Consider the following 72,089-nt stretch of genomic DNA (forward strand, 5'->3'; position numbering starts at 1 on the left):
GTGTGTTTATTAAGCATTTTTATCTTGTAATATAAGATATAATAATATAACAATATAACAAGATATAATACAATATAAGAAGTTTAAATGCTCACTATTTGTCAGGTATCGCACGAAAGTCGCCCTTTTAATTCATGTTGTTATAAGTGCATATCAGTGATTTATGCTGCATCTGTAAATAAATTATAAGTCATTAATAACTCCCTTTGTAAACACTTAAAGAGAATATTGAAGTGTTACCAGAATAGTTCACCCAAAAATGAAAATTCTGTCATTATTTAGTCAAAATCATGTCAATCCCGAATCATCTGCTGTTATTTTATTTATGAAGCACAAAAGAAAAAAATCTTTACCTACTGTAACTGTTTTCCATATCTCGACAATTAATAGTGACCATGGCTCAGAAAAGGACTAAATTAACACCAAAATAGCACCATAGACGTATTATCATAGTACATATGACATATTCCAAGTCCTCTGAAGCCATACAATAGCTTCATGTAAGAAACAGACCTAAATTTCAGTTGTTATTCACTGATAATTTTGTCCTCACGAAGTTTGCATCTAGCCTGTGTTCTTGTCCAGAATTCAAAAGTTTTGCATCACTTTCGGCTACTGCCCATGCAAGAACCAGTGCCATTTTGGTGTTTTAATTCTTAATCATTTTGACTGAATCACTGAATAGTTTGAAACTAGAGCTAACGAGCTTCAGTGGTGAACATAATCAATGAATTTCGATCTGTTCCTCACACAAAACTATCTCATGACCAGTGTTGAGTAAATTACTCAACAAAGTGATCTGCCACAAATTACTAATGACTTCTATTAAATAAGATTACTAATTAATTTACTTTTAAGTTACTTTCGAAAACACCACAGAAAAGTTTTTTTTTTTTTTTTTTTTTTTGCTCAGAAATAAAGTCTATTTAATACTATTTTAGAAATGTTTAACCCAAGTAATGTAGGGTACAACAGGGCTAAAGGCACACCCCAAATACTATCCTTTCACTTATTGGACAGTTATTGATTTTTTTTTTTTTTTTTTAAATAATCACCTTGAACAAAACTGAAGATGATTTCAAGTATTTTGTTTCAAAATAAATGTGATCATTTCCAGGATATTCATTAGCTACATCAATTTGCAACATTCAAAAAATTATTAAATATTAGATCAAACAACCATAAAATCAGACTTTAGACTTTACAAACAATGATCTAATAGAACAGGAATATTCTGCAGTGTATAGTGACAAACAGGTGTTTAGGAAAGTCCTGTGATAGTTTTTGATGCTATTTAGTGTTTTGGGAGAAAATAAAATCAATGGAGCCTTTTACCCTGTGGGGCCTTTAGCCCTATTATACCCTACTTAAAAGTAATTAACTTTATTGAAAATCAGTAACTGTAATCTGATTACTATTTAAAATGTAATGTTACACTATTTTTTGACAAAGTAATTATATTACAATAAGAAACTGCTTCATAATCAGACTACACCCAACATGGTTTACGATTTAAGACTCAAAACACAATGCAGATGTCATATGAATTACTTTATGATACTTTTATCATGCTTTTTCTGTCCTTTTTGGAATTTGACAGCCCCTGGTCACTACAAGCTGTTGTTGTTGCGTGATAAAAGTTGCGTAACGTTTCTTCAAAAATTTGAAATATTTTGTATAATTTATACAACATGCACAGATTTGATTTGACTAATGAACCAATTTAAATTTTTGGCTGAAATAATATCTTAATATTTGTCAAAGTTAAAGTTAAAGTTAGATTAAAATGATCTGTTTTTATGGTTATCATTTTCTCAAGGGAACAGGGGAGGAGTGGTATTATGAGTGAGCATGTGTTTCCAGTACGGTTTCTCCTTTTTTTTTCCTCTCTCTCGACTCAGTTGTCCGTCTCTCGCTCACACACAGTCGCCTGTGGAGGCGAGGCAGAGCCAGAGATGAACGGAGTCAATTAGACGAGCAGCAGTGTGTGTGTGTGTCTGTGTGCTGTGTGTGTGTGTGTCTCACAGAAAGCCATGGAACAGTATGGCTCTGCAGATGCTGGCATTCCCTCAGTGAGAATGCTTCCATTGGGACGAGTACAGCTGTGCTACAGCATCAGGGGTGTTAACGAGCCTTATCAGACACACACACACACACACACACACACACTCATGTTGGTGCAGCTATCATTATGAGGACTCTCCATAGACATAATGATTTTTATTCTGTATGAACAATAGATTCTATCCCCTAACCTTACCCCTAAACCTAACCCTCACAGAAAACTTTCTGCATTTTTACATTTTTAATAAAACATCATTTAGTATGTTTTTTAAGTGATTTGAATTATGGGGACACTAGAAATGTCCTCAAACCACATTTATAGCATAATACCCTTGTAATTACCAGTTTGTAACCTAAAAAATGTCCTCGTAAACCACTTAAACCTGCCCACACACACACACGCGGCTCAAGATTTTCAAGTTCTCTTTTGTTTTATTTTACAAGCCACAAGATGAGCAGATACATCATTAAAAAAAGAAGAAATAAAACTGATATTTGCTTGTCAAAAAATATTATACAATTTTCTCAATCCATATATTTGTACAGCATGAAACAGAAATGAACTGTAATAGAATCATGATCTTGTCATATAAATGGATGGGATACAGGAGCTCAATACTGTCACCCACAAACCCATCTTTATACCCAATAAATATAAACTGTGTATATTATATTATTGATAGCCAGGCATAGTAAATACCAGGGCACATTTTCAGTTAATTTTCATACTCATTTCAGGTACGTCACTTTGCTAGACCCACACATACTCACACACACACACACACACACACACACACACACACACACACACACATGAAACTGAGTACAGAGGCAAGCGTGGGCCAGCAATCAAAATCACAGCTGGATAACAACAGATTCCTGGCCACCATGAAAAGAACATAAAGATGGGAATGAAAGAGAATGGGATGAAGACAGGACTCATTGTCCTTGGCAGGAAAGAGAGAGAGAGAGAGAGAGAGAGAGAGAGTGCAAAAGAGGGATGGCTATCTGATCAGGCCGTGTGATAAACGCTGTGAAGAGCCACTTGACATTTGGCCTGATTCAAACAGCTCTGCTGAAGGAAGCTACTCTGACTGACTCTCTCATGCACACAAACACACATACACAATTTATTTTTCACTCAACCTAGTGCTGTCCTTTTCAACTCATTCTCTGTCAGATGTTTTTCTCTTTTGTAACCACCCTACCCATTTCTTTCTCCATGTTTTTTCTCATCAAATTTTAAGCAGAACATAAAGATTGCATCCAAGTCGTATATCTGTGGGCAGTTTTTCAGCCTCTGAGCAAGCACCTGACAGCATCAAAAAGGGGGAAAGATGCACTTTACATCACATTAATAATGGTCGACCAAAGCAAATAAAGATACAAAGAGGAGACAAAATAACTGAGATACCAAAACATATAGGAATATCAAGGACCTAATAAGTAGTTGTTACCTTCACAACATTTTATTTCTTCTTGGAGTGTTGAAAGCCTTCACATATTTAATAAAGACAGTGGAATCTACTCTCTGCACTCCAGAGCTTTACATTAAGGTTTGACAGTGGTCAGATTTGATGACTGGCCATGGATTACAACTTTAACCTGGTAGTCAAGAAATCAGTATTGAATTCGTTTAGTAGTGTGCATGGAGGTACTATACTCCTGGAATCATGGAATATTGTGGGGAAACAGTAATGTTACCTATCTGATTTCATAAAATGGCATTTGTTGATGCTTAAGCAGAGAGATGCTGATTCATGTGGTAATTTTTAAGGCTGTACTTTGTACATTTCTGATTGTCTGAGAGCATTGACTTTCTCTTTGCCAATGCAGATTTTCCATGTTTGGCAAATAGTAATTATTTTTGAGCCTGTCCCCCTTGACCAAACGGATGTTTGAGCAATTTAGGCACTGACTCTTCGCCGTCACTGAAAATCTATTAGTTGCCTCATGTTCCTTCCGTGCTAGCAGTCAGACCTCTTTGACATCTAATATGTTTTGTAATTAAGAATCAGCCTAAAAGATTTGGTTTTATCCTTCATTTGTAACAGTGATTTAATTCTTTCAAAGTGAATGTTTCCATTATTTTGTCCTCTCCCTCTATGTCTAGTGGCCATAATAGGATAAGACAATTGGGAATTAGATGCCTAAATGTGGCCCATATATTTCCTCAAACCTCACCAAATCACCTCATAATTAGAGTAGTCTTTCCCTCAGAAATCTTGGTGTTATGTTACATTCAGAATGAGAAAATACACACTCGCACTTAATTACTCGAGTCTGTGTAATCACTGGATAAGGGCAATATGATAGGACCTGCAAAGCCTGCAAAGAGAAGATAGCACCATTTTTTTTGCTTGCTGACTGAAATAATCAGCACACAGTTCAATGGTGTAGGACACAAAAGTTCTGGAAGATGGTGGAGTATAGTCATTCTGTAAAGTTGTTGTGACATGGAGCCAGATATGAGATGCTTTTCCTACAACCTTGAGGTAGCACTACTATCCAATAATTACTTTGTCAAGCTGATGCAAAGTTAAGATACATTTCCAAATTCCAGCTCTGTCTTAAATGAACGCACAGTTAATGAGGACTGACAATGCTTCAAATGTGATCAATCAGCATTGATTACCTAAAGTAACCCTGCATAGGCAGGATGATAATGGAGGGTGCTAATGAAGCCAGTGCATTGGCTGCTGAAGGAGGAAGGTGGCCACAGAGTAGCTAAGCTGAGGTGAACCAGGAAAGAGCCCTGCACAGGATGTGCAGTAGTGTTGGATCATTCATTATTTCATTATAGCGGAAGCTTTATAAATTCATGGAATGGAGAGAAAGGGGGCATAGAGAGAATATTTGCATTTCTCCTATTCCTCCACTATCTCTGGCCTCCCTACTTTCTTCAAGTGCCCCCCCCCCGACACACACACACACACACATACTCCCCCACACTCACTTACTGCAGAGTGACTTTAATCATCACTTTCGCCAAAACACATTAAGTTGCTGTGTGTCCGGGGGAAAAACAGCCCCGTTCACTCCGAGCATCACATTCTATTTGCAACAGTGATGCATAGCTGGTGCATTACTTCGGAGATTAAAAAGGATATGTTGAATATCAATAGAGTGTATCTGATGGATGACTGTCCTGGCCCACAATAAAGGGACATCCAATAGACTTCCTTGGGAGGAGGTATGTACATTTACCAAAGAAAAGCAGTTCCACACTCACACAACCTGCACACAATGACAAATACACAAATGACGGCACAGACACTCAGACAGCAATAGCAACTGTTCAATCCTGTACTCGTGTTTAGCAAAACGACACCAACGCTTTTTTATTTATTTTTTCAGGAAGGATAACAAAGTCGTTTGCATACATTAAACCCAGGCCAGTGGACAATGTGATTTTCTTCCAGGTCGCAGGGTGATCGTTACAGCATCAGAATGGATGGCGACAGATGTAAAGTGCTTTGGAGCTTTTGCCCATTTAAGAGATGGAGGTGATGAATAGAGCACAAACTGAAGGACATGAACCACAGAAAGGACTGTTAAGGCTCTATGACATTATTCCACAGCAGGGAAAATACAGTGAGAGGAAGGAGGGGGAGGATTTTAGGGGGGCAGGGTATAACTATGAGTCAAGAATCTGACATCAGCAAAAGGGAATCTTGGTCAAACTGTTTATTTGAGTCCCCGAATTGACCTGCTGCCCTTCAGAAGGCTGTACGGGTTGATGGATTGCCTATATGTAGGTCCTTAATCTCAACAGAGTTCATCCAGGAACCCAGCTCTGGCTGTTGTGTGATTGTTGAGGACCCACAAATGCCCCCATTCCCATTCCCATCCCCAAACCCATCCCCATGCCAACACCCTGTGACAGTGACCTGTCAAAGTTAAAGTCTATTCCCTCTGCTGAGTCCATGAAGTCGTTCAGGAGAATGGATTCAACATCACAATCCAGACTGCTCTGGTGTACATCCATTTCCAGTTCAGACTGCAAACGGTTGTGAGGCTCCTGGTGATGGTTAGCTTGATGGTTGCCATGGTAATTAGGATTCTGTGATGGGTGGTGGTAGTACCCATGCCAAGGTTCTGTCATACCCTGGTGGAGGGGGGCACCTGGGTAGGACTGATGGCGAGGTTGCGGTGCTGAAGCCAGGCAACAGGGGTCCTGGGGCACATCCAAGACACTGGCAGGGTTAGGAGGCAGCGCAGTGGAAGGGAGGTGAGCACGTGGGCCATATATGTTGGTTGATTTGTGGTTGTAGGGATGCAAAATGTCACTGTTGACCCTGGGAGAAAGGTCAGGTTGTCTGGAGTTGTTTTGATGCAAGTGATTGTGATTGTGCATGTGGTTGGGACTGGGACTCGCATTAAGTTTGTGGTCATGAGATTGAACGTAGTCATGGCTACGGTGGTGTTTGTGGCCATGACTGTAGTCAAGACCTGGATGATGCTTATTATGAGCTTGACTGGAATTGTGATGATGGCTTGGGTTTTGCTCATGATTCATTCCATGGCCATTAGAAAGGCTTTGACTGGGATTGTGATTGTGGTCTTGCTCGTGGTTATGATTGTGACTCTGGCTGTGATTCTGGCCGTGAGCATGCACAGCATTGTTAGATTGTGACATAAGTGAATGGGATGCTCCTCCTTGCCCTACAGCCATGTCCTTACCACAGTATTGTGGCCCCCCAGCTAGCAGACTTTCAAGGGCATTGTTCTCTGTGTATGCCCTGATGGCACGCTGGAAGGTGGAAGGTTTGTTTTCCTGGATGGTCTGCATAGGTGTATGATGCCTAAGCATGCCCATGGATGGCTGGCCATAGACTGTTCCACAGTAGGAGGACTCTGCTTTGGGTCCAGGTCCATAGTGGTAGCCACTGCGCTTCAGTGGCAGGGGCTGGGAGTAGCCCTCTTCCAAGCTGATGGCTCCTGTTAGATCAGCAAGGTGTGGGAGCTCGACAGATGGACAGTGTCCCCCTGTTCCCACAGCTGGAGATCTAGTGCTGGTAGGGCTAGGGTAGAGTCGAGGAGAGGCTGAGCAGGATAACCCTCCTTCTTCTGGTTCATCAGGTTCTGTTTCAGCCAGAATGGGTGACAGACATCCACTGAGCGTTGATGCAGAGGAACTGGTTCTGGAGTGCAGGTCTGTCCAGGCATCAAACTCTTCGCTCCCCACTCCCATTGCTCCCTTTCCAGCTGGGCTTCCATGTTCTGGTGATCCCTGTATTCCAGGTGCTCCAAGCTCTCGGGCCATTCCCACCACTCCAGCTCTCTTCCGGCTGACCCGGCCTCGGCTCTTCGTGTACTTGGTTCCATTATCCATAGATACAGCTCGTCGGCGGGGACCTTTGCCCATCTTTCCACCCTCTGGGTTAAGCATCCACCAGGAACTTTTTCCTGTTCCCTCATTCTGCACACGGATGAAGCGGGTGTGAAGGGAGAGGTTGTGTCTGATAGAGTTCTGTAGAGAGGAGAAAACAGGATACATTAGAGATCAGTTTTGAATCGAGATATGTTTGCAACACCACTTGGTGTCTTACTCTTATTTAGGACAAGAAGATTTTAAAAAACTAGGGTATTTGCAAAGGTTTATTCAAAGAAATATTCAAATGTTTCGGTGAGACATTTAAACGTTAGAGGCATTCAAATCAACAGATATTCAAAATAATACCATTCAGGGTAATAATATCACAAGATAATGCAAGTTCCTGTAAAAACTCTTCAGCAGTTGGAAGCTCTCAGTGCAGGAAAAGGTGAAACCCCTCTTGGCTGCTCAGGCAAATCAATACTGTAAGCAGACCTACTCCTGCACGCTGCACGCTTTCTCTGACTCACACTGCAGCTAGCCAAGCCGAGTCCACACGCACATCAAACCGTAGTCAAGGTTACCCAAATGAATCACACGTGGCAACCTGAACACAGACGCATCTATCGACTGCAGTCTTGGGGAAATATGAGGGAAAGCCAGAGAGTGAAATGCGAAAGTGAGAGTGAGGTGTGATTCTGGCACACTAACTATTTCTGGAGGAGCACCAGATGAAGGAAACAAAAACCAGAGAGAGAAAGAGAGGCTTCAGTGATACAGATGCAGCAGAGAAATGCATTTCTCCTTTGCTGTATTACAACAATGGAGTCAAGAATGTTGATGAATTAGAGAGCAGCATTGAGCGCTACATTACACTATGATTTATGGGAATGTATCTCAGTGTAAAGATCACACAATATTAATACAATGTGTTCAAAGTATTTATCTTCCATTAACACACAAATACAATAGCTAATTTTGATTAGCAGGGGAATGGATCTACTAGGCTTAGAGGACTGCAGAAAGAAGAAGGTGGGTTAAGAAAAAGAAAGAGCAAGGCCATCTACTGACAGTGGGGTGTCAGTATTTAGAGTACACTAGAACAACATATATTTCATTTCTATCTCTCTCTGGAAAAGGGACAGGGCCAAATCCCTCAATCTGCTACTTCCTGTTGAGTGCTCTCGCCAAAGTATGCTTGTATTCACATCAACTGATCTCTATCTCCCTCCCTGTCTCTCTCTTTCTCTCTCCAGCAGGAGAATCATATCTGTCTATCAAATTCTCAACACTACCAACAATCCATATAATGTGTTGACATGTGTTCACAGCAACATTAATGTAGTGAGAGCACCACTCCTTACACACATACTCAGTCTCTCACACTCAAAGCTACAGAGCCTTTCAAGGGTTCACACCCCCTCTCCATCACTCCACCCTCCCTCTCTCAGATTCCCTAGCTCTCACACTCATTCATCTCTTTCCCTGTGTCCCTGCATCTGTTTATCACTATCTTTTCTCTCTCTCTCTGTCTCTCTCCATCCAGCCACAAATCATGACACTAATTTCATTCACCTGCTCTGACAGAATACAAAAAATGCAAATAATAAAAAATAAAAACAAATCTACTTCCTATCCCTCAAACACCCACAATACCATTATGGTTTGAGTGCGTCTATCAGCCTATCTATACTCCATAATCACCCATAGCACCCGTTTATGGAAAGCCACCTCTTGTTTTCCACTGTGATTCTGAGAACCATTACCGCTCATGAGTGGTCAGATATCAGTCACTGAAAAGAGCCAATTACCTTGGCAAAATTTACACTACAGCTGGATATCGACTGTAAAGAAGGCTAATCTGAGAGAGCGTGCTGTTTCAGTGTCACCTCACACCTGAGGGGCTAATTCTTCCCCCAACACCATTGGCAGATTTGCTGCATCCATTCGGAGCAGTGAGAAATTGGATAAGCTAGATGTATTTATGTCCCCTCACCTCCAGGAAGGGCCTTTATTCTCTACCAGCTATTCTGCCAAATTACACAAGCCCCCGTGCTAGTAAAGGAGCCTGATGCTTCATGGGCCAACTTAATCAAAGCCAAATTGAAGCGTGGAGTCACGAACAGGTTCTGCATGCCGAAACGACCTGCATGAGGTGATCTAAGCACGACGCTCTGACAGCTCCGGCAACCATGCTCTGTTGCAGGGGTAACCATGACTACTGTGGATACGGGAAGAAAGGAGCTATATGCGAGAAGTGGGGGAAAGAGAAAGGCAGATGCTGTTTGATGCTGCAGGTATACTGCAAACAGACATTCATCTCTGACAGTCAGACGACTCACCCAACTCACAAGAGAGCTTCAATCATCAGCAGTCACACCATCGCTTGAGCTATCTCAGAGCTACAGTGATTAACAAGTCAACTATAGGCTGCATGACTTCTAAGTAGCTATCAGCACCCCGACACTCCACGGATCAACTCACCAAACAGCCGTCTACACATTAGCTTGTTGTAGAAAGCTAAAATGTTTTAAACATGACAAACTTACAGACTTGAAAGGCCACACATCATCGTTTAGTCAGTGAAAAGATCCACTCTTCACCCTTAGTGGCTCCATTATGATTGGGAGTATAAGGCAGAGCACTGGGTGCTTTTCTTCATGGATGTGGTGTTTGATGAAAGCAGTTTATTCATGAAGTCATAATTGCTGTGGTGGTAGTGTGGCCGGTGGTGAGTGTTATAAATAGCAGGTCTCTGGTTCAAAATTTGACCCAGACACCTTCAAGCTCCTATGCCTCTGAGTCATTCACTGGTCAGTCGTGTAGCCATCTGCTTATGACCTGCTTTGGCTCTCTCTGATACACAAAAATCACACACACATTCTCTCCAAACTACAAATATTCACTTATCTTCAAGTATAAAAGATAAAGTGTGTAATTGCTGTCCCATTAGTGCAACCTATTGGTTGAGTCAATGTTGCTGTGTCGGCTGTCATGCCGCTCAAACAAACAGACCAATATTTTTATAAAATTACACACTTTATCTTAGCAGATACTATTTTCTTACCAAAGCTTACAAATAGTGCCAGTGATTTGTTGCAGTAATGATTATACTTGCACATTAGGTAGTGTTCACACAGCGATTTAAATTCATTTTCAATGAGAGTCTGCTATTTTAATGCAACTTGAGTGACAGTGATCGTTGGCAAAGCGACAATATTGTGCAGAGTTAACTTTATGCAAATGAGCAACATTAAGATGGAGCAACTACCAATCGGCGTGCAGACAGTGAAGCTCATGTGATCTGCCTCCTGATACAGTTGGATAATGCTATTGAGAAAGGATGCCTAATAGCAATCCAAACTAAAGCAGCTTGGCAACCTCCAGCAATTTAATATTTAGCATCCAGTTAGAGCATTGTGATAGACTCTGGGTAGATAATTTTCAAACACTCACATACACACACTCACTCATTGAAACACAACCTGATATACAGGCACTTTCAAATATGACCGGCAAACAGGAAAAATCTGGCAATCAGGTTTAATCCCACTCTAGCCTGCATAATCCAGAGAAATCTGGGGCTAATCCTGGTTAAATCTGGCTGCCCCATGGCTGACTATGACCCCTGGAATGCAACAAAGTAATGGGGGTTGTAGGGATCATATGCTGGCCAGAGAGGAGGTGCGTAAAGAAAGAGTGATGACGGGTGTAATAACTTGCATAGGGATCTAATTGGAGAAACAGGATAATTTCATAACATGAGTGATTAGACTATAACAGACCTTCAGATCCTGGGTACTCAAGTTTCTTTAAAGCTAAAGTGTTTCATTTCTGGGCCACTACCTTCATTAAAATAATGATTGTTTTCAAACAGGTTTTGAAATATGACTACAGACCCATAGTGTTTTCAGGGAAATCAATTTTGGGATGATACACATATAGTTGTCTCTGCATATTGAGATGGGACAAGTTAAAGTATTTTGACATAAAAATTCTGCTTTAAAGATCTAAACAACATTGGTCATAATTTAGGCATCTTGACAGATTTAAATGAATGCTCATTTAATTAGTCAAACTGGGGTTTATGAACTAAGATCATTACCTATTTGACCGCCTGGCGCCATTGGTCGCCCCCACCCTCTTGTTTTCGCGTCAGACTCGTCTGCCCACAAGTCATGAAAGTCATAAAAAAGGCTGCTTTTACATGGAAAGTTCTGGCATAACAATTCCCGTGTCACAATAAAAAACCATCATACAGTGAGAGAGGGAAGGTTTCAACGCTTACATTAGATGTACAATCAAACAGAAACCCCTGAGAGAACTCAGGGAGAAATTGTGATAAGATCCGTAAGGTGAAATGTATTTATATATTTTAAAAGGGGGTACATAAAGATGTCAGTAATAAATAATTATATTAAGATCCGCATTTTTAGAAAATCAAGAAGGGAGCAGTCACATGCGATGATACCATTTTGATGACACATTTGTAGTGTTCTGGCTGAAAATACCATCTTAGACCAGTATGAATATCCATGGTGGTCTAGTCTGGTTTATGCTGGTTTGGTGCTGGTCTAGCTTGTGAATTAGCTTAGGTGGTTCACTAGCAAAACATACTGATCAACCAGCATAGTCTTTCTGATAAAAGTAGCAAAGGAATTAAGAAGTCTGGTGACCAAACAATTATGTCTTTTCAACAGGGCTACCATCATTGATGCAGGCCTTGGTCTAATTTCACTCTAGAAAATGAATGGGATTTGGAAGGTGCATGGCACATTTTTGACAAGGTCACAAAAATCACAAAGTGCTTTTTAAATCATTCAGCTACTCTCAGGTACAAAATGCAATGATTGCAGTAGCCTCTCTATGCATGCGTTGTGTGTCTTCATTTCAGTACAAAGAGAAGACAATGGTTAAGACACTGTCTATCTCAAAGTTTTAGCCAACCATTCCGGCTAGCATTTGTCAAGCGATCTGTTTTTCATTTTGAGGTGCATTCTAATTTGCTGAGCAGTCTCCTCAGAGTATTCAAGGCAGTGTTCTGTTTTACATTCTGCCCAGTGTTCCATTCAACGCGGTCCGGAACGCACAGCTCGTGTTGGGGGATTGTTCTGTCGAGCATTCTTGTGCGCTCGCAGGACTGGAAAAACTATTTTCAGCCACGTTCACCCATAATTTATTAATCCATTTCACACAGCCAGAAGTCATTATGCATGCTACTGTCAATGGGTATCTCTCTGTCTCGCATTTATTTGATAATAAGCACAAGTGGGGTAGGAGATAAAAGCGCTGACTGCTTTCATTGTGCGAGAGGGAGAGAGTGAGCGAGAACTCCTGCAGGCGAGGAGACTTAAAATGAGAGTTGTGTGTGGGAACAGGGCGCATCTGCTAAGCCTGTCTGGAGGCAATCGATGGAAATTAGCCAACGCTAAAGATGCACTTCCTGTGAATGATGTCACGGGTGGTGCTCGGCTGTTTGGGGAAAAAGCAAGAACACTTACAGGCGATTAATGGGAACAGTGGAAGGTGAGCACAGACAGAGGTGTGAGCAACGTGACGGATGTGGCAATATGAAATTACTGGATTGAACAGGCTACATACATGATAATGCTGCTAACAAAAGTATGCTAACTATATTATTTTTGGGTAATATAGCATATATGTCATGTATTAACAGAGACAGGATAAGGAGGAGGAGGTAGACCTCTCGTAGGACAATGAACAGTGGAAATCATAAGGCTCAATATGGCGGTATATACACTTTAAAGAGCCAATCACGTTTTATTTTCTCGTTTACTCGTGCATACACATTAGCTGGACTATATGCATTTTTTAGCATGACTTGAGCGACTGAAGCACAATTTATAAAACCATTGTCAGATTATGTTGGTGATGTTGTCGAAACGTAATCTTGATGAACAGTTGTGGAGACTTTACCTATTCAAGTAGAAAGAAAATGCCTGCCCATGGTCATTACCAAGATGGCCACATAGAGATCTGACTTGACTTAAAGGGATAGTTCACCCAAAAATGAAAATTATCTCATCATGTACTCACCCTCATGTCATCCCACATTTTTAGAAGAATTTTTCAGCTCTATAGATCCATATAATGCAAGTGAATGGGTGCCAACATTTTGAAGCTCCAAAATGCACATAAACACAGCATAAAAGTAATCCATAAGATTCCAGTTGTTAAATCCATATCTTCTCAAGCGATATGATAGGTGTGTGAGAAACAGTTCAATATTTAAGTCCATCTTCTTTTGTTTTTGGTGATTTGCATTCTCCATGCATATCGCCCCCTACTGGGCAGGAGGGAGAATTAATGGTAAAAACCGACTTAAATATTGATCTGTTTCTTACCCATACCTGTCATATCACTTCAGAAGATACTGATTTAACTACTGGAGTCTTATAGATTACTTTTATGCTGACTTTATGTGCATTTTGGAGTTTCAAAATTTTGGCACCCATTGCATTTTATGGACCTACAGAGCTGAAATATTCTTCTGAAAATCTTAATTTCTGTTCTGCAGAAGAAAGAAAGTCATACACATCTGAGATGGCATGAGGGTGAGTAAATCATGAGAGAATTTTCATTTTTGGGTGAACTACCCCTTTAAAGGGACTTATTGTATATTATTCTGTTCAGAAATACACCACTTCAAAAGTTTGGAATCACAAAGACATTTTTGTTCTTGAAAGAAGCTGATGCTACTCTTCATCTCAGATGCATTAAATTGATCAAAAACACTAGCTTAAACATTAGTAATGTTGCAATTTTTATAATTTTTATATTTTACTATTATTATTATAAATTCAATTTTTATGATGTTAAAAGCCCCATTTTCAGAAGAGATTACTCCAGTCTGCTATAGAGGTGAAATTATTGTAAAATGCTAATTTGGTACTCAAAAAATATTTATTTTTGTTAGAACAGTTGAAAATTTGCTCAAGTATTGAGTACACTTGCTTTCTTGCAAGTCACCATATTCTTGCACGTAAAATTTTGGTTTTACAACCCCAATTCTGAAAAGTATAAAAAATGCTAATAAAAACATAAATTTGTGATTTGTAAATGATATTCACCCTTTGCTATATTGAAAGCACTACAACTACACATTAAGTGATGTTTTACTTTGTGAATTTCATTGTTTTTTGAAAATGTACAGTAATTTCAAATCAGATGATTGCAACACGCTCCAAAAAAGTTGGGACAGTCGAGTGTTTACCACTGTGAAACATCACCATTATTTCTAATAACACTTATTAAGCATTTGATTAAGCATATGAATTTCCCCCATTCATCCATTATGCAGGTCTTCAGCTGAACAATTGTACGGGGCCTTTGTTGCCATATGGTGTGCTTCATAATGCGCCACACATTCTCAGTTGGATGTGGTTTGAAGTTGTCCTGCTGGAAAATGCAGGGACGTCCCTGGAAAAAAAGATATCTGAATGGCAGTATGTGTTGCTCAAAATTTTTTACATATCTGTCTGCATTAATGGTGCGCTCACAGATGTGCGAGTTACCCATGCCATGACACACCCCTGGCCCATACAGACACTGGCTTTTGAACCTGACGCTGATAACAGCTTGGATGGTCCATTTCCTCTTTGGCCTGAGAACACGACGGCTGTGTTTTTCAAAAACTATTTCAAATGTGGTCTTGTCGGACCAAAAAACACAGTTCCACTGTTCTACTTTCCATCTAAGATGAGACCGAGCCCAGAGAAGTCGGCAACACTTCTGGACAGTGTTGATGTATGGCTTCTGCTTTGCATAGTAAACTCTTAACTTGCATCTGTGGATGCAGCAGTGAATGGTGTTGACTAACAAAGGTTTACTAAAGTTATCACAAGCCCATGTTCATGATATCCATTACAGATGAATGATGTTTTTTAAGACAGTGATGTCTGAGGGATCAGAGATCACGTGCATTCAGAAGTGGTTTTCGTCTTGCCCTTTACGCACAAAGATTTGACCAGATTCCTTGAATCTTTTAACTATATTGTGCACTGTAGAGGGTGAAATGTCCAAAATCCTTCCAATTTGTCTTTGGGGAATATTGTTCTCAAAGTGATGGATTATTTGCTGAAGCATCTGTTGGCAAATTGAAAAGTCTCGACCGGTCCTTGCTCTTGAAGTACTAGGCTGTTTTTGGAGGTTTCTTATATACTATGACACAATTGCCTCACCGGTTTAACATCTCCTGTGTCACATTGCCTTGTTATTTTAACTCGTCAAATTTTTATTAGTCTTAAATTGCCCGTCTCAACTTTTTTGGAGCGTGTTGTAATAATCTGATTTGAATTTACTGTAAATAAAATTAAAAAAATAAAAATTTAAATATATATATATATATATGAAATTCACAAGGAAAAACATCATATAATGTGTAGTTGCATTGCTTGTAATTTAGCAAAAGGTGAATATAATTTACAAATCACTCCTTTTTGTTCGGCATCAGCATTTTTTATACTGTCTCAACTTTTTTGGAATTGGGGTTGTAAAAATGGCCAAAAAGAAACACATCTCTCTAGAAATTAATCAGTCTATTGATTTTTTTACACTAGTGCCTTTAAAAGAAGAAATCTGGATCTAACCAAGATAGAGAGAGAAGTGGACGGCCTAGATGCACAACAACAAGCAGACAAGTACATCAGAGTCTCTAGTTTGAGAAACAGACTCCTCACAGATCCTAAACTAGCAGCTTCACTAACCTAGTTTCCATCCACTTGTTGTCCACTTGCGCTGTTTTGTTATCGACAAAGTGAAAATACGTAAAAAAAAAAAAAAAAAGTGTGAAATTTTGTCTTCTGCTTGAACTTGACTGTCATCTAAAATTAATTTTAGCATCATAATGCAATTTACATTTTCTGAAGCTCAGCAAATGCGATCCGAGGTAAAGAGGGTTAGATTTAAAATATTTAAAATGTAAAATGTTCAAAAGCTCGTTTTCTGAAAGTGTTATCAGCATTGGACAAATAGTTCTGATATATTTATCAGAATATAGTCTTGGGTTTACAGTCTTGAAAAAAGTGTTGAGCATTCTGAGAATGTAATTCAGCTGACTTTTTCATCTACAGAACAGGGTAAGACTAATTTAAGTTTGTGAAAAGAAAAGGCAATTATATAGGCCTAACAATATTATTTTTTCATATGGTAATTTATTTTATTTAATACAGGGAATTTTGCCGGCATTTTTTCAAAAGTAAGATAAACAATAATTTTATAGAATTGGGCTATGTTAGTGTTCCAAAAAAGCACACTGATGTTTTTCTCCTAGTATTGTGTATTTATTTTTAATTTAAAACATCTTTGTGCACAGAAATGATATGTTTTTTGTATTGTGGGCTAATTCCGTGACTGCCGTCTATTATTTTGAATGGTGTGGTAAAGCAACTTTAATAAATAAATGGGTTGCTACCATGATTAATTTAATCGCAAAGAGTGGCCATTCATTTGTTCTCCGTGCACTTGTCAATGACAGGTGCATGATACGAGATATTTGTGTTGGCACTCCTGAAGTGTCATGACGCAGATGTGTTTGTAGCATCGGATCTGTGCAGATACACCGTTAAGACCAATCCATAACAGTGCGAGTAATGCTTCACGTACAATAAATTGGCTTTCAAGGATGTATACATACCTTGTCGTCATGATTAACACATGCTAACGATTGAGGTACATGCTGTCATGTGAGACTATATTTTTGCGTTAATACCAATTTTCTCGACAAAAAGTTTTTCCAAACCAGTTTTTTGCGACATTTTAATTATCGACATAGAGTTTATGCACTAGAGTTAAACGGAAAAATATTATGTCGACACTTGTGAAATATTTGCAATAATTTGCGTTTCCATCAGTTATATCAGTAAACCTTTTGATGCGCTACACCTTTTTGATGCATAAAAACTCTTTGATGGAAACATAGTTGATGACCAGTACACAACAAACACCAGTTTAATCAACAACAGTGAAGAGAAGACTCTGGATGATGCCATTTTATGCAGACTTTCAAAGACAGGATTGAGTGGTGAATGATTAGAAATGAGTATTATCGATAGATGATTCAAAGTTTGAGTTGTTGAGCTGTTGTAAGAAAAGCTTGGTTGGAAAATCTGTGAGAAGTGCCCTACAATTACATCTTTGGGAAGAGCTCTAGAATAAACTGACTGCTAATACGTAATGTGTCATTGCTGCAAGTAGATGATTCTTGGATGAACACAAAGTTTTTAAGAATACAGCATTGCCAGGACCACCCCCCCCCCCCCCCCCCCCAATACGAAATTAAAAAATAGACTTGGTGTGGGTCCCCAAATATTTATATTTTAGTAAAAACAATAATGACATATCTCTTATATAACATTGCCCGGACTGAAAATATATATATTTTTTATTCTTATTCTTATTCTCTATATTTCAACCACACACAACAACTAAAAGCACTATAACAAATATATTGTTTCCAAACTTCTGAAGGGTAGTGTAGACTGTGTGAGTTTTTGTTTCATTTTGTTTAAAAAAAATCTTCTACTTTATAATCTTCTACTTTATAATCTTAATGCTTGTCCGCGTAGAGTTATTTAATGGTTTGTTTCTCTGCTGTGATAATGGACAAAATCAGCAATGAAAAATTGAAGAAATAATAATAAAAAAAAAGAACCACTAATAATACAACTACAGAACTCATATCCTAAAAACAGAGCAAAGCCATCATTACAGCCAACTCTTAGGCGACAGAAGGCCTCTCTCTCTTCGCCCGCTTCCCTGTGGAATACCCACCCTCCAAAGGGACCAGGGAGGAAGGGAGGGGCCGCGTCTGGAGCTTTAGCCTAACCTGAGAGAGGTAGACTGGGAATGGAAAAGAAGCCGAGGCCCCTGGGGGCCTGTAGGTGGGAGCAGCCAGCTAGTGCGCTCCATCCCCTTGGACTGAGCACTAATTGGAGCTGCTGGCTGAGCTGGGCCAAGTTCCCTGGGAAAGGGGAGAGCCTGAGGGATGGAAAGGGAGTGGGAGGAAGTGAGGGAAGGACAGAGAGAGATAAAAAGAGGGGAGGAAGGTTTAAAAATAGAGCGGGCAGATTAAGGAGCATCTGAGAGCGGTGCGGGGGATCGGAAAATCCGTCCTGCGTGCCAGAGCTGACCAGACCTACAGGGCATAAAAGCCATTTCTTCACTGTGGGGTAGTGGGCACGGCATAGCACAGCCACCCCCTGGCATACTTTTGACCGGTCGTCGCGTGGCATGAAGCCCAGATTGGGGCAGCGCTAAGAGCTGAGAGCAGTGTTAGCCTGAACCGACGACAGTCACTAGCTAAGCTTTCACACAACAGGTGGAGAGTACAGACACCTGTGGGAGATCGTACAGACTCTGCTGTCTCAGAAGAACTGAGGTCCTACACCTGGGTCTTACATGTACAGATGCAGTTGCTATAAACAATATTTGATTAACACAAAAAAGACTTGAATTTGGTTTGTGACAAACTACAATGATAGAAATGCAAAAATAACAATGTAAAACTCAACATCAAAATAAGTATTTTTGTCTTGTCTTCCAGTAAAACTATACGAACATCCTTAAAACAACATATATGTACTTGCAGAAAATATTAAGAAAATATATCTTGAATTAAAGCAGAATTCTGGGTTCAATACAAGTTGTTCAATTGACAGCATTTGTGGCATAATATTGATAACCACAAAAATTAATTTAGTCTCATTCCTCCTTTTCTTTAAAAAAAAAAAGCAAAAAAAAAAAAAAAAAAAGCAAAAATCGAGGTTTCAGTGAGATACTTACAATGGAAGTGAATGGGGAAAAATTTGGCAGAGTTTAAAGGCAGAAATGTGAAGCTTATAATGTTATAAAAGAACTTGCATTAATTATTCTGTTAAAACTATTATTTGAGCTGTAAAGTTCTTTAAATTGTCATTTTTACAGTCATTTTAAGGTTTGAGGGTTTACAGCATTATATTGTCATGGTAAAAAAGTTGTAAAATTGGCTATAACTTTGCGAAGAAAAGGTTAGTAAGTGATTTTCACACTAAAATCATGTTTACACACATATTGTTTACGTCTTGTGGTTATACTTATTTTAAAGTTCAAAAATTGGCTCCCATTCACTTCCATTGTAAGTGCCTCACTGTAAATCAGATTTTTGTTTTTTTAAAGAAAGTCAAAATAATTTTTTGTGGAAATCAACATTATGCCACAAATTCTGTTGACTGAGCTTAACTTGTATCGAATCTGGAATATTAAGTATTAAGTATTAATATAAGTAAATTTTTACTTACCAGATTGGCATTTTTATAAGGTTGCAACTTAAGGTTTATGCTTCAGAAAAAACAATGGAGTTGGATGGAGCACAATTCTTGTTGTGATATAAAATTTGCTATAAACAATGTGTTTTTTAAAAAGAATAAGGGCCCTATTTTACGAGCGCTAGCATAATGCCATAAGTCATAAGCGCAAAGTCAGCGGGCATGTCCATGAAGTTTTGATATTTAGGTACAAGTATAGTTTTGGCGAAATCGCGCGCACAACACGCCAATGGTCTGAATTAAGTGCAATTTAATTCTGAGGTTTTCTCTGTTTATTCTACCATCTGTGTCCTATTATATAGTCCATTATCTCAAGCACCAGCAATATAAACAAAGACAGCACGCTGATAAGAAGTTGGTAGTGTAAATGGACTGTATGAAATGAATTAGAAGAACAGAAATATGGATTTACATTCTTTTGTGCATTAACTTTGTTCTTGTTGAATGTCAGGCATATTTATATAAAAGTGACATTTATACACATGGAAAATGTGATTGTCATCAGAATTTGGATGAACGCTCAGTTAAATTAGAGAGAATGTAAGTATTATTAATCATTTTCATCTACTGACACACAAATCATGGCTAGTATTAACAGTGATTGTATCCTCACACACTTCACTTCTACCGGTCGATTTAGATTTTGAACAATTAAATACATTGATTGATACACGAAAAAATTAAACCAAACATATTCCTAAATTCAAATTACACTTCAGAAAAAATGAAAATATATTCAAAATAATGAAGTGGTCAAAAAAAATCGTACCAAATCCAAAAATGTTATCTTCTCCAACTTCTTCCACCAGACCCTTTGGCAGTGACTTAAAAATCAATCTTCGACAACAGGTGGAAAAATACCTACCAACTGTAAATTGAAACATAATAATAATAATAATTGAAAAATAAACCATGACCTATAGATAGTTTAACACAAATCTCTTTTTTTCATATAAGACTCATATAAAACTCTGATGGTCAGGGACATAATTTGATGTTCCAGTATATTTTCAGAGTTTGGACTTGAACTTTAATTACACCTGCTGATGGAATCTCCAAACTTCAAATGCAGGAACAGAGTTTAAACTTTGTGTTAAGTTAAGATGTGGTTTTCAAACGTCTTAGCGCAACGACCTATTTCTCAGGAAAATAGCAGATTGACCTTTGCGTCACTTCATTATCATACAATACACCCAAAGTTTATGTACATACACCCACAATAGTGCAAACACTCCCACCCACGGCCACTTGCACTTTGCGCTCTCACGAAAATTGGATAAGACATTGCGCATGGTCGTTGCGCTTAGCGCTGCACTTTGTGCTCTCACGAAAATTGGATAAGACATTGCGCACGGTCGTTGCACTTAGCGCTGCACTTTGCGCTCTCACGAAAATTGGATAAGACATTGCGCACGGTCGTTGCGCTTAGCGCTGCACTTTGCGCACTCACGAAAATAGAGCCCTAAATGTGTACACTGCGAATTAAAACATTTTCTTAATCAGTAATTTTGTGTTGTCTTCCAGATAAATATCAGAACGTCCTTAAAACAACATGTGTGTGTGTGCTTGCATAAACTATTAAGACTTGTTTTCAGACAACATATCTTGAATTAAGTTTATTTTTACTTAAGGGATTGGCAGTTTTTTTTTTTTTTTTTTAGGTCTAAATGTATAAATGTAAAATATAACACTTTATTACTCAGTATTTTGACTTCCAGTAAAAATATCCGAACATCCCTAAAACAACATATACTGTATGTACTTGCATTAGAAATTAATTTGAAAGAATATGAATTAAGTTTATGTTTATTTACTACAATGACAAATATTACAATAACAATATAATGGTTTTTTTTGTTGTTGTTGTTGTTGTTTTTATTTTTTATTTTTCATGCTTTAAGCAAACAGTGCTACAAGAAAACACTGGAGTTGGATGGAGCACACGTCTTGCAATAGAAACTTTGCTCTGATAGAACCACATTTGAAAACCACAAAAAAAAAAAAAAAAAAAAAAAATTTTTTTATTTGGTTTGCTGCAAACTACAATTACAAAAAGGTAAATAATAGTGAATAAATATATAGTAAAATAAGAATAACGTGCTGCATGGAAACACTCCATCTCGCAAATATTTTTAAAGTACCCAGTGTTATCTTTCTCTTCACAAACAAAAACACAAGCGCACAGCTAAGACTGACTTTATCAACAAGCACAAAGTCAGCCTCTGTTCTAGGCAGAGCATGCACAATTAATTAGTAAATCATTAATTAAGTCACGCATCAATTATTTCGGTTGCAGGGCGTGGAATGAGCTGATCGCTTTAATCAAACACCTCGTCACATGACTGTTAATTAAAACTCAGCTATAGTAATGCGTTTAAAATGTATATTTTAATATGACATATTCAAGTTCATGTGATAGGACAAAGACTCATTCAAAAGACATTTTGCATTCTCTTCAGATTTGGAAGCCATGGGTCTCATGGCAGTCTTTACAATAAGACAGGCACACAAAGATGCGCTCTGTTACATACATGCGCGCACACACACACGCACTCATGCTCTTAGCCTGGCACATAGGGTCCGCTCATTACAACAATGCCAAGCTACTGGTTGCTAAGGAGACCTGTGGGAGAGGGAGGGATCCTGTTGCTATGGCAGCAAGCCTGCTTCCTGCCAACTGTCTTTCCCCAAGAGACCTGACCACAGTAGGCAGAGAAAGAGAGCAAGAAAGAAAAGAACACAGGGAACTGAATGTCGAGAGATGGAGTGAGTGTGAGGGTGTGTTGAGGTGAGGGGGTGGGGTGTAAGAGGGGTTATGGGTAAGATGTTGAAAAAGAAAGACTTTATAAAGAACGCAGCAAGCAGGGTAGCAATGGAGGAGGGGTGGCAGACAAACCACAAAACCAGGGGAGAGAATGTGCTGTGAAAATTGATAGAGTTCGAAACACAGGAAAATAAAAGGCTCGCTTGTAAAGAAACCGTGCGAGGGCACCTACCAGAGCGCCATTTTCAGACGCTCTTTCCCATGAAACGGCTCGCTGGCTTACCATGCCGTGTCCTATTGTGCTAGTGTACCAATGACTGCACAAGATGGCTGCAAACTACCTCTAATTGTACAAAGTGAACACTCCAGTGCACTAAATGCCACCTCCCAGAGCGCACTATCATGAAGTGGCCGCGGCCCACTTGTTAACAACTCTAAAACTCGCTTTTCCAAGAGTCTGAACTTTCCCAAACACCAAACTAGTTTCTCTTTGGTGACTAGTTTCCATTGTTGATAAAGCTATTTTCACACTGCAGCTTTGTTTTGAAGGACAGTTGATCTACTCTATAAAAAAATAGCTAGCTTCTAAGAGTGTAGATCAGCACGTTATTTTTTCAATACGTTTTTGAGGCATCGATACACTGTATTAACATTAGCCAACATTACTGATGTTTTGTTCATGAACAAAACTGTCTTTTTGAACTAATCTTTAAGTGAACAAATCATTCTCGTTCACCTCCATACTTTGTTCACTGACGTCTCTCCCTTTCGAAGCCAATGAGCTCTACTGCTTTTCATGCCTGTAAAGACTGACTGAGACTGAGCCGTGAAGGAGAATATCATTAGTTTCACCAGCTGAACGAATTCGCCCCTCCAATAGTACTAGTCAGTCATTTGAGTCTCAATGAGATGAGAGGTGGTTTGTGAACAAAATGAATATGGATGGGTTTCCCGATAACGTTGCGACTTTTACCGTCATCTTAGCAAACGTCGCTTGTTATTTTATGATGGAGTAACACCTGTTTATCAAACCAGCACGTAAATCTCTTGTTATAAAGTAGAACTTAAGTGCTTCGTTGCAGGAGCTGTCAGTCCAAACACGTGAATGCACACAATGTGAATCATAAGGGGGTCCCACGTAGCCTAAAGTTTAGTTACTTAGTCTGGAAACTGAATAAATGCACCCGGAACAGGATTAAAATGACGGGCATCAGTATTGAACTACTCATAGACCTGTCTAAATATTAATAAATCATCTGGTTAGAGTTCAAGGCACTGTGTACTTGTAGCCTTACTGCCATTATGCATCATGCAATTTGTTACTGCCTTGTAAAAAGATTATAGACGAGCCGATTTGAACCAGCCATTGGAGGAAGGAAGAAGAGGAGGAGGATTAAGAGAGAGGGAATCTCTCATTGCACACTCTCACTCTAATCTTCTTTGTTAACCATATTTTAATTATTTATTTTGGCATATTTATTTAAGTTTTAAACTGCATGGTCACATTTCTCACATATGTCTTCTTAAATAATCTGCATATGCAGACTGCGGAGACTGCCTATTGATTTCATAGTGATTTTTTTCAACATTTTTATCCTCTGAAAAAGTTTACAATGGCGTAAAAATGATCAAAATATATTCATACAATTGATTAAATGTCCCATTGTCTTTGATAAACTGTGAAAGAAGCGAGAAAGATAAGTTTAAGTTGCACTTAATGGACATAAGATAGGTTCAAAGCTCTCTTTAATACAAACTACTTAGATAACTATGCTTTTGGGAAATGCACCTTAGAGATTAACTTCCTACTTAGTGCTTCAGGAAACCCAGCCTATACTGGTAAACTCATTTGAGAATGTCTGAAAGAGATGGAGGCCTGTCGTTCATTCAGTTCGGCATGCAAATCATTTGCGTTCAACAAGGAGAAAAAGCGGTGAAATGCAGTTTATAGGTATGCACAAAACATGATCCCCAATTTATTGCATGAATTACAGATGGAAATGTTCGATGCACAGTGTAAGATATTTAGGCTTTTCTTGAACGTTTTTTTTTTTTTTTTTTGTCTTGGTAATAATTAAGCCCGGCATTTGACAAAATATAGTGAAAATAAGACCTGCCATTTGTGGTGAAAATGATTATGGTGTTTAAACTCTATTTTTAAAGTGTCTTCAAACATTTGTAGACATGCAAATTCAATTTGTGTTGCTTTTTAAAGTGCGAGCCAGTAGCGTTCAAGAGCGGGCTGTGAAGGAGCATAAATTGGTCTGACCCACTGAACGAATATGCCCCTTCACTGAACAAGGGCTGCGTTTCCTAAAAGCATTGCAAGCTTAAGTTGATTGTAGAGACCATTGGCACCTATGGTTTCTACAATCTACTTAGCTTACAATGCTTTTGGGAAACACAGCCCTAGTCTGTAATTTCATTTGTGACGTGAACAAACTGAATGTACTGGTAAACTCGTTTGTGACCGACATGAACGAATCAGTTATCATGAATGATGATCTGCTGACAGACTGAACGAGAGGAACTGCATGTCGTTCATTTATATCATCAATCTCGTTCAACAAGAAAAGGGGCCAGATGAATTATGAATAAAAGTTAGTGATGACCACACATTATAATGACATACAAACGTTGTTGAAACTCATAATTATTTTTAGGCTAGTATTGTTGTCCTTTTTTTTTGTATAGCTTGATTAAAAAAGTCATGCTCAGCAGTCCACAGTATGATAGATATGCTTTGTTGTCATTTGTGGGCAAAGACTTGTGTGTGATGAAGTCTCTTAGTAGAATTTTAATAAAGGATAATTAGACTTTTTGACTGCTTTCAGTTCAATGCAATTACTTAAAAGATGGTAATTTGGCACCATCTGCAGAAGCAAGGGCGTAACTTGAAGATCTGGTCTGTGAACACATCAATGAACAAATCTGAATGAATCTTTTTGGTGAATAGAATCAAAAGAATCGAGTCACTGAAATGAATTAAAATCACCACCACTAGCCAACATTTAAATTACAAGCCTAATTTGTGTGCTTTTCAATTCACTGTCAGTTTCCTTTCTGTTTAATGGAGTCTGGTGTAATAGCTTTGGGAGACCACAAGGGGGTGATGCCGGTTGCGTCGATGCAGGACACGTCGATGCAGTGAAGGTGGCAGTCCAAAGTTGTGAATCTAGTCACCATACACACAAAAGAATTATTCAAGAATTAACGAAGTGACGTTAATGAGTTTGCAGGTTAGTAAATGAAACTAGCGTATTTGTGCAAACTGAACAATTACAAATGGTGGTTGGTCAAATAAGTTTGGCCTTGAGTAGGTTTCATTCAAGCTGTCAAACCACAAAAAGATATACTTGGAACTGAAAATACATTGTGTATGCTATATGAAAGATACATATACTCAATATATCATCCAGTAATGGCTAGAGTAAATAATCTTGTCCTTTAACGATGATTTGGGTTGAACTTAATGGAAGACTACGCGAGTTGTGTTCCGTGGCCCTGCAGAATTTTGGGCAGCCTCAGGAGTTGTAGCTTCAAAGAAAATAATTGTTTCTATTTTTATAACACGTTGTCCATCTGGTGTACCTTTTAAGATACCCTGCCGCTCACACTTTACCAAAGATATATGTATGAAAAGACAAAATCTATTGAACAACGAGTAGCCCTATTTATTTCTGAAAAAAATGCTGATGTAGATCAATAATCTTTTGGTAAATGTTCTGATTATCGTTGCGTGAAAAAGGCTTTGATCCCATGCCAACTAGCTATTCTACAAGCTACAATCTAAGGTAGCTAACTACATTTAAGCTACTTAAACGTTCATTTAACCTGAGAAAATTTTTTTGGGATGTTAAAAATGATATTACTAAATTCTGAAATAAGAAATTATCGTCCAATATATATCTAAAAATATTCTTCAAGTAGCTTCAGTGTTGTTTTGTTTGTAGCTTGTAGCATAGCTAACTACTTTTTTAAGAGAGTAGCTTGAATGTAGTTAAATTACTTTAAGTTATGAGCAGCTTGTAGCTTAGGAAGCTACAGTTTCAAAGCAGCTTCTCCAACACTGGTGATGACAATACTTATGTGACTTTGTCACACTAATCTGCTACTTGTTGGACAAATTAGCTTGTAACACTATATTGAAAACAGCTGAATTATTGTCACACTATTGAAAACTACTTTTTCTGTTGTTAGCTACTCCCAAACGCTGCTTGTTTCCTCATGAAGTGCTAAAGCACAGTGCTCACTTATCAAATCTACACCTGATATAAATGGTCTGTACTTATATAACACCTTTATTAACCTTAACAGTTCCAAAGCGCTTTACACTGTGACTCATTCACCAATTCACACACACACTTGCACTAGCCTGCCATTGGGAGCAACTTGGGGTTCAGCGTCTTGCCCAAGGACACTTCGGCATGTGGGCCGGGAATCAAACCGCTAACCCTGCGATTAGTGGCTAACCCGCTCTACCACCTGAGCCACAGCCACCCCAGCTGATATGTGTCATAGCAGGTGTTAGTAATAAAAGACATGACAGAATACAAATTAATTATACTGCACTGCGCAAAAGAATCATTAAACAACAAATTCAGGGCCGATGCAAGAAATAGTCATGTCAAATCAACACCCCTGCAAAACACAGTGGTGCAACTGTGGAAACAAACATCCTGGAACAAGAGCAAGTGGGCAATGGTGAAAAAGTGACAAAGACAAAATGAGGTGATATTGATCAAGCTTAGGAGAAGAGGGTCAAATGAGGAGAGAAAGGGAGCAAATCTACTGTCTCTGATGTAAATGGGTTTTTTGGCTGCCGTCAGATCAGAATTAGTTCCATATTGCCTTGCTCTTCTCCCTTTGTGCTGGTTTTTGGTTTGATGACAGTGCTGTTTAAATGAGAGACAGAGAAGCACTGGCACATATTCTCCCACAGATAAAGTGAAAATAAAGTTGGTTTCGGGAGGTGGGGGGAACAATGGAATCTCTGAATTCTTTCCTCAGCAAAGCACATAGACTCAAAAAGACGGTTGGATCACAATCGATGAGAATCAAGAGACATCTCTCTGTCTCTCATCCCTCTGTCTGTGTCTGTTTCTCATTCAGAGGGAATGTGGCATCTGTCTCACTCTTCCAAAGCACAGGAGTTTAGCCTTCCACATGGACATGCACACATACACACACACACACACACACACATATTGTTGTTTGTTTTTAAGTACACATTTTAGGACAGCCATTATTGACTTATTCATGCATGTGCTTATTTCCAGAGCACAGTGTGTCTGCCATGCCCGATTCCGTCGATTCCCCCACCCTCTAACTGAAGTTGCAGGGTTCACTTGGGATTCTCCATCTGTCTGCCTAATGCCTATCACCTTACCATTTATTCATTCAACCTTCCCAGGTGATTATTTTATTGCTCAGAAGTTCTTTCTTTATTGCTCATGAGACTTAAATGGATAGTTCACCCAAAAATGATCACCCTCATGCAATTCCAGATGTGTATGACTTTCTTTCTGCTGCAGAACACAAATTAAGATTTTTAGAAGAGTATTTCAGCTCTGTAGGTCCATCACAGAACTTCCATTTGTATCACTCCGCAGCACCCTTAGCTAACAGTTAAGGTGCATCCTGAACCGCACACTTCTGCACTATTCTATGCCATTTTGTAGTGTAAGTAGTGCAAGTAGTATCTTTAAACTGAAATAGCAGCAAAAAAAAGTGTACTTTAAGTACCCGGATGATGCACTTTTTCAACTGTCAAAACGGAGTGTGGAATGTTGAACATTTTATGCACTCAATGCATGCGGCTTGCCGTACATAGCGGAAGGGGCGGAGTTACATGGCTGCGCTGCTGGTCTGACAAAACAGTTGTAAATAATGAAGAATGTAGCAGCTAGCAAAACTTCAGCGAATACAGCACCTTACAAATGTGAGTTGAATGATTTACCATCACCCCACGCTGTGTGAATATGTACGTTGTTTAAGAAAAAAGTTGAACTGAGGTTGGCTAACACGCTAAAGCTAGTGGCAACACATCACATGTGCTTGAAACGTCACTTCCGTCAGCTGTTAAACGGCCAATGCTTCCGTGTAGTAAAAAAAAACGTTAAGTGTTCAATTTGGGACAATACTACACTTTGAAAATTCATACACTACATGGCTGAGTGCATAGTGTATACTGTAAGTGCATAGTGTATAGTGTGTCATTTGGGACACAGCTATATTATTGTTGTCTAGCAATGTTCTGTTTACTGTTCGTTGTCAGGCTCTATTTCTTCTAGCGGAAGGATGGCATTTAATGATTTTATTTACAAAATATTACATTTTAATGAACATTTGTGTCCCTAATATTTTAATAATTTGGTGACCGTTTTATAAAAGCAATGTCACTTGAGGCCGTGCCATATTGTGAATATAGTCACGCTTCGTCAGAGACTATTTAGCAGAGATGTGTCACTTCTATTAAAATGAATGGGAGAAATCATAACGACAAATGGATGTGTTAAGACAGTCCCGCCCTAAAGGTAAAAAAGCCAATCACCTTTTGGATACAGACATCGCCTGTCAATCAACTCAAGAACACTCATGTGCATTAGCTATACAAGCTGGGAAAATGCAGTTTTTTTAGCGTAATCTGGGGTGAAGAAGCACAATTACTGATACTAGTGTTGTCAGATTTTACTGCTGATTTGAAATATGTTCTTTTATCATAATCTTGACCAACCGTTTTGGAGATTTCGGTCTTTCCCCATTTAAGCAGATAGAAGCTGCACTTGTATGCTGCTTATTTACATAGAAAAATTGCTCCTCATGAGTGTTCCAAAGATGGCCATAGAGTGGCCTGACTTGTTAAAAAGACTTTGGCTTTGTGTCGTGCCTAACAATGCCCTTCAGCCATGACTATATTCACAATATAGCACAACCTCTCTAGCCTTATTGCTTAAATAAATCCTGATGGCCATTAAACCATACTGAACTTTATGTACAAAGTCTCTAATGGTGGCAACTCCTTAATAAATGCTTCACTGGTGTCCATTTTATATTAAGGTATATTTTCAAAGGTTACTAATGTTGAATAAGTGTTATTAAACATTTATAATGTGAGGTAAAATGGCTCACTATTTGGCAAGTATTGTATGCATGTTGTTAAAACCGAACATCAATTATATATAATGCATTTGTAAATCAATTACTAGTCATAAATGAACCCTTTATAAATCCTTAACAAAGGGAACATTAATGTAAAGTGTTTTCAAAATGTGACATTACTGGCTCTTTTTATAGGGAGAGATTTGGAAAAGATCTCATTTATGATTTGTAATTTTTTTAGGGGTTTGGTCCGCTTCTCATTCTGTGAACTGAATCTATGGGAAAGCGTAAGGTAGGTCCGCATTTCTTCGAACAAAGACAGCCCAATTAAGTCAGTTTGAGTTAGGGTCTGCGCTCCAAAGAGAGGGGAGGAGAAGCAGAGTGGGAAAGAAAGATGCAGTCCATAAGAGCGGTCTAACGATGGGGAAAAAGAAGGGGAAAATAGAGGAAGAGAAGTAAAAGAGGAAAGCTCGAGCGACTTTGTAGCCAAAGCGAAGCAACTTTTTTTTTTTTTTTAGCTCCTCAATGGGAAGACATATGAAATATTAATAACAGCTCTAGCCATCGACTTCAGAGACCCGCGCTAAAACTTAATGTCTAATGAGACTCAGCTCATGAATTGCTAATGAGGATGCTTGGAATGTGTGTTTTAAGTGTTTGTGTGTGTGAGTGTGTGTGTTGCATTGTTGGGGGGAGGGGTCATTTGGATGTGTGTGTGTGTGCTCGGGGGTGCGTGGCGGGGGGGTTATGAGGAATTTGAAATCTTTTGGAGACTTAACGGAGAACTTCATTAAAAGGCAGAAGTCTATACACAATCAGAATATTCAACAGCCGTTATACATACTTGCATATCAATCAGTAAATGTCTACAACCAAAAAGACCTTAGATTTAACATATGTATCAGGACACCCTTTTAGGTCATTCATTTAAAAATAAAATAATATACTAAAACTCTCTGTGCAACCAAAACTGTTCTGGCATGTAATGAATGTTGCTGTTAACTGAGTTTTATTATTATTATTATTATTGAGATACTTAAAATACATTAGAAAAAACATTGCTAACATGCCTCTGGAAATCAAGTCTGTAGATTATTATTATCGGAATTATCATAAATACGAGTTTCCTACTCACACGACTTTAATCTCAAAGATAATTTTGATACCCAACTTGGGAGGATCGATCAGCATGGTGGAGGAGAGTACAGATTCTCCAGTGAATGATAGGTTTCATTCATTTTTCTTAATGCAGTATGGACCATATGAAAACAGTTCTCTTTCTGTGAGCACTGGAGTCTGGAGATACAGTTGTGTTATGTGTAAGTGGATGTTCACCAAGTGTAAAACACAATCTGACCTGTATTTCTGATCTTTGCCACGTATTTCCACCGAGTCCACAAAGAATCATGGGTCCCACCTTATATTGGGTTCTTTAAATACTTTGTACTTACATTAAGCATTGATACAATGTCCATATTGTGTACATAGGCCTATGTGTTATTCTGCAAAACACTTGAAAAATTTGCATTAGCTATCAAGACTCGAGTAAAGATGGGGGTTAGGGGTAGGGTTAGGGTAAGGTTCAACAGTGTAATTACATGTATGTTCATCACTGTGCTACTGCTTCATGCTGCTTTCCGATCACTATATGTGGTATTTCTGTGCAGCTGCACATTCTGGCACAATTCCGCGGGCGTGTTGGCGTGTAACGTTACCGTGGGTTAAAGAGAGCCTGAACTCTACATGCACTGAAGTGCTGCGTCCGCTTATGCACATGTAATGGAGAGATTACGCATCAGTGTGGGTTTATTCATGTATGCTGGATGAACAGGGGAGCGCGATATGCCGCTCTACATATATGTCTGTGTGTGTGCATGTGTGTCTTTCCGCCTCAGTGGATATGTCGGTGGGCATCGCTCAGATTCAACTCGGCAGGCCGAGCACATCATTAACGGAGACAGGAGGAGAGAGAGAGAGAGAGAGAGAGAGAGAGAGAGTTTGGCTATGCTCTAAATGGAATACTAGTGTACTGTGTATCAGTGTACACTACAATATATGCAGTGTGTCAAACAGTATGCATTACACAACATGTCAAACAGTACTATGTCACATTTATGTGTCACATGACCTCATTGCCTGCATGTTTAATTAAGTGTTTGGCACCCAGTTATCATATCACTGATAGATATTGTGTTTTTAACTCTTAAAGGAATAATTCACCCAAAAATGAAAATTCTGTCATCATTTACTCACCCTTATGCCATCCCAGATGTGTATGACTTTCTTTCTTCAGCAGAACACAAATGAAGATTTTTAGAAGAATATTTCAGCTCTTTTGGTCCATACAATGCAAGTGAAGGGGTGTTAAACTTTTTAAGCTCAAGTCAGCAAAACAGTAATCCATAAAGTGTTTGAATCTATATCTTCAGAATCGATATGACATGTGTGGGTGAGAAACAGATCACTTTCACATTCTTCTTCTTCTGTTTTTGGTGATTCACATTGTTCATGCATACCGCCCCCTACTGGGCAGGGAGAAGAATTTATCGCAAAAAATGACTTGAATATTGATCTATTTGTCACCCACACCTGTCATATCATGTTTTAAGACATGGATTAAAACACTGGAGTCATATGAATTACTTTTATGACCTCATTCCACCCCCTTTATCTCAGCCATTTTTTGGAGTTAAGCCCCCCGCCTCTTTAATATCCTCAACTTTTGTCTTATGAATAGTGTAACAATAAAAAAAATTCAAAATTGCATATATATATATATATATATATATATATATATATATATATATATATATATATATATATATAACTATACTATAGCAAGTACAACACATGAACAGTATGATCTGACTATTGACATTTGGGTGTACTACTGAAATTATGTAAGTTGTATGTCTGTTTAGACTCAATGGGCCTCATTCATGAAACTTTCATAAATAAATATATTCTGAGTCATTTGTGCATAAAATGGACATTCAGGAAAACTTTCCTCCAGATTCACAAACACTTCGCACCCTCCAGATTTGTTAGTTAAACGTGTGTATGTTAGTGAATTCCAATCATAAATATGAGGTGTGTGCATGTTCATTCACAATTATCATAATCCACGCCCAGGAAAACGCTATGTAAGGAAGGCACCAGATGTGCTAGTAAATGCGAATAGGGATATATGGGACAGTAATGAAAGGGTTTTCAAATAAAGTGCATTCAAATCACAAAATGCTGTTTTAGCAAACATGCTGGTGTGGTCACAAAGAAAGTGAGGTGGAACATAAGCCTGATTTATACTATGGAAGAAGCCGAACTTTTTCTCCATTGGCCGTGATCGAAGCTGGCGTTTATACTACGTTTTAAAATGATTTAGTCTAGGGTGATGTCACGTGTTTAACGCACAATTTTAGCCACTGAAGTAATGCCAGTAATGCAGATTTTCTCTCCATTTTAGCAATTCATTCATTCATCATTGGTGAAACTTCTCAGGTAGGCTAAATTGTGATGGTAATATTGATATTTCCACTGCAACTTCAAGACTCTTCAGAGAAAATGCTGTAACTCTTTCATCAAAATGCTGTAAGCTAATAAAGATTTGCAAGCTAATTTTTCCTGTTGCATTGTGAATGCACCTGTTCACGGCATGTGTTTATTTATAGGTTTAACAGCATTAGCACTGACCATACGTTATCGACTGACATTTATCGATGCCTATACTGAAATAGTGAAACCTAAATTATAGAGCTCATGTCAAAAGAAACTGCCCAAACAGTCACGTTAGAGGGCATTGTTTATTTTTTTATTTTTTTATTTAATTTGTTTTTTTTTTAGAAAATGCCAAGCACTTATGCTGGAAAAAAATATATACATTTTTGGGGAATTGTTGGGAATAAACTATACTTTGAATAAATAAATGCAAGCATCAAAGAAACGTTTTCAATTAAGTATGTGGGTTAAAAAGAAAACAACAAACTGCTTTTTGTTTTCTAAAAAATGTATGTTATTTTTTAAGGTTAATTTTAATCTTAATATTTAGTTAATTTTTCTTTATTATTACTTATTTAATTTCACTTCTATCAAAGTTTAAAAATTTAATCATGACAGTTTGTCTGAAAGAACACAAACGTTCGGGAGCAGGTGTAAATTTTGTTCATACCATCTAGCACATTGAAAACACAAACGTTCATGAATCTGAGAATTTACATCAGAACGGCTCTACAAACGATTTTACAAAATTCATTGTGCTGGTGTTTCACGAATGAGGCCCAATAACTGCCTGAGAAAATACATATGTGCCGCTTTGTGTTTTGTATAGCTCAGTACGTGTTTGACAGCCAGGTGTGTCTCATAAAATTTCAGCGTGGAGGTAATTAACCAGTTTTATCATTTGTTGCATCATCTCTTTGATATGAAAAAAATTAAAAGATAAAAATATACTGGAATATATTCTATTTTATTATTTTCTTTTTATTATTTGCATTTTGTAGATCCATTTGTGATAGATATACATGCCGTGTCAGAAACGTCCAGAGGAAAGCAATAATGTTTGTCGAAACACCCGTGCATTTAAGGGTTAATCCAATTTTGTGTAAAACTGTCTTAAAATTAATGGGCCTTTGTGAAACACAAACTGGATGAATTTCTGTGTAAATCATATGTTAAACCATTCTTGCATAAATGTTTGAATTAAATGCAATGGGCCAATTTAGAGTATGAATGGATTTGTGTTTCTTAAATAACGCTCAGTATGTTAAAACTCTTTCTCGTATCTCGGCTTAATTTGCAGACACAACTATAAGTAAGTCATTCATAGGTTGATTTCCCTGAAAAGTGTAACCTTCACATTTAAATGTTGCCAGTCCGATCAAATAATGAGTCAAGAAAAAATAAAAACTAGTCATTTTATGATACTGGAAATGTAAAAACAAGTTGAACACATTGCATTTGATGATAGTTTCAGTGTGCATACTGCACATTTTAGCAAATGTAGTAGGGTATTCTATAATCAGTTTATTCTATGTATGCAGAATATTAGTATTTAGTATGGTCAAATACAAGTAGTGTAGTACTGTAGTATGTCATTCCAAACATAGCCATTGGCTTTGGGCTTCTAATAATTTGTCTTGAGAAGAGAATGCAGCCAGGCATTCACAGTCACGCAAACACAACCGTCTCTCCTCATATCTGTCCAACTCATCTCTCTGTCTCTCTCTCTGTCTTTAAGTGTCTTCCAAGTACTATTCTTAAGGGTTTAATCTTTTCCTTTGTATAGCTCTCACTGGCTATGTTTGGACCTACATACTCAGGTACTATTCTGTTTTTCTGCAGTATCTATACTGTGCACAGTATGCATATGGAAGTATAACAAAGCACACTGCACAGAAAACTGTATTTCACAATGTAATGCACTCGACTCAACCTTCCATTTATAATTCCATTTTACAATGAATGAACCAGATGTAATGTAATTTTTTGATCAGATATGTAATAAATGTTTGGGACGGCATGAGGGTGAGTATATGAGAATTATCATTTTTGGGAGGAACTATTCCTTAAATGATTAACACAGAGAAACACAACAGTTCGACAAACTGAACAGACAGTCCTTCAATCCTTCACAGCCTCATTTACATCGAAATTAAATATGATGTCTACTTTGACTGCAGAGCATTGGCTTTGACATAGATCTAAATCATTTCAAACAGTTCTTAGGATTGTTTCAAGTAAATGTCTTTCTCATTTTAATCCTACCACCCCCCAACAGTCTTTCCCACTTTTTCATTTCCTAATGGTTTCCCTTACCATCCTCCTTTCACTGGCACTAGTTAATACACAGATTAATTTTACTATTAACACAATGTTTAAGTGGTTTACGAGGACTTTTTTTTAGGTTACAAACTGGTAATTACAAGGGTATTATGCTATAAATGTGGTTTATGAGGACATTTCTAGTGTCCCCATAATTTAAATCACTTAAAAAAACATACTAAACGATGTTTTATTGAAAATGTAAAAATGCAGAAAGTTTTTTTGTGAGGGTTAGGTTTAGGGTTAGGTTTAGGGGATAGAATCTATGGTTCATACAGTATAAAAATCATTATGTCTATGGAGAGTCTTCATAATGATAGCTGCACCAACATGAGTGTGTGTGTGTGTGTGTGTGTGTGTGTGTGTGTGTGTGTGTGTGTGTGTGTGTGTGTGTAATAGGGAATACACTTGGAATAAGCACAAGAAAACTTCAGATGACGAATAGATTACACCCTAGTCCAATATATATATATATATAACCATAAGGAATATGTATATACAGGATTCCTATTGGATTTTTGTTATAATTTAAATACTAATCCTTAAAGGGACATTTCACCCAAAAATGAAATTTCTGTGATTATTTCCTCACCCTCATGTTCTTCAAAACCTGTATGAATTTATTCTGTGGAACCCAAAATGAGATGTCAGGTAGTATGTTAGCTTCAATAACCATGCACTTTTGTTGTACGGAGAAAAAAAAAGATGCGAAGAAGGCGGATGGCGACTGAGGCTAACATCTCTCTTTTTGTTTCATGGAAGAATGAAAGTCATATGGGTTTGGAACAACATGAAGTTGAGTAAATTAATTTTGGGCGAACTAACCCTGTAAAGGATCCTCTAAGAATCAGAGAATATTTTAATGAATAAACTGAAATTCTAAAAAATGTACTGAAAATAGGAATTTTAGTTTTTCCAGTAGGATTATATTTGTTCTCATTAGTATCCTTTAATATTGGTTTGTAATTATGATAGAAATTCCAATTGAAATCTTGAAAATAGAGAAATATGAAGATAGATCACTAAAAGTGTGTAAAAGATGGAAAGATGGGAAGCATAAAAGAGACACTGAGAGAGTAAGAGACTGTCGAGCAGAGAGCGAGACACATGGAGACGAAAGGGACACAGGGTTCATTCCAGGCTATGTGTCATGTCTGAGAGTTAGCAGTGACATGGGCAGCATATTAAACGCTTGGGCCTGAATCCTGACCCATTTTCATCAAACTGACAAATAAAATGCACACACTGTCTGCTTCACACAGACACACACATCACCACACCAATACACATGCTTATCTACCGTTTAGTGATGCAAATAAGATATTTTAGTCTACTGAGCCAGAAAGATGAAAATAAAATATGTGGAGAACAAAACAGGTTGTATTTCCTTTCCTTGGCAGGAAATACCAGCAATTATAAAGCGTAGGACTGTTAATGGAACCAATAATAAAATTTTAATCGAAGTACTTAAGGTATGTGCTACTAGATCAAGATCATGCAGCTTGTTGTGGAAGAGGTGATCAATAGAGTGCCACAGTCTGCTTCCGGAAGTAAAAATCCCATTCATTTCCATTGGGGAACTGATTATTAACTGTGTCTAAAAATCCTTTAAAGACAGATCTACGGTGAGCTCAGAGGTTGTTTATCGGTGGTATATGCCTCTGTGGAAGCCATCAGTGCATGTTATTTCAACTTAATTTTTAAAGAAAAATATTTTTAAAGGCAAAATTTCTGGTGAAGAACTACACTACCCATGATCCTGAAGAGAATCGATCCACCAATCAGAGAATCGCAGCAAACAAAGTGCAGCAAAAGAGCACTGCATGACACCATGAATGACCCAATCCAGTTGCTCTCCCTACACTACTTTTTTTGTATATACGTATCTGAATTTTATACTTTAAATATATTGTTCATTTACTTATAATTAAGGATGTCCCGATACAATATTTTGGAAAACGTGTACAAGTACCGATATTTCTTTTTCTTTTTTTTTTCTTTTTTCTGACCTCCATATCAACAGTTTATTTCTTTTTTAGCATCAAAGTGGTGTTTAAATTAAAATATGACATTTAATTTTCAATATAGTATTGTATTATTTTTTATCAAATGAAGTGCTTATATACAGAACCTCACAGCACAATTCAAATATATTTTGTTAAATAAAGTGCTGCATAACAGAGCATCACAGATGTGAGATACTGCATATGTATAAAACAATTACTACTGATTTATTATTATTAGTAGTAGTAGTAGTATTACAGTGAATATTACAGAACTTTACAGTAGTGATATGTTTCTGTCATACTGTTTTCCTATAAATTTAACTTTAATTTTGACTGAGTTTTTATTTTGAAGTGTTTCTGTGTTGCTCTGACGTTATGATGACACATTCCCAGTCTAGAAAAGCCGGTCACTACATGATTCGAAGTGATTGTTAAACTGCAAAAGGCTGCTATTTAATTAAATAAGTATGTAATCTGTATGTGCCTCACACTACAACATAGATTTGCACTCTGTTTACTGTCATATGCTACAAACAGAGCACACGATGCTCATGACGGTGTTTTCCCTGTATGAGTCTTGGAGGAGCTTTAAAAGGTTTGAGCAGCCGGCGTCAGCACAACACTGTCTTCACACATTCACAAGCACTCACATTTGAATTACATGCAAACCATATATTTATCTCATTAATTCACAGCTTTTGCGATTAAATAATCTCACTAGGACATAACGTGATTTTAATTTGTGGGCTGAATGTTTACGTAATGACATTCGTACGTCAGATGGTATCGGTTTTTGGTATCTGACCATTTTTACGGTTCCAGTACATGAGCGCGGTATCAGACCCGATACCAGTATCGGTATCAGGACATCCCTACTTATAATCAGTTACTTTCAATCAATCCTTTTATATATTTCCATTGTTTTTAATTAAATTACTTCATTTGCAATGCTTCATGGGATTGTAGTTAATTCCCTCATTAAAGGTGTTTAGTACACAGTCTTGAACTTTTGTCCTATTTTCAAAAACTTATTTCAAATCATAGTTTGTAATGTCATTATTCACCTCGGAACTGGTTGGTTTGGTTCATGGCTTAGAAATATTTTATGAAAGTTTGTATGAAATCCCTATGGAAAAAATGAATGGGAAAAATACAGTACTTGCAGAACCAAGACAGCTGAAAAAGTGGACGGGAACTGTTGCACTCTATTATGTTCATGGGCGATCAGACCATCAAATGGGTGAAAGAAAAACCCACAGATTAACATTGAATGAGGGAACTTGACCACATATAGAGACCAGACTCTCACAGAGACTTGAGGGTGGAGTCTTTAGATTTGAGCAATCTAATTTTTAGATTAAACCAAAAGTGGGCTACAAAACTACTCAGAACTCTTTAGCATTCGCAGCAACACCATGAAAACCTAGCTTTTTGCATTGCCAAGTACCACTCATATTTTCTTCAGAAATTTTTAAAATCTAGTTTTGTTAGGTGAAATTCATAGTGAAGTCAAGTCAACATTTTCAAATGAAATTCTTTTATGTTTACCAGACTTTATGCTGATAGTCAAAAGTCTGGCTTGTGAGACTAAGGTCAGACAAACGCTCAAAGGAGCCCAAACCATTTTCCAACCCTCGACTGGAGCTCATGCGCGCCGTCGTGCCGCACTGCCAGGCTTTTCTCTGCGCATGCATTAATCATGGCTGCTCGTCTCTCACCCATTACAGCTCATCAATCTCCGTTTGCCCGGCACTCCGGAGGGGAGGAATCTTATGTAGATCTGATTAAATATGTAAGCACCTGATAATAGCAGCACATGCAAGGCTTCAGAGTCAATTGTCTTTAATGTTTACAGGCTCTTGTAAATTTCTAAGAGATTGCGGTCAGGGCTGAAGGTCAAAAAAGGTCTGACGTTTTGGTGGGTTCAACTAACTTATGCTGATTTTAAGTGATAGTGAACTGCTATGTGCTACAAGCATAGTTTGGCTGGCTGATACTGCTAACACAAATAGAACCTATATTTGTTTTGTTTTGGGTTTTTTTTTTTTTTTTTTGTCAGCCTTTTGACAATATTCAGTACCTCCACATTTATTTATTTTTTCTAAAATGTCTTAAAAGTGTTTTTTTTTTTGTTTTGTTTTTTTAAATCAGAGGAGCCATCATTTCAACCAAATGGCTATCCTTGCCCAGAAGAGTCATTCAATTAATATTTTAGTGATTTCTTTATTATTATTTTTTTCAAAATGTTTTTCTCTAAATTAAAACATAAATATGGAGGTAAACCAAATGCTCTGAGAAGCTTTCTCTATAAAGACTTAACTTAAGGTAAACATACAAAATTCATTTACATTTCATTCATTTTAATTAATGAAATAAATTCAATTTTAATATTTTTGTCTTGTTTGCCAGTAAAAATATCTTAATATTCTTAAAACAAAATACATTACATTTACCAATGGGGTAAGAAAAAGAAAACTTGATTCAAAGGGTAAACATACAAAATATTATTATTATTATTTTATTTAATTTTTTCAAGCATTTAACCACACCAAGATTTCTCAAAAACAAGACTTAATATCTTTGGTAATTTTGCTTTTAAAGTACTATTTCTTGTGTTAAGGATGTTAAGATATTTTAACTATAGTATCTGACAAAACTTCTCAGTAAGGAAATGAATTTATTGTTTTATTGAATCATTATTGAAATGGACAGTTTCTGATTCACAGAAATGAATGGAATTTACCAACTCTAATATTCATTTAATCAGATATTTTAGTAAACTAAATGCTCTAAAAAGCTAAGAAATAAGAAGGACTGCTAAACTAATTCGTTCGTTTCTGGTTTTCGTTTTAGTTACTTGAACCGTTTTTAGTCCCTGGTCAGCAAAATCATTGCAAATATATTGTGAATATTGATATTTTGCCCAGCCCTAATGGGAACAGGTGAAAAATCCCACCAGGGAATCTGATTATATTACAAGGTCCATAGCAACTTTACTGTAGCAGTTTTTCCCAGGTACTGCAATGGAAAAGGTGCAAATGGCCATGTGACACTCAAGGGTGTGTGTGTGTGTGTGTGTGTGTGCGTGTGTGCATGTTTTTGAGATTGTGTGAGCAAAGCTTCATGGCTTTAATTAAGGTGGAATCAGAGCGGGATCTGTGCAGGCGTGATAACGAGCCTCATCTGAATTATTAACGAGAGCTGCACCCCCCTGGACGTGAAATCCCGTCAGACTGGCTCTCTCTCTCTCTCTCTCTCTCTCTCTCTCTCTCTCTCACACACACACACACACACACACACACACATACACACACACACACACACAAATAAACAATTCCAGAACATGCATAAAAGAAAACACACAAGGAGTATCCAACCATATAAAAGCATTGTAGTGTATAGTATAAAACATAACATATATCCAACAATGTCAAACTACAGTCTGGTCTCATGCAATGCATTTGCCAACACATGAGGTTGCCAGGTGCCATCAAATTTCTCATGCAGGATTATAGGATCTTTTTATTGCCTCAAATTAGTCTCACTAAGCCAGACTTTTGACTATCGGCATCAAGTCTGGTCCACATTGCAGCTGATTATATTATAAACCACAGTGGGGCAGCTAATTTCAGTCTAAAATTTATGATAGCACATTTATTTACATAACGGTACCACTTCTAAACAAAAGTTTGTACAGACAACACTAAAGAAATTAGTGTTAAAAGTGTGAAAAAATGTGATCAGAATTTCTTGACTATTGACAATTTCACAGAGAAATCAGAATTGTTAATCTATTCAAATTCAACGTATTTCAAACATTCATGTAAATTATTCAAATCCTGTGGCTAGTTTTCTTTGGAAGTGCCAAGCTTTTCATACAGAGCGCAACCCTGGGTTTTCATCTTTTTAAACCCCGCTTTAACCCTGAGTAAAGCCGTGTTTCACACTTGTAATTCTGAAGGGGGTTAGCACCATTTTTATCCCAGGCCCAGGGTTTACAAATGTAGTGTGAAACTTCCAAACCTAAATAAACAGCATTAACTCCTAACTCTGGTAAGGAGTCTCCACTAGGCCCTTTCCCACCTACAGTCCTGGTACATTTCCCTTTGTAACTTTCTAGATGAGAACTCTTACGAGGAAAGGAACACCCCAGGAGATTTTTCCTCTGCTGCATTCGCATTCATAAAGTGCCATCGTAGTGACATCATCTAGTCTCAACCATTTTTCTTGTGACGTTATATAGCAGCAACAACAACAACAAAATCAACAACACCGACGGAGGACGCCGGGATCGGAACTACACTTTTTTGTTTTGTTTAGGGCTGTTGTATATTAACTGTGGCTGCATCGGAAAATGTAGGCAGCTGCCCTATCAGTTAATGGTTTTAACAAAAGTGTTTTTGGATGAATTTAACTATCTGAACAGTTTAAAAAGCACCTTATTTCATCCTACTTTCATCCATCCTTATACAGCCTCCGAAGGCAGCATTTTCCAGTTTTCGGATGCAGCCTGTGTCTTCAGGTTAAAAGTAAGGTTTAAACTAAGCGTATGAGCCGCACATGCGGTGCTCCATGCTGCAGCCGATTTGAGAGATGAGACGAGGCAGCGAAACTAAGCGTGCTTTAACCATGGAGCACACGCTGAACACAGTGGACAACATGTTGAAAATGCACTATAAACTTATTTATCAACACAATCTTTTACAATAAAGGCTTTTATGACTCAGCATATATTACTGTGCTGATACTCGCCTCATGACATCTTTTTTAAGTCAATGAGTAAGTTAACCACACAGTAACAGGCACGCAATACTTCCCTCATGTAAACTAGATTTAATGACGTTTAGTGTATAATAAAGTTCAATAAACATCTGATTATTTATATCCATCACCCCAGGAAAAAGTTGATGTAGTAATCCAGAAATCACTTTCTTTTCTGTATAGTCACACAGTACAGATGCGATGAAAACTCAAATAGTGTCTCCCGATGAAGTCTCACACAAACACACACACACACACACACACACACACACACACACACACACACACACGTGAAATGGGTGATTCTCTTTGGATACTTTGTTATATGTTATTTCTGTTAAGGGAATTGTAAAATTAGCGCAATCCTCTGAGTAGCAGACTAGCAGCTAGTTTGTTTACTAACGGTGGCTGTGGAGCTCCTCTCCTTTCTCAATGCAGGTTTTTGACCAACCACAGGCTGCAGCACCTCCCATAGTCCCACAGTTCCTATACGCCCCAAAAGTATCTTCCCCGGAGTAGGAGCTAAAATGTCCCCTAAAACGGCTTCAAGGAACTATAGTTCCTTAGGTGCAAAAGCGACGAAAAGCACCAGTCCCTGGGAAAAGTACCGCCAGTGGGAAAGGTTCTATTGGTGTTATGACCCTATGATTACAAATGCCAGTTAAACAGTGAAAGAACTATGGGAGGCTAAACAGTCATAAGGGAAAGTACAATGTACAATGAAGGGGTTTAAAGTCTGAACCTCCATGAAGTTTGGACAAATTATGGACAAATTTTTCAAACAAACTAGCCATGTTTGCCATCAGATATTTCGAGATATGACTTACTATAAATTATTAAGACCCTGATGACAAGAAAACTTTTTACTGGAAGCACAGTACCAGCTCAGTAAAGTGGTCTATTTAAAGGTACAGTAAGAGCCCTATAAAAATAAGGTCTTATTTAAATTAAGTTAGTTTAGTTTGATTTCCCATAACATTTTAAAGTAATATCCAGTGTAAACAAGAAATGCAGTTTAGTAATTATGTTAATTAGTAATTAATTGCAATTATGTAACCAACCAACTTTGAGCTTGTACCTCTAACATTTTTGGACCCAGTAAAAATAAAAATAAAAAATGTCGTGCAATAGTGTGTGGGGGTTTTGAAATTGTGAATGGCAGGTTAATTGGCGTAAATGAAAACAATTTAAGAAACAAACAAAAACAGATAATTATTTGCTTGTAGGGTTAGATTAGGTCTTGTTGTGGTCTTAGAAATTAAAGATAGTAGGTCTACTTGTGAGTGAGAGCGTTTGCGCGAAACAAGATCAGTAGGCATGTGTAGAGCCAAGGAGGGCGGGGCCGGGCTGGAATGATGCACGCCCGGTCCCCAATCAGCCTGATGGGGCACGCGAGGGATAAAGGCGGCCGGGGACGACAGTACGAGAGAGAGAGAATTACAGGCAGCTGTACTGTGTGTTTATGGTTGTGTGTTTTTGGTTAAGTTGTTTATTAAATTATTATTTAAGTTGTCAAGCCGGTTCTCGCCTCCTCCTTTCCACTGAACCCCCTTACAGCATGTTTATTTTTTCATTAATTACAAACCTGAACCCGACCCAAAACCTGTTGGGTTCTTCGGTCCGGCAGGCTCGGGTCAGGTCGTAGACCTCTAAATCTGCCTAATAAACCTTATATCTAGGGTGGTCTGGGGCATGCTCCCCTGTGAGATTTCTTTTTTTTTTTTTTTTTTTTTTTGCACAAAACAACAGCAAATCATTCAATTCTGGTGACTTTGAGATAAACATTTATTTATTTTCTCAAGTATGAGTAGCATTCATGTAACTATTGGCTAAAGCATTTCTTCCAGTAACTGTTCAGACAGACGCATTTCATGCTAAAAAAGCAAAACGCACCGCAACGAATAGAGCAGAACGCAGGTGTCTCGAGATGCGTTTTTATCATTTGAAGAAGTTATTTTAACTTGACATAGCGTCTAAAAATGCAGCGCTCCTGTGAGAGATGCTAAAAACACATTCAAACGTGACGCAGTTGTCAAAAGACATCTATTTAGCGAATGTTTACATGGAAAATCATTGAAAAACAGCGCGAGCAGACACAAAAACACGTTCGGTTTGAACAGCCCCTTGTTCACATGGAGTTTCTCAAAGTTACCTCTCAAAAAGACAGAATTTTGTTTCAGTTGACTGTAGGTATATTTCCACTGTATCCAGCACTGTTTGTTCTCTGTATTCGTAAATATCCCGATACTGTTTTATTATGTGAGAAACCGCTCCAAATGATTCAGTGAGAGTGCTCTGAATGAATTGTACTGAATCACGAATCGATTCAGACCGTTTTGCATGCCTGTTTGGCCAATTCACTGAAAAGAACCAACTCAAAATAATTATTAATTTGCAAGTTGGGCATTGCTAGTTCTTTTAAACAGCCAACAGAAATATGGGACACATTTCATGATTGATGAAATATTCTGAGAGTAAATATTTCTCAGGTCAGTCGAGCGCTCATGGTACGCACAGTGCGTTTGGCTGTACAGCTGCAGGCACCACTGGTTGGATGTTGGTGTTTGTTGGGGCAGTGTGAATTGACCTTTAAATGTTCCACCAAAAAGACAAGGTTTTTAAGGTTAATGCTCTATCGATAGTGTCAGAAAAGCAAATGTGAGATGAAGAATGCAAAACATATTCTATGGTGCTTCTATAGCACTTTCGGCTCACGTGTTGACTTGTACCCCGGCCATTTACATCGCAAGTGCAATACTCTTTCAGTTGAGCAACTGTGCAATTTGATGACACTTGAACAAGCTTGTAAATGTAGTTTTTTATGTAATGCAAATGTGTTTATGAACTGATAATCTGCAGTTTTATTCGTGATTTGTGTAAAAGTAAATAAAAGTCATTGCTGTTTTAGCACCTCTAGTGTTCATTTCACCATGAAACTGCTGCATAATGTACAACGAGCCACGTTAAAATTATTTGGCAAAAAATGTAGCTATAGTAATGTGTTTCTATGAGACCAGGCTTTGAATATTCGAAGCGTAGCAGCTAACCAATCAGAATGGAACTTGATAGTTTTAAATGCTCTTGCAATTTTTTGTGTTCAATCTGCATCAAACGGCCGATGAACAGTCGGTTGGTATGCATTTTGTTGTTGAGACTAGCCTCAAATAGGCCTTGTGATTTCTATCATTTAGACATATCTCAAACACTGACATCTACAGTAATAACTCCCATAATAATTTATTTCTATATGTCAACTTTTCAACTATTCATATTTTGTAACTATTATTCTAGAACACCTAGCTTCCTAACTGTAAAGTAGAAGACCTCTGCCAGGATCGTGCTTATTCCATTCTCCTCCGAATCACACTCGGGATGCCAGACTCTTTATGTTCAATATTTGTGGCCATAACAATGAGTGTTTCTCCAGAGCTGAGGGCATTGTGCAACTCTGGCCACATAGACCTGCCCTGCATCACTGCCAGGCTGGCCAGCACTGCCACAGCTGGGGTACCAGAGTAGCTCAGTCCACTATTAGAAAATGACTGCCACTATTGCTAATGTTCCTCTATTTCTTACTCTTTTTTACTGTTTACTCTCATGCCTCTCTTCTACTAATTCTATACCATTACTCTCACATTACAGCATTCTGGTCTCATAGATTCACATTCAAGCGATCGAGTCATGTTTTGCACTTGAAACGCGAAGGACTGAGGTGGGAGTCCTGAAGAGCATGCGAGTCAAAACGTGAGCCGAAAGTGTCATAGAAGCACCACAAAATGACGCGGTTGCTTCAGTAATTACGTTTTTCATCTCACATTTGCTTTTATGACACTATAGGTTAGGTTTATGTTTAAGGATTAGGGTGGGGAGGTAGATTATGTTGATTTAAAACTCAATAGAGCATTACCTTAAAGGAGTAGATAAGCCAAAAATATTATTCATTTACCCTGATGCCATCCCAGATGTGTATGACTGTCTTTCTTCAACCGAACACAAATGAAGATTTTTAGAAGAATATAGAGCTCTGTCAGGTCCTTATAATGCAAGTAAACAGGTGCCAGCACTTTGACAGTCACATTTAGGCAGCATAAAAGTAATCCAAGCGACTCCAGTCGATCAATGAATGTCTTCTGAAGCAAATCAATTTGTTTGTGTAAAAATAAATCAATAATTAAAACATTATTAACTTTTAAAAAGCGCTTTCTGACAGTAGTTGACACATCACGTTGTTGTTGCGTGACAACTATAGTTCACAACTTCACTTAAGGACCTGACAGAGCTCTATCTTCTTCTAAAAATCTTCATTTGTGTTCGGCTGAAGATAGACAGCCATGCACATCTGGGATGACATCAGGGTAAGTGAATAATGAGAGAATTTTCATTTTTGGGTGAACTATTCCTTTAAAACCTCATAAACCTTAACTTGCTTTTAGCACCACACAGTGAACATTTCACCTCGGAACTTCCGCGATACATATAATCAACCAGGTAATATCGTTTTGCAAAAAATTTTGCCACTGTCATGTAAATTTTATGAGATCAGGCTGCATTAATGCTACTGTTACAGCTACACCAATGAAGTTAGAAGGAAAGTATTTTGATCATTTTATTTACAGAACTTAACTTTGTAATTTTTTATAACATGCATAGATATAGAAAGAACACAGGAAATAAAATTCACGTATTAACTTAATAACTGTTTCCCCTTGAGAGCAATGAGATTATATGGACATTTTTGCTGAAGTCTCCTGATAACTGTTCCTGAAGAATGTCTCAAAGTGTGCTCAGATTTGTCAAGATCAGAGTCAAATATTTCTAATATGAATATGAAATATTTTAGTAACACTTGTTATTAATGTTTCCTTTGCTAAGGGTTTGTAAAAGAGTTAATTAATGACTAACATGTCTTTTACAAATGTATTATAAACCACTAATAAAAAGGGCAACTTTCATGCAATACTTGCCAAATTGTGAGCATGTTAAATTACATGTTATAAATGCTTAATAAATACACTTATTCATACTTATTTTAATCAAACCATAAAATGCCCTAATTCATGATTTATGTCACAATGCAGCAAAAATAGACTGTTATAGTGAGATTAAAAGGAGGGATTATGTCATTTTGTGTTTCTATTCATGACTGTAATGTCTTGAATCACTTGTGTTGTCACTTTTCTTGTCACGTTGATGTCAAAAGAATGATTTTAACTAGTTCTAGTTACCTAAAGTCCTCTTCAAAAATACTTTTCAGCTTTTCATGCTCATTCACATTATATATCATTTAATAAAGCCTGATGACCATTAAACCAAACTAAACTTTGTGTACATAGGTTACTAATGTCTGAGCAATAAAATTTTACTCTAGGTATAGGCGTAGATGTAGATACAGATAAAGATAGTCTATAGATCACATCCCTGTGTCTTGAACAACATATTACTAGTTTCTCTCCACTCAACACACATGCATTAACAGTGAGCCCCAGCATGTAAACGGATAAATCAAAGACAAACACAATATATACTTTGGAATGACTGAGGAAATCTGATTAGTGTTTTCATGCATCTCGACAGTCACTATCAGTAACAGGATGTGACACACTGTTGATGTACTATTATATGAGATGCCTCTCATCACTGGGCTCATGTGAAAGCCCCACGCTACACCACAGAAATGCAGATACACTTTAAAAGTATGTAAATATAAAAGCAAAACACTCTAACATGATGTTCCTGCCTGAAGCACAAGCATTGGTCATTTGAAAGAGCTGTGTGTGTGTGTGTGTGTGTGTGTGTGTGTGTGTGTGTGTGTGTGTGTGTGTGTGTGTGTGTGTGTTGGCATGTTTAAGTGGTTTATGAGGACATTTTTTTTAGGTTATAAACTGGTAATTACAAGGGTATTATGCTATAAATGTGGTTTGAGGACATTTCTAGTGTCCCCATAATTCAAATCACTTAAAAAACATACTAAACGATGTTTTATTGAAAATGTAAAAATGCAGAAAGACAGTATAAAAATCATTTTGTCTATGGAGAGTCCTCATAATGATAGCTGCACCAACATGAGTGTGTGTGTGTGTGTGTGTGTGTGTGTGTGTGTGAGTGTGTGTGTGTTTATGTGTGTTGAGCATTCTTCTGGGCCCTCCTGCCCTCGTACAACTATAATCCAGCCCTTCACAGGAAACCGAAGCCTATTAATAGCAGCTAATTGATGCCAAAGAAGGCAAGGCTGGGTGTCCGAGCCAGGCCAGCCGAGAGACTGGCTGCCACAGTTGAGACGGGCTGCTCTCTGACGCTATTACACAACAGCTATTAAAGAGTGCTTTTAATGGCACTCTCTCTCTCTCTCTCTCTCTCTCTCTCTCTCTCTCTCTCTCTCTCTCTTTGTATCTGTTCCTCAGTTCCAAATCCCATCAACAACTTGCCATTGGTGTATACATTTCGGTTTTTAAAGATGTTAAAACTATAATGCTGTGCAAAGACAGCACACTGTAACTATTCATTTTGTCAGACAGGTTTTGTCAACTATGCTCAGAGTGTGAAAATTTCAGTAACAACAAAATCCACTCTTAAACCTTGTAACTTAACAGCCTTTTTTCTCTTTTTTTCTCTTTATCTATTCATCTACACTGCAGAAAGTGGTAACCTGCAGTTGTTATCTTAAGGCAGTTAATTCTACCTGATTTAACCCTTAAAACTAGTTTTGTTATTGCAACCTAATGTATTCAGGTTGATCTATCTATCAATGTGTATGAGGTTGCTAAAGGAGGTTCTGCACATTAAGAGGTGAATATGAGTGTGTTTGTATACATATCTGTCTGCTTGTCAGTATTGTTTGTGTGAGTTCATGGCACACTTGTGTCAGAATTAAAGACACATTAAAAAACGATGCCAACTGTTCTGGGGCCAACGTGTTGCATGTGGGTCTGTTTTTTATTTTGATTGAATCAAGTTGTTTTTCTCCATTTTGCCTCCTGCCAGCCAATCAAATCTCTTGCCTTGTTGTGGAGCCTTATGGGAACATATGACTGACATCCAGCTGTACATCCATGGGCAGCACAAACAAGTCATAAGGAATTAAAGCAGATTTAATTTCAGTTTAAAACTACAGGCTTAAGATTAGTTTAGCCTGACTGTTTGTCCTCTATAACCAATGAGATACAAGGATCTAGCGAGAGGTAAAATTCCCATTTAGAAATCTTAAAAGTAGACTTCCGTTATTAATGCTGTTTTGATGATGTAATAAAAGGGATGTGTGTATCAACTATTGCACAAGCTTTGAAAAACAAAAACATTCCCTTACACAAGATGAAGACAAACAAGTCCTGGCCATCCCTTTGAACAAAGAATAAATGATGTACTGGTATGTGTAGTAAAGAGCAATAATTGCTTTAAAATGGTTATTGTTTTGAAACGTGTGAAACAAATGTTTGGGTTCAACACAAATTAAGTTCAATCAATACCATTTGTGGCATTAATCAATTAATTTTGACACATCCCTCATTTTCTTAAAAAATCAAGGTTACAGTGAGGCACTTACAATGGAAGTGAATGGGGGCCAATTTTTGGACATTAAAATACTCACTTTTTCAAAAGTATAGTCACAAGACATAAACAATATGTGTATTAACATGGTTTTAGTGTGATAAAATCACTTAATTACCTTTTCTGTGTAAATTTAGAGCCAATTTTATGACTTTGTTGCCATGACGATGTAACGCTATAAACCCTAAAACCCTCAAATGACTGTAAAAATGACCATTTAAACAACTTTACAGCTCAAATTATACATGAGTTTTATCAGAAGAATTAATGTAAATGCTTTTATAAAATTATAAGCTTCACATTTCTGCCTTTAAACCCTCCAAAAATTGGCCCCCATTCACTTCCATTATACGTGCCTCACTGTGACAGATTTTTGCTTTTTTTAAAGAAAAGGAGGGATGAGTCAGAATTCATTTTTGTGGTAATCAACATTATGCCACAAACTCTGTCGATTGAGTGTAACTTGTATTGAACCCGGAATATTCCTTTAAAATTACATTTTGAAACAATGTATTAACCCTGTTCACTAAAAGATAACAAAAAAACATGCAATTTCTAAAATGATGTTCTTCTAGGGTCAAAATGTTCACAATATTGATTGGAGATTTCAAAAACTCATTGCATTTCAGGGTGTTTTGAAATCTCCAAATCAATTTTGTGAACATTTTGATCATTATCTGTTTTCCATATGAAGAAATAAGCACCAGACATCCACAGATCAGTTGAAAGAAGACAGCTCATAACTGTCTCATGTTCTGGATGTTTTCTGATTTGATCATGGTGATATACAATGTTTGAAAGCCCCAAACCACAGAAAGAAATAGAATTCAAACAAATTCAGCAGTATCTGATTATCATTTTCTAACTTAGATGTTGGTGTTGGGGGGAGGGGGTCCTTTGGGTTCTGCATGAAGCATGTGTAAAGCTGAGAGCATGTGCATACAGTTCAAAATATAAAATCTGATCTAATTCAAATCTTTGAAGCATATGACTTAAATATGAACAGCTGAAACATCCAGCATTTTTTTCTTCGTTCGCCAACCAATGTGGTGCAATTATGCGGTTGTATTTGCCTCGCTAAATAACACTCTTCGATTATGTAATGTTTTAATTACAATTTACGCCGCCTATTTTATTTCCCATAGTCTTTTGGAGGGATGTCAAGACTGAAAAGGAGACAGAAGAAGGGAGGGGGGCGTACTGGAGATCTCACGCAGACAGACAAGGCGTGCGTGCGTTTGTGCGTGCGTGGCCGACGCCGGAGCCGAACCAGCGGGGCAGCTAACCGGACCCACGCGTGTCCCCCAGCTGACCTGCCTTCAGTACATTAGAACGCATCCATATTCAACGATCAATGCGTCATAAAAGCACATTATTGCATATTTAAAAATGTAAAGGCGATAAAAATGTTTAAAGCAATGAACCCACTGAACTCTACCCCTCCTGCAATAAGCAGTGTAATGGGAGAAAGCCATAGGTTTTCCCATCACCAAAATATGAGCGGCCACATCGAGCCATAATTTTGTACCTATATGCACATGCCAAGCACTTGACATGCAGTTATGTCATCTAATCTAAGTGTGATCAGGTGGCAACTGTACCTTCCATCCGGCGGAGCTATTGCTGTCTCCTTTATCCTTGAAATAGGGCACAAATCGCACCATCCAGTCATAGATTTGGGACAAGGTGAGCCTTTTTTCGGGGGTGCTCTCAATGGCACGCGTGATCAGATCCGCGTACGACTGGTTGCCCCACGCGTTCCGTCGCGACGACTTGGATTTGCGCAGCTGCCCGGCCACATCCAGCGCGGCGCCGGACATGCACATCGGGGCGGCCGCGATAGGGGCGGGGGCGCCGGCTGGATGCTTGAACTCCGTCGGCGCCCCTCCGCTCCGGCACGCCGGCACGTTACGCGGCTCCACTTTCACGGACGCCACGGGCAGCGCTCGGTTCTCCTCCTCCGGACAGGGCAGCGGCCAGGTGCACGACCTCGGCCGGCAGTGCGGCTCATAGTCCGCGTCGAGATCAACCTGATGCGCGTCTATGCCGCCGCTCTCCATCATTAGCATGCTGCTTTTGCGCGCCAGGCAAGGTCAAAAGAGAAAATAAAAAACCAAATGCGCCCTTAAATCCAAAAAGGATGAGTGGATGAGACTGTGGTCCCCGTCTGTCGTCTTTTACCACAACAGCAATGCGTGAATAACAGCAAAAGCACCGAAAGCCGTGAATAGACTGCTCATTCTTGACTATACTAAACGCGCAAATGCATCCAATGCATCACGATGTGCAACAGTCTTTCTTCCATATTACTAAACAATTCAGTAGGGTGTCCATAAAGCTGAGGTGCTGAAATCACACACCCATAATACTGAGCCGTGCCAAATCTGAGTCTTTAGTCCCTTTAATCGCGCGCTCGCACCAACTGTTGATCTCTCTGACAGACAGACTGGGCAGCGCTTGTAAGTCTATCTCATCAAGAGGGGCGAAATCATTTGACTTCCTCTGGAGCCTGGCCACAGTTTGCGTTTGTCTGGAACTCTCCGGTCCCTTTTATGTCTCCTGCAGATTTGAAACCGGTTTCTCACGCGAGCACAGTCGATCACTGTTACTGATAGGTGAATGGAGCCGCAGAATTCGCGCGCTCGAGTCGCGTCTTTTCCAGATAATACAGACGACGCGATTGAAAGTCAAAAGGGAAAAAATCTCTCTTTTTTTCGTTAGATAAAATATTCAGACGAACATTCCTTCCACATTGGTTCACGCCTGTTTGCGGATGACTAGACTGGGCTGTAGCGGCGGATAAATGCTGCTATCAGATAATTGGCCGGCGCGTGAATCAAGTCACTCCCTCTTGAACAGGTTTATCCTGGGGGACGCGCATCTTCTACCACACAACATTCATTGCTCTTGAGAAAGATTCACACTGAAGCATTTCCTTATACATCTATGATATGACGATATTTGCAAGCAAAATACTATTTATTGGGAGGAAAGGGTGTTTTGAGCAAAATAATTTATATTCCCATACAGAAATCTGATGTATATGGTCAAATATGAATATACACTGTATGTTAACTTATAGTTCATATATTTGATATGGCGGCCCAGGGGTGCACAACACAACCAAATTAGCAAAGCAAACAAAAGTTGAAAGCACAATGGAAGTAAACCATTACACACTAAAAGCTGCAACACAACGGAAATAAGCCGCAACACACACAAATTAAGCTACCACACAACAAACTCAACAGAAAATAAATACATATATGTAAACACTGCATTTTAATAAGTGTGGCAGTTCTGACTCATTGCTGGCGAGACCATTATTTTGTTCGATCCTAATTCCATCATGGTGTGGCTCTTCTGTTGTGTTGTGGTTTATTTCTGTTGTGTTGTGGCTTATTTCTGTTGTGTTGTGGTTTATTTCCGTTGTGTTGTGGTTTATTTCTTTGTGTTGTTGTTTATTTCTGTTGTGTTGTAGTTTATTTCCATTGTGTTGTGGCTTATTTCCATTGTGTTGTGGCTTATTTCTTTGTGTTGTGGCTTATTTAAGTTGTGTTGTGGCTTATTTCCATTGTGTTGTGGCTTATTGCTTTGTGTTGTGGCTTATTTCTTTGTGTTGTGGTTTATTTCCGTTGTGTTGTGGTTTATTTCCCTTGTGTTGTGGCTTATTTCTTTGTGTTGTGGTTTATTTCCATTGTGTTGTGGTTTATTTCCCTTGTGTTGTAGCTTATTTCTTTGTGTTGTGGTTTATGTTTCTTGTGTTGTGGCTTATTGCTTTGTGTTGTGGTTTATTTCCATTGTGTTGTGGCTTATTGCTTTGTGTTGTGGCTTATTTCTTTGTGTTGTGGTTTATTTCCATTGTGTTGTGGCTTATTGCTTTGTGTTGTGGTTTATTTCCGTTGTGTTGTGGTTTATTTCCCTTGTGTTGTGGCTTATTTCTTTGTGTTGTGGCTTATTTCTTTGTGTTGTGGCTTATTTCCATTGTGTTGTGGCTTATTTCTTTGTGTTGTGGCTTATTTAAGTTGTGTTGTGGCTTATTTCCATTGTGTTGTGGCTTATTGCTTTGTGTTGTGGCTTATTTCTTTGTGTTGTGGTTTATTTCCGTTGTGTTGTGGTTTATTTCCCTTGTGTTGTGGCTTATTTCTTTGTGTTGTGGTTTATTTCCGTTGTGTTGTGGTTTATTTCCCTTGTGTTGTGGCTTATTTCTTTGTGTTGTGGTTTATGTTTCTTGTGTTGTGGCTTATTGCTTTGTGTTGTGGTTTATGTTTCTTGTGTTGTGGCTTATTGCTTTGTGTTGTGGTTTATTTCTATTGTGTTGTGGCTTATTGCTTTGTGTTGTGGCTTATTTCTTTGTGTTGTGGTTTATTTCCATTGTGTTGTGGCTTATTGCTTTGTGTTGTGGTTTATTTCCGTTGTGTTGTGGTTTATTTCCCTTGTGTTGTGGCTTATTTCTTTGTGTTGTGGCTTATTTCTTTGTGTTGTGGCTTATTTCTTTGTGTTGTGGCTTATTTCCATTGTGTTGTGGCTTATTTCTTTGTGTTGTGGCTTATTTAAGTTGTGTTGTGGCTTATTTCCATTGTGTTGTGGCTTATTGCTTTGTGTTGTGGCTTATTTCTTTGTGTTGTGGTTTATTTCCGTTGTGTTGTGGTTTATTTCCCTTGTGTTGTGGCTTATTTCTTTGTGTTGTGGTTTATTTCCGTTGTGTTGTGGTTTATTTCCCTTGTGTTGTGGCTTATTTCTTTGTGTTGTGGTTTATGTTTCTTGTGTTGTGGCTTATTGCTTTGTGTTGTGGTTTATGTTTCTTGTGTTGTGGCTTATTGCTTTGTGTTGTGGTTTATTTCTATTGTGTTGTGGCTTATTGCTTTGTGTTGTGGCTTATTTCTTTGTGTTGTGGTTTATTTCCATTGTGTTGTGGCTTATTGCTTTGTGTTGTGGTTTATGTTTCTTGTGCTGTGGTTTATTTTGTTTGTGTTGTGGCTTATTTCTTTGTGTTGTGGTTTATTTTTCTTGTGTTGTGGTTTATTTTGTTTGTGTTGTGGTTTATTTTGTTTGTGTTGTGGCTTACTTCTTTGTGTTGTGGTTTATTTCCCTTGTGTTGTGGCTTATTTCTTTGTGTTGTGGCTTATTTCTTTGTGTTGTGGCTTATTTTGCTTGTGTTGTGGTTTATTTTGTTTGTGTTGTGGTTTATTTTGTTTGTGTTGTGGCTTATTTCTTTGTGTTGTGGTTTATGTTTCTTGTGCTGTGGTTTATTTTGTTTGTGTTGTGGCTTATTTCTTTGTGTTGTGGTTTATTTTTCTTGTGTTGTGGTTTATTTTGTTTGTGTTGTGGTTTATTTTGTTTGTGTTGTGGCTTATTTCTTTGTGTTGTGGTTTATTTTTCTTGTGTTGTGGTTTATTTTGTTTGTGTTGTGGCTTATTTCTTTGTGTTGTGGTTTATTTTTCTTGTGTTGTGGTTTATTTTGTTTGTGTTGTGGCTTATTTCTTTGTGTTGTGGTTTATTTTTCTTGTGTTGTGGTTTATTTTGTTTGTGTTGTGGTTTATTTTGTTTGTGTTGTGGCTTATTTCTTTGTGTTGTGGTTTATTTTTCTTGTGTTGTGGTTTATTTTGTTTGTGTTGTGGCTTATTTATTTGTGTTGTGGTTTATTTCCCTTGTGTTGTGGCTTATTTATTTGTGTTGTGGCTTATTTCTTTGTGTTGTGGCTTATTTTGCTTGTGTTGTGGTTTATTTTGTTTGTGTTGTGGTTTATTTTGTTTGTGTTGTGGCTTATTTCTTTGTGTTGTGGTTTATGTTTCTTGTGCTGTGGTTTATTTTGTTTGTGTTGTGGCTTATTTCTTTGTGTTGTGGTTTATTTTTCTTGTGTTGTGGTTTATTTTGTTTGTGTTGTGGTTTATTTTGTTTGTGTTGTGGCTTATTTCTTTGTGTTGTGGTTTATTTTTCTTGTGTTGTGGTTTATTTAGTTTGTGTTGTGGTTTATTTTGTTTGTGTTGTGGCTTATTTCTTTGTGTTGTGGTTTATTTTTCTTGTGTTGTGGTTTATTTTGTTTGTGTTGTGGTTTATTTTGTTTGTGTTGTGGCTTATTTCTTTGTGTTGTGGTTTATTTTTCTTGTGTTGTGGTTTATTTTGTTTGTGTTGTGGTTTATTTCTGCTGTTTTTAGCTTACCTGTTGTGTTGCAATGCATTTAGAATTCCTGTCAGTAATTTGTCTGCGTTTAGTATATTGTGAAATCAAATGCAATGCAACCTGTTGCACTGACAGGCACGGGAGGGGATGTGACCAGACACCGTAAAATCAGCAGTCACACTGCGATGTGCGACCTGCACTGACCGTGCGGGCTTTTACATGGTTTTATTGCTCACATTATGTTAGTTCCCACGACAAAACACTCCAGAGGAACCATTCACTGATGAATGTTAGCAGATAATCTCCTCCCAGCATCATATTATCCTTGAGAGACACTGAAGCGCCAAACGGGCGGGCGGGCTACATTTCTTTTGGGGATGATGTCTATAATTGGCAAGCGGTTCCTGTCTCTCGTCCCCTGTTCTATTTCCTATGAACTAGTGCTGTGGGCGGGCCGCGAGCGAATATGCCATTCAGTGTACAGCCCGTGTGTGACTCGCTGATAAATTCACCTGGGGGATTCCGTCCACGCCGCGAGCCAGGGCGCGCGTATCACCTTCTATTTAATCCGACCGGCGGGAGGGACTCACAGACCAGCTCCTCCAATCAGCGTGCGCCTTCAGTCACTCCTCTGCGCTCATTGGTTGTTCCGCGACACAGGTAGGCGGGAACGATGTGCATGTACAAAACTGGTATAAAAGCCATAACCCCATTTTCGGGTTGAAAATCCCCCAGTGATGAAGTAACGGTGTACAATTGGCAGCTGGTCGTCAATGGCAACCTAATCTTCCGATGCTCTGTAGTGGAATGCTTTCACCGTGATTAAATGCCGCTTTTACAACACAAAATGTGGAAAATGGAGATAGAGAGTTAGAGATACACGCAGAGGAAGGTAGAAATAAGAGCGAAATAGTGTAAATGAGAACAAACAGAGGTTTAATTCCAGTGGTGTAGTAGTGTCTGAAGAGGCGGGCATACTGTGAATTTATGAAGCCCCCCACATTACACGTTTATACATATGTAAAATGTGTAAGAAATATATTGATACTGATGATAAAATTACTGATGTAATTATAGTCCCACATGAACTTACAAAATGTATATCAGGGTAAGTTTCTTGCTGGCATGGTGTACTGTACACTACTAAGAACCATGGTGTTCAATGTGTATTTAAATTAATAGGTGTCATTAATGTTGAACTATGAAAATTGTTAATACTTTAAGTACTCTAATTAATTAGCTAATACATACATAATACGTAATATATTACCATATATAGTTTTTTTATTATTATTATTTGTGTACTATAATGTGCTTTTCTGTGTATAGTGAAATTGTTTTCCTACTTACATTTTTTTGTTTGTAATTTTTTTATTTATTTATTTCATATCATGAAATAAAGAGAAAAAAAAAATTATGGCTACACCTGGGATACTTGTGTATCAGCATTAGACATTGGAAATGTCCCGCCCCTTCCTGAAATGGAAAATATGATTGGTTATCAAATATCCAATTGCGTCTGAAATGAACGTTCTGATTGGTGGATCATCTTTGTCGTACAAGCTGCCTTGCCTGTGCCATCAGTTCAGCTCCCGCCTTCCGCTGATCTGTGCACGTTTAAAGAGAATCTCTGTACACTTATAAATAAATAAAAAAATTCCTCCACTCCACTGCTGTGGAATCGCATTAGTAGATTGCAAAATTTCCGGGTCAAAAGACTACTCGTTGTTCTGGCTGCCATACGTATCATCACTTATTTTAGGTGGGCATACGCAAAATCCTAAGAAAGATAGGTGGGCATACGGCAGGGGCGGACTGGCCATCGGGAGAACCGGGACTTTTCCCGAAGGGCTGGCCGCGAAATGGGGCCGAATAACGGCGCGGCGATATGCAGAAAAGGACAGCCCCACACATAACACTTAAAAAATATGGTTCAGATTTTTAGATTAAGAAGAAATTCAGAACTTCAATTACAAATATCTTACATTCAGGCCACGCCCACACTCATCATTTTAAAGGGGGTTCCAGCACACAATTTTTTTCGGAAAATGCAAGGGACTAGGATATGATGTCACGAGTCACGTAGGAGAGCTTCTGCATAAGTAAATAATACATTACATATAATAAATATTATATGAAAACTCTTAAAATTAATTGTCTACTCACTTTCCTGCAATAACACTCAGCTTGAAATATGTATTCATTAGCCACGTTTACATGCAACCAAATAATCTTTTCATAATCAGACTGATAGCTCAATCGGATTGAAAAGCCTTCACGTAAACACAAAAATGAGCTGGATCCGAATGAAATTTCCATCCGATCGAAGGGAATGGTGTAGATCTATAATAATCTGATTAAAAAACAAATATTAGCCATGTAAACGTTTGAATCCGACTACTTTCTCAATCGTATTCTAAAATAATTGTGCTTATGTGCAGAGATGTGGTGCGTATTTATGTTTATACATGATACTCTTTGTGTGAACCTAATTTATACAAAGCAATGACAAAACGCATTATTAAGGGTATGCAGGCTCGCACTGAATATTCTGCAGGGCACATATGTTCTTTCATGAGATTACATACAGCAAAAAAGCTTTAAGCAGCAGGTGCATTTACGGCATTCTGTGTTCCATGGCGTGTACGGGACTTCACTCAATTCCTGATGTCGAAACCATCATTTCTAAAGCATTTCTTCTTTGCCACAGTGACAGTCGATCGTACGTGACAGATTAGGAAAGTAAATGTTAGAATATGTTTTACAAGAGATGATGCCAAGTGAACACACATCGTCCTCAAAACTTATGTTAAATTACACGCGGTTATAGGCTTTGAATTAAAAAAACTCAAAAATATCAGTAGACTATTAATAATAATATCTAGGTTTTAGACGTAGGCTTTTTATATTGTACAAGAGTAAAACTCTTCTTCTGACAGTTATTTAACACTGCGAGCATCCCTTCTCTTGCTGTTTTTCGATGTTTAAAGAAGTGTGGGATTTGAGTGTTATGGTGAATGGGGACGAATGTTATTAAATAAAGGAACACAATCTCAAGACAATCCGCACTAATTCGTACAACTTCTATTCACATGCACACCAGCCAATCAACAAACACATTTAAAATCGATACAATACACACATCAAATTTTTGCTAACCTCTTATCCAACCAGCATGATCACACGGTAGGTTGGCATGTTGTTTCTGAGAGTTCCTGTACCCTATAGGATCGGGCACAATCAGTGAAGAGTATGATTCGGAGGTTGCATTTTTCCCTCTTACATTACATTTTTACTCCACTGATGGTTAAGTTTGGGATTTAGGTTGGGGGTTTCAGTTTATAAAATATGCGTTCCTCGCACTGTATGAAAGCCTGTACAGCGGAAAACAACTTGCTTTTGACTCCCCTCTCTAGACATTACACCCAGAAAATGGAGCTCACACGTGCACATAAGCCCAACAACACTTACCGCTTTGGTCACTGGGGGCAGTGTTTCAAATTTCAGTAAGCACAGACCGATTTCAGCTAAAGAAGAGTCAAACTACTGTTTATGATTTCACTGTGAGATCAGTCTGAGCCAACACTTTCTTTTTAAGGAAACATCTGTGAACAAATTTAGTTACCCATTGTGTAATAAAAAGCCTGATGTATGTGAATAGCCTGTAGTATGCCTCCTTTGTCTCCTAAACCGTCATGTTTTTTTTTTCTTCTGTGGAATACAACATTGATTTACCTCTTAAAATCATGGTTAGGTTTAGGGTTTGGGTATGGTTTACACTTTTTGAAGCTCACAGTACTCAGATTTTGATGAGTGTGGAACTCAGAGGCATTTGCCAAGCATACTGTGATGTGTCTGTGACCAATCTTACTCTTGTTGATAAAGCTTGTTCATGTTTTGCACATGCTGTCATCATTTTTTAGATTCATTTTGAAGCTTTTGCCCAATGTGCCTGCAATTTAGGCCCTGACTCTCTGACCTCTGAAACACTTTTGGAACACATGAACGTGTCAACTGTCAGATATCTTGTCATGATCCTGCCTCTTTGGTCTTGTTTTATTCTTGTTTTGGCAGGATTGTGACAGTTTCCTCCGCCTATCTCTCAGGCTGTCCCATGTGCTGTTGCTTTTCTCTCTTCCTCATGTTTGCCATGGCAGCGCTGATTCGTGCTGCTCGTGATTATTGGCAGCACCTGTCCTCAATCTTCCCTTCCTCTATATATTCTCTCCTTTGTCTTGTCTTCCCCACCATATCGTTGTGTTCAGTCTCCAGTCCAGTCGAGTTGTTCCTGTTTGTTTCCAGTTTTCTCCTGTCGGTTTGTTTTAAGTTCTATTTTTGTCTTATTTTCTCCCTCGTGAGAGTTTTTGTTTGTATTTGCTTGGTGTTTATTCAATTAAAAACCCCTTCATTGTCATCCTGCATCTTGGGTCCTTCTTAAAAAAATGTGTCACATTTGTTGTAAATTACACATGCTGCTAATTGGCTAATGTGTCTAATCTAATGTGACCCACCTTTGCAGCTTAATTTGTAATTGTGATTTAGTTCCTTAAAAGTTAAACTCCTTTATCATGTGGTAAAGAAGCTTTGACTGTAAGCTTATTAGCAGGCCCACACTGAATCTGCACCTGCAGAACTCCACAGAAAGCTCTGCAGATTTACCCAGCATTAGAACGCCTGTCATTCACAAAGTTTTGCATGTATCCTGCCCCTTGTGTTCTTTTATTAAATATTTGGGCAAATTTGATAATGCTTTCAGCAAAAAAAAATTAAAAAAAATAAAAAGATTTCTTCTGGCCCTGAGTATTAGAGAAATAAGTATTTGTAGGTTTTTAATTGATATATTAGAATGCTTGTAAAAGTACAATTTGTACATGAAAGTAAAATTAATATGTCCATGAAGATTTATTATCAATGATAATGTAGGCGATTCTCACGAAATCTGTCAAGAAAAGGTCCTGGTCCTATTTTACTGTTAGAAATAATATTTTGCATATTGAAAATAAAGCATATTTTTAGGGCCATGAAGATTTTCTTTTAATATTGTGCCATTATTTTTATGACAGCTACGCAAATATTTCCTCACAATTCTCTTTAATGTAATGCGAAATAAATGGTTATATTTTCATTACCACAATGTGAAACATTTAAAATTATTTATACATAATAATGCCTTTCACTTTTCTTGATTACAAATCATTTTAAAAATCATTGCAGAACAGCAATTTTTTATAACAATATGATAAATTATAACTATGTAATTAATGGTAATGAAAATCATAATTGAAAATAATGGGAATAGTGAAATTAAGCATGCGCACATGTTACGGTAATGAGAACTGGGGGTAAAATGTGCTTAGGTGTGCTAAAATAATGTTACAATGTAAAGCAATTCTTGATGGTCCTAATTTAATTTACTTTATGCTAAATATAATTTCATATTTGTATTTTATTGTATTGATTTAGGGTTAACTATGACCAGGACATTTTCTTGACAAGTTTCGTGAGAATATGCAAGGAACGGCTGCCTGTGGAGTTTCTGGTGCCACCCTATAGGGTAAGATGGTGCCCCCGTAGGGAGTGTACTACGCAGACTGCGAGTGTAGGAAGTGGCAGCTCCGGTCAGTAATACTACATTGAAGATGAATACTACCAAGAAATTGACCATGTATTCAGATGGTCCCTTAACACATCCTTCACAGTTTTAGCAATAAATACTTTTTGAGTTATTAATAATAAAAGTGTATATAATTTCTTATATGCTTTCCTGACACATGACTTATAAAAAATATAATTATTTTTATTTCTTTGGTTATTTATCTTATTTATGTATACATTGGTGTTAGTTTATATGTATTTTTACATTTTATTTTATTTACTTATTTCCTTCACCTGTACTTGTTTTTATGAATCAGTGATTGTATTCATACATTGTTGGATCTGTGTAATTTTGTATGTCTTATTGAACATTTATATTGAACCTTCTGTTTTCAATAAAAAAAATCCTTAGTTTTAGTTTTATGTGTGGACTCTTTAGACGGTCCCTTACTACACCCTCTACAGTATAAGCACATTTCAGCAAATTTTGTGGACTTTTCAGATGACCCCTTACCCACAGTATGAAAAATGTCCAACTTATATCAGTGTTGAATAAATGACCTGGAACGATTTCGCTGTGACGCCATCATTGATTCAACACAGGATGCATAATTTCATATTTAAATAAGGGACGATCCCGTATTTTACAAGTAGGTATAGCTGCAGGCCAGAGATCTTCAAATGGGGGCAGAATCTCCAAAAAAGGCAGTGGATTCTCCAGAAGGGACGTGGTTCCCAATATCTTCGCTGGCGGTTTGGAGCTCCTGCCCCTTTTTGGAGCTCTGTTTGCAGCTATACCCCTCTCGTATTTTACGGGACAGGCGGCAACCCTACCTGGAGGTCAAATACATTCTCATGAGCAAAGTGTGGATGTAGAAAATCTTGAGTTTATCAGGAGAAATTGTAAATCGGGAGTGCAGCAGGAGGAGGGGTGTAAAAACGGGAGAAACCCAGTGAAATCGGGAGTGTTGGCAAGTGTGATTAAACACTAGAGTTTACGCTGTTGCATAGTACATTGTAAATAATTGATGTGTATTTATAGTAACATGAATGCAATGAGCAACTTCCATGTAATAGTTGCCCAAAGCATTTTAAATTACATGTTATAAATGCTTAATAAATTCACTTATTCATACTTCTATTAATCAAAAACATATAAAATGCCTTAATTCATGATTTATGTCACAATGCAGCCATAATAGACTATTTATAGTGAGATCAAAAGGAGGGATTATGTCATTTTGTGTTTATATTTATGACTGTAATTTCTGGACTCATTTGTGTCATCACTTTTCTTGTCACATTGATCTCAAAAGATTGGTGCCACTCCGAGTGCTATCCCAACTTACCTAGTCCTAGTTACCTAAAAACACTTTTTAGCTCTTCATATTCATTCACAGCAGATATCTTATAAAAAAGTCTGATGACCATTAAACCAAACTAAACTTTGTGTACTAGGTCACTAAAGTTTGCAACTCCTTAATACCGTACATTAATGTACATTCTCATCAGTGGCGTAACTTGGATCTTGCGGGCCCCATTGCAAAGAAACTGTTGGGCCCTCTTCTTGGAGGGCCTTCATCATTTTTCATCACCCCTCGGACTGGCAGTCATTTTTATGGTTTCTTTTGGTCAATGGTTGCAGGCCCCCTCTCACCCCGGGCACTAGTGCGGCTGCCCACCCTGCCCTCCTTCTAGTTACACCCCTGATTCTAATATGTTACTAATAACATGTGAAGTAAAATGGCTCACTATTTGGCAAGTATTGCATGAACGTCACTTTTTTTTATTAATGTTGTTATAACTGCATTTCAATGATTTGTAATGCATTTCTAAATGAGTAATTGATCATTAATAAACCCTTTATAAATCCTTAACAAAGGGGACATTAATGTAAAGAGTTACCATCTTAACCTTTGCTGCAACACACTCTGATGACGGCATCAGATGACCAATGAGAACTGCAGACCGGTAGGTTCAATTGTGCTTTCGTAAATCCAATTTGCTGTATTCCCGCTTGATTTCAAACCGATCCGCCTCTTTCCACACCCTTAAACAGATCATCCTCCTTTCTATCAGTCAAATGCTCCCTGACAGAGCTCTCTCTAGTGTGTAAGCACCCTTTAGCTGAAGGCCACACATTTATGGGAAACCTTTGTGCATTCTCAGCTTGGAGCTTGAAGGATCTATCACACTATCTCTGCATAGCAGATCTTCCATCTTTAATTGCCATTCTCAACTATTCAGTTTCCATCTCACTAACACTGACACTTACGCACACACTCACTGAGGTGATAGAGAATCTCTTTGACAGCAAATTAAATGAAGTAAACACGCAATTGCTGCTGGGTTTAAAGCGAGCCTCTAGCATTCACATCAGAGCTCTGTCAGTGAGATTACACTAGTGTGCTGTGCACTAAGGGGTCCGTCACAGGAAAGCAAAACTAGGGCATTTAATAAATATGCTTAAAAAGATTTATAGTGAGATGAGTGACTGCATTGTCCCCAACTCCACATCCCGTTCTCTTACTCTATCAGTGTCTCTGTCACACTGTCTGTTGTAATTTTTTAATTAGTACTGTTTGCTTTGACAAGCATCACTATTATTGTATTGCTCATATTTAGGGTAAAGGATTTGAACAAACGCCAAACCCAAAGTATTAATTTTCAGCACATAACTCACCCTGCATGTTTGTTTATTCCGTTTCAATGTAGACTTACATTGAAAGAGAGACCGGAACCATATCTAGAGACCAGGGTTGGTTTGCACCAGCTGTGAGTGAGGTCTCACACAAAGGAATATTCTGGATTCAATACAAGTTAAGCTCAATCGACAGCATTTGTGGCATAATGTTGATTACCACAAAAAATTATTTTGATTCATCCCTCCTTTTCTTTAAAAAAGCAGCAACAACAAAACTGAGGTTACAGTGATGCACTTACAATGAAAGTGAATGGGGCCAAGTTTTGGAGGGTTTAAAGGCAGAAATGTCAAGTTTATAATTGTATAATTTTGTATAAAAACACTTAATTTTTCTGTTAAAACTCGTGTATTATTTTAGCTGTAAAGTTGTCTAAATTGTTGTTTTAGGGTTCACAATTTTACCTCGTCATGGCAAGTTGCAAAATTGGCTATAACTTTGTACAAAAATAGTTAGTAAGTGATTTTATTACACTAAAATCATATTTACACACATACACCGATCAGCCACAACATTAAAACCACCTGCCTAATATTGTGTAGGTCCCCCTTGTGCCGCCAAAACAGCGCCAACCTGCATCTCAGAATAATATTCTGAGATGCTATTCTTGTTGATGAGAGAGGTCAACAGAGAATGGCCAGACTGGTTCAAAATGACAAAGTCTACGGTAACTCAGATAACCGCTTCGTACAATTGTGGTGAGAAGAAAACCATCTCAGAATTGTATTCTGAGATGCGGGTTGGCACTGTTTTGGCAGCATGAGGGGGGACTTACATAATATTAAGCAGGTGGTTTTAGTGTTGTGGCTGATCGGTGTATTGTTTACGTCTTGTGTCTATACTTTTGAAACAGTGAGTATTCTGACACTTTCGGATTGGCCCCCATTCACTTCCATTGTATGTGCCTCACTGAAACCCAGAATTTTGCAGGGGTTTTATTTTTTTTATTTTTTATTTTTTATTTTTAAGCAACTACCTTGCAACCATGAAGAACACTTTAAAAACCACATACTGTAACAATGTCTTTGCAATCACCCACAACTCCCTTGCATTATGACGGCAACTTGTGCACGGGGAAGCAAAACTCACATGTTCTTCGGAAAATCTAAACATCCATTTTTTTCTTCTTGCAACCCTCTGCCCTAATTAGTGTAATGACCTCATCTCCACTTTTCTTTGGTTTGCTCACTGCTCTTCATACACCTCCTCTGCTTGGTGTCTAGAAGGGAACGCTTGGGCTGGGAAAGTCTCGCAAGAGTCACATTTGTTGTTACTAAGGTTTAGGGCAAGGTTTAAGGTTAAGGGTTAGGTTCAGGGCTGGGTATGTCCAAGATTCCTGTGGGACACAATAAACACAGTGTATGAATGTCACATGCAACTCTCGTGAAACTTTCCCCAGCCAGTGGGTTCCCTACTAGACACGGCCCCTCTCCTTTCCCTTCATCTTGTACTTGATCAGTCCATCCCCCCGTCTTCTATCCCCTTTTTAATGTCCCTTGCACTTTCCTGGCCTTGTCTCATTTCTCTCCTCAATCCACTCTGCTCTTCCTCTAATCCATCCTTTACTCGTCCTCTCAACATGTCCTCAGTTGCCTTCATCATTGCCTAGTTCTTTGGCATTCCTCAATTCATCAACTCTCCTTTCCCTGTCGTTTCCACTGCCCACTTGGTGTTGCATTACATAAGTCATAGTTTTTGGGATTGTTTGTCTGAGTGGGGCGGGAAAGTACTGGAGAGGGGGCAATTGGGCGTTCCTACCTCGCCAGAGCCGATGGCCATCCCAGGAATGTGTCTCCTCCTCACACCTGGGTCGCCGCCAACAATGTGGCGTCCCAAAGTCACCGCATGTGAGGGAAGAGGGAGGGATAAAGCATTTGGCTCAGGGCTACGGGAGTCCGTCCAAAGAGAGAGTGCTGGGGCTCGCTCCCTCTGTGTTGGCAACACATGGTACTTTGAATAATACTTCCTGCTTGGATGCATGAGACGAGTTCCAGTTTCTTTTTTTCCTTCTTGAGATGTGGAAACCACATTGAAACAAGGCCTCCCCCTTTATAGGGCTCACATACAGGATTTAGATCTGAAAGTGCACTTAAACTAGAAGAAGAATAAGAGTTGAGATGATAAAGGAGAAGAATTGTGGGGATCTCCTTCTCTGTGGCTGTCTAAGAGAGCGACTTAGCACGCACGATGCAACACAAGCGATTAATCTCTTTTAAAATCTCATAGGAGGGGACAATAAGGAGGAAGTGTGATGTCGATGCACGTCCTCTGCTTTGCTAACTCACTGTGTGTCACCATGATAATCTTCCATAGCTCAGTGGCATCACTATTTCTCAGATGGGAATCTAAAAGAGATGTACTGACAGTTTCAGACAACCACGAGAGTGTAAAGCATAAAACTCTACGCAAGCACTCGAAGCAAGTACATAAATTGAAAATATTCCAGTTAAACAAGCTTGATTTCACACATTGTTGCATTTCGAATTGTGATAAAATGCTGTTTCTAATGATTCGTAAGTTCGTATGGCCACAAGGGGTGCTTTAGCAGGCATCAGCATAAATTGTCTTCTACTATCAGTTTGCTCTTTCAGGTCAACAACTATCATGGTGGAGCAACAGCTTGAAAAGAATCTTGCTAAGCGATATTAGCCATTTCGCTAACTTCTGCTAGAATAAGACTGTTCCATCTCTCAAAATCCTCACACACACCCAGCACAGTATTAAAATATTATATATTAATCTAAACCATATTATATACTTGTGGTTTTTGGCAATAAGTCAGTAATTTACAAAGTTTAAAGAAACATGGAGAGCTTTCTTTGAAAAACTTCTGAACATCATTACATTCTGAATATCATTTTCATAATTTGTTTTTAAACAACCATACTAAACATTTTAATCAACACACAGGATGCAAACTCATAAAGAGCAAAAAAAGGTGAGACAATCACAGGTCCACAGACACGTTAACATGTTTAAAATGTTTAAAAGTTTAAAATGGGTTTAAGCAATATTAAAGATTAAATTAGAGCAAATTAACTGCACAATTTTGCACAATTAGCTGCAAAAATAAATGACATCTTGTGGAGCTTCATATGCTTCTGTTTCACACATGACAATAAAAAACTGAGCACAACCTGGTCCTTGAATAAATTATTTAATAAGTTAAAATATTGACAATTGTGCATGGGCACAATTTATTTTTTATTAATTTTTTACTTTGTACTTGTGCATCGCGGGATTTGGATTTATCCAAGTGGCTCAAAGTCTTTTGACTAAGTTCACCAAAATTTGTTCAGATTAATTTACTGATTCGTTGAGTGACCATTTCTGGTGATGCCAGAAGGTGGCACAAATGACCGTCTAATGTGAAATGAATGCGTCATTTCGAACAAAAGTAACAGGTATTTTCTTTAAAATTTGTATGTCTAGAAATCTACCAAGGGTGCTTCTCATTTTAAAAATCGTGCATCCTCATTTCTTTCCTTAAGTCCTAGCTCCACCCTCTTCAGAAAGAAGGACAGGATGCAAGGAAAGAAAATGTGGACAGAGGAATCAAAGTAAGATGTATTTGTAAAATGTAATGTCCAGCTCACTCACCTTGGAGCACTTGCTGTAAGTCTTAGAAACTTGATCTATTGATATTTCCATAATAAAACCTAATAATTCAAGATGCACTCTTAAAGTATGTGACCAATATAGTTCCCCTTCTGACACTCACTCGACGTTGTGTCGGTTTTACCTCGACACAGACCCTTCCTATGGTTTGCTTTTGACGGCCGGGCATTTCAGTACAAGGTCCTTCCCTTCTGCCTGTCCCTGTCCCCTTGCGTCTTCACGAAGGTCACAGAGGCAGCTCTTGCCCCGTTAAGGGAAGTGGGCGTTAGCATACTCAACTACCTCGACGACTGTCTGATTCTAGCACACTCTCGAGAGTTGCTGTGTGCACACAGGGACCTGGTGCTCATGCACCTCAGCCGTCTAGGTTCAGATCAACTGGGAAAAGAGCAAGCTCTCCCTGGTTCAGAGCATCTCTTTTCTTGGCATGGAGTTAGACTCGGTCTCAATGATAGCGCGCCTCACAAGCGAGCACGCGCAGTCGGTGCTGAACTGCCTGAAGTCATTCAAGCAGAGGACAGAGGTTCCACTGAAACACTTTCAGAGGCTCTTGGGGCATATGGCATCCTCGGTGGCGGTCACGCCGCTCGGGTTAATGCATATGAGACCACTTCAGCACTGGCTTCAGACTCGAGTCCCGAGATGGGCATGGCACCGCGGCACACATCGCGTAGCTATCACGCTGGTCTGCCGCCACTTGTTCAGCCCTTGGACAGACCTTGCGTTTCTGCGGGAAGGAGTCCCCCTACAGCCAGTGCACAGGCACCGGGCACGCAGCCGCTGGCTCCTGGACAGGACCGCGGCTGTGTTGGCACATCAACTGCCTCGAGTTGCTGGCTGTACTACTCGCCCTGCAGAGGCTATTGCCATTGATCCGGGGCAAGCACGTGTTGGTCCGGACGGACAACACAGCGACGGTAGCGTATATAAATATAATAAAACATCAACGTCTCCCTACCCACTGTCACATTATTTTCAGCTTCCCCTCCTTCTGCAATCTGCTTAGGCTTATGATGCTTTTGGGAAACACAGCCCACGTCTACCTGTGATCGGGCAAAGTCTTTCTAGCAAGTCAGTCCACTGTCGGCCATCTTTGGAATGCTCTCAAAAACAGATGGTCAAGATTACGGTCAAAGAACATATTTCAAATCAGCAGTAAAATCAAACAACACTGGAATCATAAATTGTGCTTTTTCACCTCATATCACGCTAAAAAACACAATTTTCCTGGCTTGTATAGCTAATGCACATGCGCATTCTGGAGTTGATTGACAGATGATGTCTGTATCTAAAAGGTGATTGGTTCTTTTATCTGTAAGGCTGGACTTCCTTTCTACTACACCCGTTGACCGTTGGGTGCTAGAGCTTGGTTGGGCATTCCAATTTCTCCCATTCATTTGAATAGAAGTGGCCCGTCTCTGCTAAATAGTCTCTGGATCGGGTCAGCTAAAATGCATCTTCAGTATCCGGTGCAAACAGGGCTTCAGTCATGGACAAATGGTTGTGTAGTTGATACACCCATTCATGTAGTGTGCACACCACCACGACCAAAAACAAAAGACTGAGACGAAAAGAAGTGTGCGCAGGACGCCAACTGTAATTCGTGTAGCGTGAACTGACTTAACAACTAAGACATTCTTCTTTGTCTTCGAGAGAAGTCACATAAATAATGAGAGAATTATCATTTTTTGGGGATTCATTCCTTTAAATATGATTAAAAAAAATACAATTAACACATCTGCAAGATTTGACATTATTACTATTTCATACTGCTTTCCAGCAGCCTCAACATTTAACGATAGTGAACAAATATTTTTCTGTTTGACATTGCATTGTATTATGCCATTGATGTCTGGAGCATTTTTTGTTCTTAAAGGAATATTCCGGGTTCAGTAGAAGTTAAGCTCAATCGACAGCATAATATTGATTACCACAAAAATAAATATTTGACTTTTCACAAAAAAAAGCTAAAATCGAGGTTCCAGTGATACACTTACAATGGAAGTGAATGGGGCCAATCTGTAAACATTAAAATACACACTGTTTCAAAAGTATAGACAGAAGACATAAACAAAATGTGTGTTAACATGATTTTAGTGTGATAAAATCACTTACTAACCGCATCTGTGTAAAGTTATAGCCAATTTTACAACTTAATTACCATGACGATGTAGTCAACAAACCCTAAAACAACTGTAAAAATTACGATTTAAACAACTTTACAGCTCAAATAATTAGTGTAACAGCTCAAATTAAAAGTTAGTGATAAACATTTTACTGTTAACAACAAGAAAGCCGTATTGGCATTATAAGTGTTGGCACAGAAATGAATAACTTACTGAGAATGTAAACAGCTCAGAGTAGAATCTATGAGTTGCAATTTTGTAATTACAGTAATTCTGACGTGAGCGCACCATAAGGCACTGTTCACTGTTAGACATTTCTGTAATTTTTACAATTATTTACTATATATCACCTAGTATAATACTGCAAATGATCTTTACAGTAAATAACAGTAATTCCAGTTGCATCATGGGAATGTTCTGTGACGTCAATCACCGTATACAGTGATTTACTGTATTTTTTTAAATTGATGTATATTACTCTATTTACCGTAACGGCTTTTAGCGCCAATACACCGTTTTTTTTGTTTTGTTTTTTTTTTTTCTATTTAGATAGTCGTTTTTTTCTTTTACTCATTTTTTGACAGGCTTTGCCTTAAGGTACAGAATCAGACTAGGAGCAACAGCAGCGCCGCAGGTTGTGCCAGGGAGGGAGCTCAGAGGTACAGTTCTGGAGAACACCCATGTGATACACCAATGAAAGAGCTTTGTACGAAGATTTTTATCCCTGAGAGAATAAGCAAGCAAGGTAAAACAAAACAATAATCGTGTGTACTGACAATTCCCGCAGTTGTCAGATTTGTGCAATAGAATTTAACCGAGGTTAACATTTGCACGTAAACATTAGCAGTAACAAACTTAGCTTGAACTGCATTATGTACAGCTGTAAGGTTTATAACCACCTTACTGACAATTTTAAAACCTTTTGTGCCCATGCAAAAAGTCATAGAATCTTGGCTAACTACCGGTTTTCATGTGGCATAGAACACTGTCCTGGCAATTTCAGGACGTTTTCTGCATTAAAGTCCCACATGCACAGAAATCACATACATGCTTTGTCACAGAAACAAGATATGTTTCAGCATAGTGGTAACAACAAATGTAGTGTTGAAGGATGTGATTATGTGGCCAATAATTTGTCCTTGTTGTGCATTCATTTAAGATTACACATACGGAATGGCAAAAAAGTAATTTGTACTTTTGTTTTTCAGGGAACACATTTCTTTCTGCAACAAAGTGAAAGTTGAGCATTGACGGAAATGTGGCCTACGCTTTGGAGGAGCACCTGAATTTGCAGATGCCTTATCTGTATTCTATGGATGTTTTCAACATAGAATACCAGGAGCCTGCTTGTGCAACATTGGAACTCATACAATGGTAAGTACCTCTCTTTGTTTATCTACATATTACTGTTAATTCAAATTTTATCGCACATGTTTAGTTGTTAGTTTAACTGAATCACAAAAATATACTTTTTCACTCTTCTGGAATACAGCACTTATACAGCCTTGATCACCAAACCATGGCACATACTGTCATAACACAATGCGGATGGACCATGTGGCCATGGTGCAGTGATTAGAGTAGAGTACAGTGCATCTAATGTGACAGTCATTTCAAAACAATATTTACTCAAAAAATATGATTGTTTAGCATCTGAGTCATTTACACAAAATATCATTAATACATTAATAGACAGTTAATATATGTATCCTAATATTGATTATGTATTAAATGTGTTTTCCATAATTTATTTTTTTCCCCATTCATTTTCTGAGTGAGTCATAAGACAGGAGAAATGGTGAAGAGGAAGATGACAATCATCAACAACAGTGTGTCATCCTTCCTTCGCCAGCTAACAGAATTTGAGTGGAAGAACTTGGATTAGGTGAGGCCACTGATCTATAATAAAGAACTGGATTGCTCATGACGTCATAAAAGTGAAGCCACCGCGCCGCCATATTGCTATGCCTAAACATTCTATTGACTTAATAGGAGTCACCTGATTTCAATGAATAAATATTACCTATCCAATCAATGGTTTTATATCTGAAGTATCCCTGTGCAGTCTTATAATGCAAATATCTTAATCATGTAAATGGTTATTTATTTAGACTTGGGAAAATGTCCTTATTAAAAATGAGAGCGAGTTCATCTTCATTACAGTAAATAATATCAGATCAGCTGACGGACAAGACACCTCAACATATGAATTATAAATATCAAAAT

General features: G+C 38.2%; 1 protein-coding gene across 1 annotated transcript; it reads right to left on the reverse strand.

Moving 5' to 3' along the window:
• Positions 1 to 2,492: 2,492 nt before the first annotated feature.
• Positions 2,493 to 51,996, reverse strand: LOC127420698 (forkhead box protein O6-like). The gene is made up of 2 exons (XM_051663180.1): positions 51,300 to 51,996; positions 2,493 to 7,537 (listed from the first exon to the last, which is right to left on the reverse strand). The coding sequence occupies exons 1-2, from the start codon at positions 51,765 to 51,767 to the stop codon at positions 5,843 to 5,845; spliced, it is 2,163 nt and encodes a 720-aa protein (XP_051519140.1). The 5' UTR covers positions 51,768 to 51,996; the 3' UTR covers positions 2,493 to 5,842.
• Between the last annotated feature and the right edge of the window lie 20,093 nt (positions 51,997 to 72,089).

Source organism: Myxocyprinus asiaticus, chromosome 30 (assembly GCF_019703515.2).
Source record: "Myxocyprinus asiaticus isolate MX2 ecotype Aquarium Trade chromosome 30, UBuf_Myxa_2, whole genome shotgun sequence".
Taxonomy (NCBI): domain Eukaryota; kingdom Metazoa; phylum Chordata; class Actinopteri; order Cypriniformes; family Catostomidae; genus Myxocyprinus; species Myxocyprinus asiaticus.

Coding starts and splice junctions, on each gene's coding strand:
- LOC127420698 (XM_051663180.1), bottom strand. CDS start 51,767: ATGCTAATGATGGAGAGCGGCGGCATAGACGCGCATCAGGTTGATCTC. Junction 7,538..51,299: donor ATAGCTCCGCCGGATGGAAG/GTACAGTTGCCA, acceptor TCCTCTCTACAG/AACTCTATCAGACACAACCT.